Source organism: Pistacia vera, unplaced genomic scaffold, assembly GCF_008641045.1.
Source record: "Pistacia vera cultivar Batoury unplaced genomic scaffold, PisVer_v2 Contig223, whole genome shotgun sequence".
Lineage (NCBI taxonomy): Eukaryota > Viridiplantae > Streptophyta > Magnoliopsida > Sapindales > Anacardiaceae > Pistacia > Pistacia vera.
In genome coordinates this window covers 91345-163433 of record NW_022196028.1, presented here as the reverse complement: position 1 = coordinate 163433, position 72089 = coordinate 91345, and the positions used below count along the sequence as shown (strand labels likewise).

At 33.3% G+C, this 72089-nt stretch overlaps 4 protein-coding genes across 9 annotated transcripts; 2 read left to right on the top strand and 2 right to left on the bottom strand.

Annotated features, from left to right (window-relative positions):
• The first annotated feature begins 37493 nt into the window (after positions 1 to 37493).
• On the top strand, positions 37494 to 39744 carry LOC116130625 (transcription factor MYB93). Of its 2 annotated transcripts, none has more exons than XM_031416355.1 (4): positions 37494 to 37600; positions 37705 to 37983; positions 38821 to 39501; positions 39590 to 39744. In XM_031416355.1, exons 2-4 carry the CDS (start codon positions 37721 to 37723, stop codon positions 39627 to 39629), a joined length of 984 nt encoding a protein of 327 aa, XP_031272215.1. In that variant the 5' UTR covers positions 37494 to 37600; positions 37705 to 37720; the 3' UTR covers positions 39630 to 39744. The 2 variants fall into 2 exon arrangements, with proteins under 2 accessions (XP_031272215.1, XP_031272214.1); XM_031416354.1 differs by lacking the exons at positions 37494 to 37600; positions 37705 to 37983 and adding exons at positions 38315 to 38352; positions 38457 to 38735.
• A 5791-nt stretch (positions 39745 to 45535) lies between these two features.
• Positions 45536 to 49582, bottom strand: LOC116130626 (mitochondrial inner membrane protease subunit 2). 4 transcript variants are annotated; one of them, XM_031416359.1, is made up of 6 exons: positions 49501 to 49582; positions 49194 to 49413; positions 49017 to 49089; positions 48488 to 48653; positions 47636 to 47747; positions 45536 to 46587 (listed from the first exon to the last, which is right to left on the bottom strand). In XM_031416359.1, exons 2-5 carry the CDS (start codon positions 49357 to 49359, stop codon positions 47640 to 47642), a joined length of 513 nt encoding a protein of 170 aa, XP_031272219.1. In that variant the 5' UTR covers positions 49360 to 49413; positions 49501 to 49582; the 3' UTR covers positions 45536 to 46587; positions 47636 to 47639. The 4 variants fall into 4 exon arrangements, with proteins under 4 accessions (XP_031272219.1, XP_031272220.1, XP_031272216.1 ...); XM_031416360.1 differs by having other exon boundaries at positions 45536 to 46392; XM_031416356.1 differs by lacking the exon at positions 45536 to 46587 and having other exon boundaries at positions 46602 to 47747.
• Positions 49583 to 50582: 1000 nt separating this feature from the next.
• On the bottom strand, positions 50583 to 51515 carry LOC116130645 (inositol-tetrakisphosphate 1-kinase 1-like). The gene has a single exon (XM_031416379.1). It carries the CDS (start codon positions 51513 to 51515, stop codon positions 50583 to 50585), a length of 933 nt encoding a protein of 310 aa, XP_031272239.1.
• A 3189-nt stretch (positions 51516 to 54704) lies between these two features.
• Positions 54705 to 60334, top strand: LOC116130627. Of its 2 annotated transcripts, none has more exons than XM_031416361.1 (6): positions 54705 to 54789; positions 58047 to 58170; positions 58253 to 58347; positions 58761 to 58966; positions 59710 to 59898; positions 59980 to 60334. In XM_031416361.1, the coding sequence occupies exons 1-6, from the start codon at positions 54724 to 54726 to the stop codon at positions 60182 to 60184; spliced, it is 885 nt and encodes a 294-aa protein (XP_031272221.1). In that variant the 5' UTR covers positions 54705 to 54723; the 3' UTR covers positions 60185 to 60334. The 2 variants fall into 2 exon arrangements, with proteins under 2 accessions (XP_031272221.1, XP_031272222.1); XM_031416362.1 differs by having other exon boundaries at positions 59969 to 60060.
• The last annotated feature ends 11755 nt before the right edge of the window (positions 60335 to 72089 follow it).

Sequence of the window (72089 nt, the reverse complement as noted above, 5' to 3'; positions counted from 1 at the left end):
GGAAACGAAGGCCTCGAAATCATTAAACTGTGAGATCTAATATATTTTTCTTAGTGTTCAATTTCATGTTTGAGTATTGGATGTTTTTTCTATGCCTAATTTTATGAGTTGTTTCGTTTAATTACTAGGGAGGCCTACTAGTTTATAATTATTGCAATCTACTGCTAAGTTAGATATCAAATCTGTAATTGTTTGATCCCTCTAACTTGTGAAGCAATTAGGGTAATAATTCGCTGCGTCAGGAATTAGTAATCTAGAAGACATTAACTAAATTAAATACAACCACTTGTGTTTATGTTGTTAGCTTCATCGATTTCTCTAATTCTTAAGGCTGCCACTAAATTAAAATCTTGAGCGCTTGTCTAGGGCTGTTTAGTGGTAAGATTAATTAAGATCGCTTGTTTCTTGATTAATTACAATTAAGGAGAGATAGGAAAATAGTTCCAACGATGAATATTCAAGTATGGATTGATTTAATTTTGCATCAATGATCAGTTGTAAGATTCCGATGGTGGATGTTGTCTGAGACTAAGTTTTGTTATATTAATTGATTTCGATTTAAATTGTTTTTGTTTTGATTTTTGCTTAGACTGTTTTTTGTTTCACTCAAACCCCCCCAGCCTTGTTCAATCATCGAAAATTCGGCTAAACACTCTTCGTGGGATCGACCCTTGCTTACCCTATTTACAGTTTAGTAGTTAGGTTAGAAAGGTTATTAATCTTGGTTGCCTACGACAACACACCAAAAACAAACAATAAATCATAAATGAATTGACATATCATAAAATCTCCTTGTGGGTAAAGACATTACATATTATGATTCATTATCCTTTAATGATGAAACTAGAAATTATTAATATTTCATAATACCTGTGGGCTAATTAAGAAATAAGAATAATTTCTATTTCATCCCTAATTAATTATGAAAATATAACATTCCCTGTGGGTAAAATGATTATATTAATATGATTAACTGCAAAACAATGTTATTAACTTTAATATGATCATAATTAGTTTTACTTAATGCATATATTATCATAACTTAGATGTTGTGGCTACTCTAAATTAATCAAATATATACAATCATAAAACATCATATGGTATTGTTGCATATAATACAACATAACATAAATCAATACAAGAATAACACATTATTTATGCATAACAGACTAATACATGCCATAAAAACCATCACATGCGCTGTCACCGACTCCCACGCGTCACCGTGACTAAACCACGCGCAGCCACGTATCTCCACTCGTCGTCAGGCGCCTCCAGAAGACAACACATCCTTGCACGTGCCTTAACGGCCCTACCACGTGCCTGCACATGCCTAAACACACATTCCCCATGCGCCTGACGCAAGCACGCATACCTTCACGTGCCGTAAGTCAACACGGGTCAATTTGACCCGTTTGACTAGGTTGGGTTGACCTTTTACCCGGTTTGACCTATTTGACCTGGTTTGACCCGTTGATTGGTTGTTGACCTGCCTGACTCGGTGACCGGTTCATTGACCCAGTTCGAGTCGTTACCATACTAACCGGGTCGGGTTGACCCATCGAGTTGCTGGGCTAGTTTGACCTATTTTGACCTTTGACTTTGACCGAGTTAATTTGACCCGTTTTATCCTTGACCGGGTCGATTTGACCTGTTTACCCAGTTGAACCGATTCTTCTTGACCCGTTTTTCTACAACTTTTTACCCATTTTATGCAGATTTTAACAACCTAATTCTAGCCATTTTTCTGGCGTTTTAGAGGGGAAACTTGAATGTTGACGTATGACCTATGTGGGTGACATCCCAAATGACATTTTCATCCCAAATCGGTGCCGTAAATGGCTGCCAAAATCACCCAAACAATAATTTTAACCGAAATTTTAAACTATCATAACTCCGTTTTTGACAAATAATATATCGTTGGAAAGCTTTTTCAACAAGGATTCCAATGACACCAAAATCAAAAACATATTCTATTTATAATAAAAGTTATGCTTGATTTACAGTACGGGTTTTAATTGGAAAAATCCCAATTTTATGCAATATTCTCCAAATTTGCAACTAACAATTTCATGCTAGGCAGAGATTCAAATAAAGGCTCTGATACCAAATGTGAAACATTTATATTCCAACATTCATATAAAAGTTCATAATATAATCAATTATAAACATGTTAAATACTCATGGAATATTGTGGAAGTAATTTACAAACCTCCAGCCATAGCAATTGCTGTTTTAGTCTTCTTGCGTATGTCACTTCAGAATACAGAGTCTTCCACTGACTGCAATTTTTCAAAGCGATGGTTTTAGGGAATCAAACAAATTAATTGCGTCAAATGGGGACCTGTAAACTCTCCCATTATAAATGCAGTTGTCTTTCCATCAAAGACAACTGCCCAAGAGAAACAACCACATGTAACTGCTCAGCAGTTATCCATTTACTTTATATTAAAAGTGTAGGACCAATCCAATTAAAGAATTCTAATATAGTTAAAATTCTAACATCTTGATGATTCCAAACTCAAAATTTGAAAAAGTCAATAGGAAAATAAATATATGTATAATATCCAGATTTTTTCGACAAATTTTGCATTCAGAATATTACAAGTTATTTCTCTTTGTCACAGTTATTTGGGAACTGACTTGATGTTTAACCAATACTTGTGAGATTTGGTTTTCAGATAATGCATCACTAGCTTAGAAAGCATAATTAAGAATTTATGTGGGATAATGTAGCCATGGTTTATTTTTTTAACCTTATTTTTTATTGGCTGAACATTTCATTTTATTTTGCAGGAACTAGTGGTGGCAACATTTTTTAGGGAAACTTTCCAAAGTATCATTGAGATGCTACTATATATATATAGTCAAGGAGGGTCAACTTGACTTTGAAAATTTTTCCAAGTTCAAATATATATATATATCAGACAAGCAAGTCTCTTGAATAATTTTACTAGAAATTGAAAATTAATTCAATTGTGGGGGTGTGATTGTAACAAATGAAAATGGTATGCAGCAAATTGATAAAAATGAGTCCACCTATACTTATGTAAGGTAGGGTACAGGTCTAATTTTTATTGCCCATTCAGAACCAGTCCGTTTAGCCCCATACCCATTGGACCCAGCCTATACCCACCCAGCCCACCTGTTTTGTCAAGTCTAACTATGATAACTTCACTATCTATTATTAATTAAAAAGGTAATATTATATAATTGTAATAAGTTGTTACCAATGTCTATGAATCTTATCGAGTTATTATTTTACTAATTACATAAAATTAGTAGATTAAAGACAACATTTAATGAGAGTAATATTGGAATGGTCGAAGCTTTGACTATTAATATTAATAACTATCATTATAGAAAGTTAGAAACAATTAGAAAGGTGATATCACATGAAGCCCATTTTTGTCAAGGAAGCCCAGTAAAGCCTAAATGGAAAAGGAGTTTCAAAGCCGTTTGAAAGTTTGGAGGCTTATAGTGTAGCATGTAAGAAAGTCCAAATATTAATTTGGATTGGGGTCACTTGGAGGACACTGATTGGATATTTCGATTTTAATAAGTACGAAAATTATTTTCAGAAAAAAACCAAGAAAAGTGTTTTAGAAAATTACTTTAAAATCCCTAAAATCTCCGAAATCCATTCTAAATCAAAATCTACTGTTCTTTATCGTTCACAACAGCAAAAAAAGAAAATATCATACTTGAATTGCAAAAACTCATTGTCTTCGAAAAATTCCCTATTCTTCAACTTCAGTATTTTCGCATTTTTCAGAATTCTAATATTCCAAATTTTTATATTTTAAAATTATTTTAAAACCTCAAAAATTACAAAGTTTCATAATTTTATTCCAAGTAGTTTATTTTGTGAAATTCTTTCTTTTTCGAAATTCAACAATTTTAGCATATAGTGTCATATTTTAAGTTTTATTCTATTTACATTTGAAATCCCTTCAAAACCTATTATGACCTTTTGTTAAATGTTTGTCAAGTTTAAAACAAGTAATTTTAAAACTACATAGTATTATAGGTTTTTCAAATCATAAGTTAGTTCAAATTTCCATTTTCGGTAAAAAAAAATTATATATATTTTATAAATTATTTTAAATGGTAAATAATATCCCAATATTATTTATCAATAACATTGCATTTATTTTTAATTATAATAACTAATCCTGAAATTAAATTAAATTAATATTTAATTTCAGGATTATCTTTACATAATTCATAATTTATACATTCTATTTCTTTTATTAATTATTTATAATATATTCAGAGAAATTTATCATACTATTTTCTTGGTAATCAAGTCATTAATTTCTTTTATTTATTATTTCCTAATCTAGTCCAATTATTAATGAAATTACTCTATTATTTAATCTAGTTATCTTTACTTTAGGAGAATTTATCTCATCTCCTTTATTTTATTAAATATTTTTCCAAATGAACCTGGACACATTTTAGACTTCATTAATTTCATTTATTATTATTTTTAAATAATAAGATAAATCAACTTTGTTAATTATCACCATTTTTTTCCTAATTATCTTTTTTAAAATGATTTCGTTTAGCTATTATCTCCCACTCAAGCTTTTCACTCATAGATCATCTCATGATCCACCATATTTACATTTTATATAGTTCATCTAACTCCATCACTTCATCAAGCATCCTCCCCCACAATTACAACCTCTTATAGTCTGCTTAGGAGTTTTTTTTTCATTGGTTTTAAGAGGTTTTTAATTATACTGGTTTTGAGATGTTCTAAAACCATTACTTGTCAGATTTTTTATGCACTAGTTTTGATTGGCTCAAAAACCCTCCAGAACCGGTGTACTGTACTTTTAAGAGGTTTATAAAACACCCCAAATCAAAGTGTTTTGGTTGATTTTAAGATATTATTCCATAAATACCCTATCCACTACAAAACTATCTCAATTATATCAAAAAAAAAAAATTAACTATATTATGCGCATCTCCAATCATATTAAATATAAAATAATTTTAAGCAATTATAAAAAAAAAATATTTAAAATCTCATTTCTAGATGCTTTCTTAGAGAAGTGGAGTTACAATTTTCTCAATTATTCCGGATGCTGCAAAGAATGACAAAGAAGGATAAGGAGACTTTATCACATTTGAAGTTATAAAATACTAATAAGTAAAAAATAAATAAAAAATTATTACCTTGTAATTAAAAAAACAAAACTTTCAAGTATTGATTGAAGTTTGGGTATTTTTATAAACATATATGTAAATTTATCATTTTAAAAAATTGTCTGGAAAATAAACTCCTAAGTATAGGTTGAGTGTTTTAAAAATCGTAACTGAAAACCTCTCAAAACCGGTACGATAGTTTATCCTCAAAATCGTTACAATAGTTTACCCTCATAACCGCTATTATGAAACTCTCAAGCAGATTAGTATCACCAATCAGACTCCAAACACCTCCTGATCACGTCCATCCACCATCTCTATTCATTCTAGAGAGAATGAACCTGAGCACTACACATCCTAGCCTTCTATTACCTAAAAATACAAAGTACAATACCACAGCCCCAGAAACAGTGACATGTCCATATTTTCTTTTGATTAGTGTCTGGTCAAGTACTCAAGACATGGAGAATCTCCCGCTAGTTACAGATCTTTATCCTAGCAAGGGTTTGCACTTTGCAGTTTCATTTTCTAAGGATTTCCAGACCTCATTTTACTTCCATAAACAATATTCCAAGCGCGAATTTCACAAACCAATTGGATTTTTGGCTCGCACACTTAACCATTTTATCAAATAGAAGGTCGTGGGTTAGCTCACCAACTACTCAAAACTTGTGGTCGAAATAGGAGAAAGGAAGACAAAAGACGCATCAGACCAATTGTTACAAACATAACCTACATTAGGCTACCTTTTGCAAATTATTATTATATTTTTTATTATTTTGCTATTGTGATTGGATATTGCTGTAATTTCCTAATATTTTAATTCTAAAAAGACCACCAATGATAATCATTATAATATTAAGAAAAATAATCTATCTCTTAAACTTGTTTAGGAGCCGCTAGCAATTTTCCATTGCATTTTTAGTTGAAATATAATTTTCTTACAATTTCACCTTTTTAGTGCTCATTACGTTAAGCATAACGTAGTTTGACCCGAGAATATAAAGAAAATTTTCTATTAACAAATATAATTGATATTTGATGGCCGTATTTCAGATGATCACACAATTATTTTAATGATGTTTTATTAACCAGATTTATAGCATGATTATTAGTATCCTATGATACGCGATACGTATCTTATAATACGATTTGATACAAGTCGTTTACGATACGTATCAGAGAATTTATCTTAAACTTTTCGATACATTGATATGTATCCTATAATACGATACGTATCAGTTCATATCCTTAAAAATATCGATACGAATTTACGAATTTGAGCCGTCGACCTAAAAAAAATTTCAAGTCGGATCTAGGTCACCCAAACCGGTTCACTAAAACCCACCCAAATTTACCCATTTTGCATAGAGAAAATGAAGAAGAAGATGTGTTGCCTATTTTATATGATAATAATAACACAAGTGGAGATATAGATATTGACATTAATCTTGGAAATGATATGAATGGTTAAAAGGAAATGATATAGATTCTTAATTTTGTGATTTATTTTGATTATGTAATACTATAATTTAAAGTCAATAATATCACAAAATTCATTAATTAATCTTGGGGATGATATTAATTTTTAGAAAAAATTTATTATTTTTTTTTTTTTAAAAGTGTATCCTACGATACGATATAATATACGATATACGATTCGAAAAATTAGGTTTCGATACATAATACGACACGCGATTTGACAACCATGATTTATAGTTATCTGATAAGCAGATGAAATTAATTTACCCAGAATATTTATGTTTGTTTATCTATCTACTTATTTTATTTTTCTTATTTTTTTGGTAACTGGGGTGTCCAGATAGCTTGCATGTACCTCAGTTAATCTCCAAAGTCTATTGAACACCCTACAAGCCCAAAAGACTAGGTAAGTCATAATGTGACAAGTGGCCCCAATGTTCAAACACAGGAACTCAATGAAGAGAACAAATCTCTTTAACCGTCAGGTCAATCCCTTGAGATTTATCTACCTATTTTGTTATAATGATAATTTTATTTAAAAATTGAGAATTATTAGAACCATCAAATTATAATTATGAAAAATGAAGAATTCAAGTGTTATTCTCTCAAATCAATGCTAAAACTTTAAGGACAAAATTTTATCTTAACAGTTATTTGCAACAAGGGGTAGGCCAGTGCCCTTCCTGGGATTTCAAAAAAAAAAAAATTGTTAATTATTACATTTATATCAATGTTTTATGTATTTCTTAATTCTCTGTCCAATAGTTAAAATCAATAATTATATGAAAATTTAAATATAAATAAGCCCATCATATACAAATTTAATTACCCAGTTTAATAGTTAAGCCCTAAGACAAACTAAATGAAACTTTAAAATAAACAATACACATCTTATGCAAACTTAATAAATTAGTGTAACCATTAGTGTATTTGTTGACTACATAACATTGATTCTACCCGTTGTCATTGCTACACTAGATAGAGCATTGTCAACAATGAACATGGTGAAGGATCCACTACCAAATTGAAGGAAGATCAATAATTGGGTTATAGTTTGGCTTAATTTATATATAGTAAGAAATGAAATTTAACATATCATAAATGATTCTATTATACATTGCATTTAAAATATTAAAAAAAACCTCTCCGCTTGTGGTTAGATGACAAACCCTTTAGTCACTGAGGTTAACTATATCCAAAAGTCTTGTGCTCAAGTTGTCGAAGAGGTAATTACTAAGTTTATCCAAAAAAAAAAAAAAAACACATCAAGAATAATTATAATTGCATTGAATAAAAAATGTATCAATAGATATTAAAGTTTCAATATTTATCATAATGATAAAAAAATTAAAGCATATTAAATAATTATGAGGAAAAATTAAAATTTAAGATTTTAGGTTAATTAATTGACACTTACATTAGAAACTTTAAATTACTGAGAAATACTACATTTACAAATAAATTTCACAAAAATCTTCATACAAAGTGATATGGCAAAAAAATAAATAGAAGAGTGAATATAATGAGTTTGACTTTTTGTTTGACTCCTTTATTCATTTTTTGTGACCTCACTTTGTATGAAAATATTGGAAGTATTAAATATGTATTAACAGTTTAGTTTGTTTTAGTTTTGTTAATACATTCAGTTTAGTCTGTTAGTAAAGTTGTTGGTCAGTTATTTAACTTTGTCAATTTAGTTAACTCAAGTTAGTAGTTAACTATGGTTATCTTGTTGTATATAAAGAAACCTTACTCATCAATAAACGAGTGGATCATTATTCTTTCCCAAATACACTCTTCTCTGTTTCATTTCCATGTAAATAAACATGGTATCAGAGCATAGAAACCTTCCACATCTTGATCAAAATCAGTTCGATTAGGGTAAGTTTTTACTTTAATCAGGCTCGAAGAAGCTTAATCTTCTTCAATTTCTCACAAATTCTTTAGGATCTTGCTCGATAGCTTTTCTTCTCTCAGCTCGATTTTTGAATTGATTTTATTCTTCTTCTTCTTATTGAAATGGCTAATGTGAGTGAAGATTTAGTTGCTCCTTCAATAGACTCCAATTCGCCCCTCTATGTTCATCCGTCAGATACACCAGGATCTGTGTTGGTCTCTGAACAGCTCGTCGGAACTAAAAACTATGGTATTTGGAGTCGAGCCATGACAGTTTCACTTTGTGCAAAAAATAAGCTAGGGTTTGTGGATGGAACATGCACAAAGCTCTCAATTCATTCTCGTTTAATTCCGCAATGGGAGAGGTGCAACTCGCTGGTGCTTGCTTGGATCTTTAATTCTGTTTCAAAAGACATTTTTAATGGGATAGTGTATTCAACAAGTGCAGCTCAGGTATGGCAAGACTTAAAGGAACATTACAACAAAATCAATGGCACAAGAATTTTTGGTCTTCATCGAGAAATTGTCAAATTGACTCAAGGCACAAACTCGGTAGCAATCTATTTTAACAAGCTTAAGTCGTTTTGGGATGAACTTGACTCGTTAGTAAGTCTACCTGCTCCAGGTAGTGTCTCAGCAAAAGCATATATGGAACATCTAAATCAACAAAAGCTACTGCAATTCTTGATGGGACTGAATGATTCATACTCAATGGTTCAAAGTCAGATTCTTCTTATGACTCCTCTGCCTAATGTCAAACAAGCGTATTATGTGGTTCATCAAGACGAAAGCCAAAAAAATTTGGCTGGGATGAATAAAAATTCTGAAGTAAGTACTGCTTTATATGCACACAATAATGGCAAAGGACAAAACCAGGGGCAGAAATACAAAGGAAAAAAGTCATATATTGAATGTGACTTTTGTCACATACCTAGACACAAATGAGAGAATTACTACAAGCTAATTGGTTATCCAGTTGATTATCAGTTTACAAAAGGCAAAGGTAATTCCAAGGCAAAAGTCTCTGCCAACCAAGCGAATACGCAAAATTTGGCCACTGATCCTTCGGAAGATGGTAATTCTGTAGCATTGGTTGGACCAGTTCTGACCACTGAGCAATACAATCAAATCTTACAATTGCTGAATAAAGAAAATGTCTCACCTCCTATAGCCAATCTCGCAGGTACCTTTGTTGCCTTACTTTCTTGTTTTGATAACAATAAATGGATACAGGAGCAACCGATCATATGACCATCAATTTTTCACTTTTGAAATCACATACTGTCATAGGACCTTCCACCAAGTATCTTGTAGGTCTACCAAATGGTACTAAAACTTATGTTAAAAATATAAGGTCCATTGATCTGGACAGTGGTTTGCATTTATCAAATGTCTTACATATCCCTGACTTTCACCACAATTTACTTTCTGTTTCCAAACTAACAACCTCTAATAATTGATTTGTTACTTTTTATCCTAATTTTTGTTTAATTCAGGATCACTCCAATGGCAAATTGAAGGGGATTGGTAAGCATAGTCAAGGTCTATATTACTTTGATCCAAATTTGAAAATTTCTTCTTTTATATCAAACATAGGGCATATGAATAAAAATGTGTGTAATACCTTACATTCATCAAATGTTGTATCTCCTATTCTGCAATCAAATAAAGTGTCTGGTTTTCTTGCAACTTTTATGTCAAAATCTTTTAATCATGATTTTGCATTGTGGCAACACCGGCTAGGACAAGTGTCCTATACCACTTTACCCCTTATACACCCTAAATTGCATCAATCAAATTCATCAGATCATCCTCACTGTTCTGTTTGTCCATTGGCCAAGCATACTAGACTACCTTTCCCTCATAGTGAATCAAAATCTACCCACATTTTTTACTCCTGCACATAGATATTTGGGGTCCATATAGGACACCTACCCATGGCAATGCTAGGTACTTTCTTACCATAGTTGATGACCATTCTAGGGTCACATGGTTATTTCTTATGCAATTTAAATCCGACACTTTTTCCACCATCAAACAATTTCTTCAAATGGTTCACACACAATATCACTTACAACCAAAATGCATTAGGTCAAATAATGGCACAGAATTTTTTAACAAAAACCTTCATGATATGTTGCATAGCAAGGGGATTATTCACCAAAGTTCTTGTGCCTACTCCCCTCAACAAAATGGCATTATAGAAAGGAAGCATAGGCACATTTTAAAGGTTGCTAGGACTTTAAAAATTCAGTCCCATGTTCCCAATCATTTATGGGGCTACTGTGTACAAACTGTTGTTTACCTCATTAATAGAATTCCTACTTCTGTTCTTAATGGATTGTCACCCTCTGAAAAAAAATTTGATAAACCTCCTACATTGCATCATTTGAAAGTTTTTGGATCATTGACTTATGCAACCATCCTCTCTGCCAAAGACAAACTATCTCCAAGAGCTATTCCTTCAGTTTTCTTAGGCTATTCTCTAACCCAAAAAGGTTACCTACTTTACAATTTGTCCACCCATTCTGTGAGTGTCACTAGGGATGCTGTTTTTTATGAAAACATTTTCCCTTTTGCTTTGTCCAAGCCTTCCCAGCTTGTTTTTTCCCTTGATTTTGACTTTCTTGTTTCAGAATCAGATCTTTCTTCATCTTTACCCTCTTCAGATAATGTTTTACCATCTGTCCAAGTTCCAAACTCTACTGATTCATCTCCTTTATCCTCTCTTCATCACCACGTTTTAGACTTTTCTCCTATTCCCTCTACTGTTTCTCCTCCTGTTTTGAGGAGATCCAATAGACATACTTGTCCCCCTATTTGGACTTAAGACTTTATTCGTCCCACTGTCTCCCATTCTTCTTCAGCCAACCATATTCAATACCCCATTTCCAATTATGTTTCTTATTCCACTATCTCACCCTCAAGCCTTTCTCTCCAATCTTTCCCTAGTTGAACCTAGCTCCTTTGCTCAAACATCTAAAGACCAGCATTGGATTGATGCAATGAACAAAGAAATCCAACCTTTGGAGCTTAATCACACCTGGTCATTAGTACCCTTACCTCCTGGAAAAGTTCCCATTGGATGCAAATGGGTTTACAAACTGAAATATAAGGCAGATGGTACTCTTGATAGATATAAGGCATGTTTGGTAGCTAAAGCCTACACACAATAAGTGGGTATCAATTATGCAGAAACTTTTTCCCCTCTTGTAAAGATGGTTACTGTCCGGACAATCTTGGCCTTAGCTTCTATGCACAATTGGCCTCTTTATCAACTAGATGTTGATAATGCTTTCTTGCAAGGAGATTTGCAGGAAGAAATTTATATGAGTCTTCCTCAAGGGTTTTCAAAGCAAAGGGGGAAGGATCTTGTTTGCAGGTTGCACAAGTCTCTCTATAGCTTGAAACAGGCATCTAGGGCCTGGAACTGCAAACTCACTTCAGCTCTCTTAGGTGGTGGATTTCGGCAATCGAAATCAGACTATTCTTTGTTTGTTAAGCACCAAAATTCTCACATTGTTCTCTTGTTAGTTTATGTAGATGACATTATCATCACTGGTACTAGTTTGGACCTGATACAGCAAACTAAGGACTTGCTACATTCTAATTTCAAACTTAAAGACTTGGGGCTACTAAGATATTTCTTGGGATTAGAAGTTGCAAGATCCTCCAAAGGCATCAGTTTATGTCAACGAAAGTATACCCTGGAGCTTATTTCAGATTCTGGTTTGGCAACTTCTAAGCCTTCTACTGTTCCTATGGAATCCAATTTGAAGCTCACTTCTACAGCTTATGATAGTCAGTTTTCTATTGGTCCTAATCCTCTCCTTTCATATCCTTCAGTTTATCAGAGGTTAGTTGGGAAATTGTTGTATTTGTGCATCATCAAGCCTGATATTAGTTTCTCAGTCAACTTGTTGAGCCAATTCATGCATCAGCCCAAGCAATCCCATATGACAGCAGCTCTCAAAGTAGTGAAGTATGTAAAATCAGCTCCAGGATTGGGTTTGTTTTTCCCTGCAACTAACTCCCTGATTTTGTCTACCTATAGTGACTCTGATTGGGGCTCTTGCCTCATGACTAGGAAATCAGTTTCTGGTTACTGCATTCTCCTTGGCTCTTCCTTGATTTCTTAGAAATCAAAACGACAAGCTACCGTTTTTAAGTCTTCCTCTGAAGCTGAGGATAGGGCTATGGACTCTACAGTTTGTGAGATCATTTAGGTAGTCTAGCTTCTTAAAGAACTTGGGTTTTCTGACTTGGTTCCTATTCCCCTTCACTGTGGTAATCAAGTAGCCACCTACATTGCTTCCAATCCTATGTTTCATTAGAGGACCAAACATATTGATATTGACTGCCACATAGTCAGAGAGCAGCTTAAAACTGGCCTCATTTGTACTACCTATAGCCCAACGTCTAAGCAGCCAACTGACATCCTTACCAAGGCTCTTGGGAAGCATCCTCATCATCATTTGCTACACAAGTTGGGATTGCTGGATCTTTACCGCCCTCCAACTTGGGGGGGTGGGTGGGTGGTATTGGAACTATTAAATATGTATTAACTGTTTAGTTTGTTTTAGTTTTGTTAATACATTCAGTTTAGCCTGTTACGAAAGTTGTTGGTCAGTTATTTAACTGAGTCAATTTAGTTAACTCAAGTTAGTAGTTAACTATGGTTATCTTGTTGTATATAAAGAAACCTTACTCATCAATAAACGAGTGGATCATTATGCTTTCCCAAATACACTCTTCTCTGTTTCATTTCCATGTAAATCAATAGAAAATCTTTATAAGATTTATTATTGTTACTAAAAGCCACCCTAACCTACATTTAAAAAGTTTTTATAAAATTGATTACTCTATAATTAGTTTGGGTTGGCTCTTCCTTAAGAAATAACTGCCATAGTGGTATTATTGACACAGTACTATAAGTTAATTAATATATGTTAGGTAATTATTACATTTAATAATTCTCAATCACATTTACATTAAAAAATAGACAAGAGAGAAAAGTAAAAATTTAGAAATAACATAAATTCATTAATTTGTGGTATAGATGATTAATGCTCGTGTGCTATTTTAGATTTTTTCATACAAAATTTATTATAATGCAAAAAAAAAAAAAAAAAAAAAAAAAAAATTCTTAGCCTTATTTTTTGTATGGTTGACTTTTAATTGTAGTCGTTCTCTAAATAGAATCATGTCACATAATCAAAGCTTTGGCTTTCTTCTTAGCAAGGTGTTTCCCAGTGGCTTGGTGATCACCCGGGAAGCAATCAAGGGCGGACCCAGGCCCTTTGAGGGTAGGCCAAGGCATGCCCTCAACTTTTAAAAAAAATTTGTAAAGTTTTTTTTTTAAAGGTTAAAAAAAAGTAAAAGTTAAAAAAATGAAAAAGTTGGTTTTGTCTTTTTTCATATTCCATTTTTTCTTCCCCAAATCCCCACTTCTCTTTTACTGTAAAAGTTTTACATGTGACGGATCAGGTTCAACCTGCAAGTCTGCAACCAAAAAATTAAAAAAATCTCACTCTCAACTTCTCTCACTCACGCCTCCTGAAGGTTAGCCTACTAAAATATTGAAGTTTTAAGTTTAAATAAGCTCCTTAGATGGTTAAATCTATAATTTAACAAGAATATTTAAGATTGATGTTAAAATTATATTGAAAACTGCAGGAAAATATGCAAGAAAATGGCAAACAACTGTTTTTGAATAATCTTATTAACGCCTACAGTTTTAGAGTATTGGGTTTGGGTGAAAAGTTTTAGTGAGGTGAGACAAAGAATAGGTTAAAGAAATCTTTATCTATTGTCTTTGTTTTCCTGGCTCTTGTTTGTATGTGAGAAAAAGGATTATCATTATCACTTTTAAAACTTCCTTTCTAAACCACACAACAGCGACAACAACACCAAGTAAAAGAAGCTCAACCTTCAATCGGGGTGTTCAATTTAGATGAGCTTGAAACTGACCTAGGATTGAGGATACCAATTAACAAGCTTTGTTGTACTGACAAACAAAAAGAGGAAGTTCGAAGAGCATACTTGTTGAAAGGTCCTTGCCAATCTAAAGATCATAACTTTCATTTCACTCTTTTTGGAGATAAAAAGCGTAGGTTTACATCAGAGTGGTACAAAGAAGGTTCACATTGGATGGAATATAGTGTGGGAAAAGATGCAATCTTCTGTTTGAATTGTTATCTTTTCAAACCCGATTATGGTGACCAAGCAGGTGGTGAAGCTTTTGTGAATAAGAGATATAATAACTGGAAAGATAAAGCAAATGTGAAAAAACATGTTGGTGATCATTCTAGTACTCATAACCAATGTCATACCAAGCGTGTTGATTGATGAACCAAAGGCAACACATCGATGTAAATCTTGATTGCGTGTCAAAAAAGGGCAAATTGGACTATCGCATTCGCTTCAATGCATCAATTGATTGCATTAGACTCCTTTTACATCAAGGATTAGCATTTCGTGGTCATGACGAGTCGGTTGAATCTGAAAATCAAGGTAACTTTATGAAACTATTGAAGTTTCTATCCAATCACAATGACGACATAAAGAAAGTTGTGCTGGGAAATGCTCCGAAAAACCATTGAATGACAGCCCCCAAAATCCAGAGGCAACTAACTAGTGTTTGTGCTCATTTGATGACCAAGAAAATTATAACAGAAATTGTGAGAGATAAACAACCGTTTTCTTTACTAGTTGATGAATCTCATGATATGGCAATGAAAGAACAAATGGCTATTGTTTTTCGCTATGTGGACAAAATAGGTTGTGTTATTGAACGTTTTATTGGGATTGTGCATGTTAAGAATACTTCTACAAAGTCTTTGAAAATGATAATAGATGCCTTTTTTGTAAAGTATGAATTGAGTTTGACAAGTTTACAAGGGCAAGGTTACGATGGAGCAAGCAATATGAGGGTGAGTTCAATGGTTTGAAGACTGTGATATTGGGAGAAAATAAATTTGCTTTCTACATTCATTATTTCTCTCATCAACTCCAATTGGCGCTAGTCAAAGTTGTAAGTAAACATTCAGCATTGGGTGAATTTTTTCAAACTCTTTCTATGTTATCAAACATTGTAGCAGCATCTTGCAAGCGCAGAGATCTTCTACATGATAAACAGTATGAATATGTGATATCTTTTATTTCTAATGGTGATATTCTGATGGGACGCAATTTGAATCAAGAATGCACTATTAAACGACCAGGAGATACATGTTGGGGTTCACACATAGAGACAATTCATAGTGTCATAAACTTATTTTCTTCTGTTGTTGGTGTGCTCAGAGTGATTGAGATTGAAGGAGATGATTGGCAAAATAAAAGTCAAGCAAGGAGTTTATTACAAATCATGGAGAATTTTGAATTTGTCTTTTTGTTATTCTTGATGAAAAAAGTATTGGGAATCACATATGAACTGTCACAAGCATACAAAGAAAAGATCAAGATCTTCTTAATGCCATGCAATTTGTACAAATTTCGAAGCGTCGATTGCATAAATTGAGTGCTTCAACATATTGTTGAAAAGTTTATGATCTGTGTAAAGATAATGACATACCAATCCCGGAAAACATGGAAGATAATTTTGGGAGGACAAAACGAGGGATTGCGTCAATTACGAATAAACATCATTTTAAGGTGGAATTGATGGACACAGTTTTAGATAACATTTAAGAAGAACTCAATAATCGTTTTGATGAAGTAAATATGAGGCTGCTTCAGTGTATGGCATCTCTTGATCCAAGTAACTCTTTTGCTGCATGTAACAAAGACAGATTAGTTGAGTTTGTAAAGTTCTATCCTGCCAATTTTCCTCAACATGATATTTAGTTGCTCGATAATCAACTTGAAAACTATTATGAAGATGTTAGCACCAATGCCAATTTCACTCATGTTGATGGGATTGTCGATCTTGCAAAAAAAAATGGTTGAGTTTAAGAAGAATGTTGCTTATGACAGTTTTTTTGCTCATTAAATTAGCAATGGTTTTGCCCGTGGCTACTGGAACAATTGAAAGGGCGTTCTCTGCAATAAATCTTGTTAAGAATACTTTGCGTAATCGAATGGGAGATGAGTGGATGAACAATTGCTTAGTAGTTTACATTGAAAATGAAGTTTTTGCTGCAATTCAAAATGAAGATATCATTGAATATTTTCATAACATAATGAAGTGGAAAATCATGTTAAATTGAACATCTTCAGGTATACTATTCTAACTTGCTTTCATTTTTAAATAACCAATATTCATATTATTTAGATCTTTAGGTATACCATTCTACTTGATTTTTGGGTCAATACGCAGAGGTTGTGTGGATCTTTAATCTAGACGGTTGAGTTAGAATGTTAACGTCTGGATCTAGATTTGGAGTGATTGTGATCCATCTCTTTGTAAACCTTTGTGTATTTTACTTTTGTTAGAGTTGTGATTGAGCTCTAAATTTGTGTATAATATTTTTGGTGGATTTGTGGTTATTGTAAACTCTTTTGATTATATTGGATTTAAGTGGATCGTTAGATTCCCGTGGTTTTTTTTATCTCTTCACATTGAAGAGGTTTTTCCAGGTAGAAATTTTCTTGTGTTTCCTTGTGAATTGGATGTTATTTTCTTATGTTTTCATTAGTTGATTGGCAAACAGTGGCGAAGCGATAGGGCCCTTCCAGGCAAAAATCCTAGGTCCACCACTAGAAGCAATATTGGCTAACTCATCATCATCTCATATACAATTGAAGATCTAACAATAGTTTCTTCAATATTTTTCTCAACGATCTCCAACCGAAATCAATAATAATCGAAGGCAAGAGCCTTAAACCCTCCTTCAATCATTTATGTTTCCTTCGCTCGCTTCTCATGATCAATCTTTGTGAATACTTCCTTCATATAACCAGCTTCAAGAGTTTCAAATTAGAAAAATAAATAAATTAAGAAATTCGTTGAACTTCAAAACCCTAGCATGCATATATCAAAAAGTTTATATACAATTCTTTTTTTTTTTTTTTTTTTCTCTCTCTCTGTGAAAACAAGATCTTCAAACTTAATAATGATATTTTTAATTCTTAAAAAAAAGATTGATTAAGAAAGAACCATTGTTCTTACGATAAAGTCGTGGATGAAGTAGAAGAAGGAAGACGGTTATAAACAAGAATCTTATAATTCAGAACATGTCCATGGGGACACACCCACTTATATATGAGTGGGGGCTGGTAACCCTATTCAAGAGAAAATATACATATATATTGAATTTGTTCCACCTAAAGTTAAATCATAGATCTATTTCCGCATGTGAGACAAAATTCTCACTATAATTTTAGAGAAAAGATTATCGAACAAAAGAAAAATGATGTATATATGGTCATTGTCCTTATTACAAAGTCACGGATGAAGTAGAAAGAATTTTATTAACAAAAACCTTATAGTTACATATATGAGATGAATAATTTACATATAAAGAGAAATTTATCGAACAAAGAGAAAGGACATACATGACTTCGAAAGTATAGAACGCAAGTCATGCAAATATTAAAATCTATGCGTAGTCCAAAAATATATTAGATTTTAAAAAAATGATGGTCCGATTGGGGTCAACCCATTAAGCCATATTGAGCCCAGGTGACACCGGCAAGTTATCCTTCCATTGCCAAGAGTGGGAGGTAGTCGCTGCAATGTGAACCCAGCCTCACGCGGTGCCCTCCACTCTAGTTACCATGTAACTCCAGCCTTCGCCGGAGCCACATGGCTCACCTCCTGGCTTGGAACGGGCTAGCCAGTAAAGAGCCACTCTGGACCCGCCTCAAGTAATTGAGCCAAAGTTCCATCATCTCAAAGCCCCCACTTGGGTCACAAGCTCTCGTTACCAAGCTCGGCGACTCAACCTATCCTTTAGCCATTTATATAATGTTTAAGATGCTCACTATTTTTCAATGTGGGATCTAGAATGCTTCATTTGAAGATGTATAAACCAATGTTCTGAAAATCGGACCGGACAATGACCCGTTCAAGGGTCTGGTTTTCGGTTTGATCGGTTTGACCGGTTGGATCGGTCGGTTGGACCGTAATTTGTAAAATTATTTTTAGTCCCTAAAGGTTTAAAATTCATCAAAAACACCCCTATAATACTCCCTTAAGGTTTGAAATCTATCTAAAACACCCCTGTCATGCGAAGATTCTGGTGAGTGGTGACGGCAGCAACGATCGACGGCCAATCGAAGCTGGAATCTTGGGGCTTTTGATGTGTAGGTGCCGGCGACTCTGATGATGGTGCCAAGGAGTTCCATCGGCGCCGGAAATCGCCGAAATCAACAAAAGAACTCTGACAGTCGCGTGAAGTTTAGGTGGACGGCGAGCGACGATGGATGGACGACAGCCACTGAAAATGGCAGGGTTTTGTAGTGGAGATGCCGTCAAGTCTAATGGCGGTGATTTCTCCCTCGATTGGTGTCAGAATCCGGTGGGATTGGACCGCGATTGGACCGCGATTCGACACTATTCTGGCGGTCCAACCGCGGTCCAATCCGGTTTAAATGCAATTAACAGTTTTTTACGTATTCCAGACCGGAAATGCCGCCGGTCACCGGTCGAACCGGTCCGACCGGACGGTCCGGTCCGGTTTTCAGAACCTTGGTATAAACAATTTGGTATATTAATCCTTAAAACTATTTGTAACTAGATGGAAGGTCCGCGCGGGTATGTTTATAAAGGAAAATAAAGAAAATCCCACAAATGACCAAAGTATAAAATCAAATGACATCATCATTAAGCAAAAAAGAATAGGTTATATTGAAATCATCCTTTAAGTTCTTACAGAAAAAGAAATCAAGAGTCTATATATAACAGCCCCTTCCCTAAAAAAATACCAAAATCTAAAGGATTTTAAATTACATTTGAGAATCAACTCATCCTATTTTCTCCATCTTTTAGAGAGTTTGTTGAACTAAAGATAACTAATCCTTCCAGACCTCCTTGTTCAACCGCCGAGAAGCAAGGCCTTTAGAAGAAACACTTGGAGTAACTGGCATCGAGGGAGTCTTGGGTGCCTCGTCATCATCCCAATCATCCATCCATCATTGGCGTGTGTGTCTAATTTTCATGCACCATAAACTGTCAGCTCCATATCTAGTCTTTGATATTTAGAGCTGCTATTGGAAAAAATGCTTCCACTGAATGTTGGCACACATGCAACCTGTTGCTAGTATGAGTAGGGCAGCTAAGGATATAAATATGAGGGTAGACTTTCGCAACATGAAACTGAAATATGTAGACTTGAGAATATTATCAAATTCCTCTTCTCAATTGTGTGCTATTAAATCAGCAAAATCTAGGCTACGGTTACCATTTTTTGCTATAAACATGATTAGGTTGTCAGTTCATCTCTTTTTGAGAGAGAACGTGAACTGCATAATCCAGAAATCAAGTTGCAATCCACTCTTGGCATAAATAATAAATTAACAATCACAAAATCCAGGATATTTATCAATTTAGTTTCCCGTTTGAGGTAATGAAAATCATGCTCAGATTAAGACTGTTAGATCATTGTAATGCATATAAAAGAGAAACTATCAAATATATTTTACGTATGTGCATGTAATCATAATGATGAAATGGAGTGCTTTCTAGGAAAAGTCCTCACAAATGGAAGGTCACCTTTTCCACTCTTAAGATTCAATCATTTCAAAAGATAGCAAGATATATTTTAGTACAAAGTAGAAGCTTAACTAAAGGCTATTGAAATTTGAAACTCACCGTAGTTTAATATATATTTTGTCCATAAAATTGTACATAAAACTAAATATGAAAATCAATATATATACTGATCAATGATTGTGAACCAACTCATTACCTGAGGACTTGGATAGCCTCCAACAGGCCAACCCAAAGGCCACTTCACATTTGTTTGAAGTAAGGTATACTCTTGTTCTATCCCATACTAACATTAAAGTTATAGGACATAAGAGCAATTTTATATTACAACCTAAAAGTTTAATGATGAATAAATAATGTCGCAATAATAATCTCTATGTACCAAACAAACAGTAATCAGTTTCAAAAACTTTATATTTGACAGTGGTAGAATATAAGTGGAAGAGAAATGGAAATATTTAGGTTATGACATGATGAGACATATTTAATTATCAAGGACGGAAATTAAACTTCAAGATCAAAGATAATTGAAAAATGCAAACCATGGAACTTCAGCCACCACCTTTGGGTCACTAAAAATCTTAGCAGCCCTGGGGCGTTTGTTTGTAGGGATGGGCTCGCCTGCTGGCATGCATGCATCACAAATGACCTTGCAAAACATATAGCATAACATCAAAAGGCAGGATAACTTTTTGTCTCAATGATAGAAAGCCAAATCAATCCTAAAATATATTTCTGTTAACTTAAGACTGAATGACATTTAGCAAGATGTTGTTGCCTCGACGGAAAGCGTCCTTGAAAATAGCTTGAGAGCTGGATAAAATATTCAATTAAAAATGTTCTTGTGATGATAAGAAGAAATATAAAAACAGTTCCATCTCATCAGATCTCACTATATAATCACTTCACTATCTTCACCAGGTGCTTGTCCAGTACTTGATCCATCGTAATTCCATTTGGGAAGCTTAGAAGGATGTGTAACATGCTTTGAGATTGTCTGCTTATTGTTATATATGGTATTTATAATGTTTACTACATTATATCTGAACATGATATATATATAATTGTAAAAATGAAGATGCTGTGATAATTTCTTTCACTCTGTAAGTTGTTCAATTTGTCCCTTTGTTGGATTCGAAAAAATCAAGTTGAAAATTTGTATGGCTAGAAATTCTTTGTTGTCTTCTAATACAATACAGTACAAAGTGTTGGGCTTGGATTTCCCTAATGTGGAGGATGCCCAAAATCCTAAAGCCCAACAAAAAAATTAAAAAAAAAGGTGCAGGTTGTTTTAGTTGATTTTTTAGTAGGTGAACAGTAGAAAAGTGCTATTGTTCACAGATTAAAAATATGTAGAAGTGAGAGAGAGGTAGCCATACCAGGTTATTCAGGTGACAATCTAATGGTGAATTTTACTCTGTTTTTGTCAAATTTCAGAGCGTTATTATTGACGGCAAAATCTTCATATCCAACGGTCAGTTTCATGATAGCCATCTTTTTTTGTGAAGTTTTGCCTCTAGAAAGATAGTCAAACCAAAGAGTTGAGTTACAGAATTTTCAGTTCATCTATCCTTCTTCAACGTGATGATCGGACGGTCATCTGTAGTCTGATCAACCTGATTTATGATTAGAACACAAAGGACATTTGGCTCTTCAATCTGAATAGTTGGTTTTCGATTTTAATGGTGCTTTGCTAGTGATTTTACTCTCATCTTTTCATAACTCTTCTGTGTATTTCACTTTGTTAGAGTTGTGATAAAGCTCCAAATTTTGTGTGAAATATTATTGGTGATTTGTGGCTATTATAAACATTTTTTTATTATAGTAGATTTAAGTGGATCATTCGATCTCGTGGTTTTTTAATCTCTTCACAACGAAGAGGCTTTTCCATGTAAAATTGCTTGTGTCTGTTGTGAATTTGATTGTTGTTTCAAGCATATTTGCTTAAGGTTTTGCTTCTCACAGATTCATTCAAGTAGGAAATATTTTGTTAGTGTATTATTTCTTTTCGAAGTGATATCAGAGCGCGGTTGTAGATTGTTTGAATGACTAGGCAAATTTAAGTAAAATGGTTTGTTTGAATGGAACAAATTATCATAAGTGGAGAGGGAAAATGAAAGATCTTCTATTTGCTTCGGAAAAACCTAATTCTAAAAGTAACGAAGAATTGGAGTTTGAGCACGAACAAGTGTGTGGCTATGTTAGGAAATAGGTAGAAGACAATGTTGTGAATCATATTGCTAACGAGACTCATGCTAGGTCTTTGTGGTCTAAACTTGAGACATTGTGTGCTTGAAAAACAGGAAATAATAAAACGTTCCTACTTAAACAAGCTATGAGTTTGAGATACAAGGAAGGGAGTTCTATTTTACATCACTTGAATGAATTCCAAGGCTGCTTTGATCAATTATCTAGTATGGGTGTAAAGTTTGATGATGATATTCAGGGACTTTAGTCACTTAATATTCTGCCTGACTCTTGGGAAAATTTACGTGTATCCTTGACAAATTTTGCTCCTAATCGTATTGTGACCATGGAATATGTCAAAAGTGGTATTTTAAATGAGGAGGTCAGACGGAAAACTCAAGGTTCTTTATCATCACATTCTAAGGTCCTAGTAATTGACAACAGGGGGAGCAGCTAGAGTAAAGGTCAAGGGAAAAATGGTAGAGATAAAAGCAGGAGTAAATCAAGGTCAAAGTACAAGAATCTTGAATGTCACTACTATGGTAAAACTGGGCATATCAGGAAATATTGCTATAAATGGAAAAGGGAGAATAAACCCACAAATAGCAAGTAAGAAAAAAATGATGATGCCAAGCATAATGATCAAGTTGCTACAGTTACTTCTGAACATTTCTTTATTCTCTATGATGATGATGTTGTAAATGTTGCAAGCCAAGAAACCAATTTGGTAATTGATAGTGGTGTTTCCATTCACGCCACATCTAGAAATGATCTTTTTACTTCCTATGCTGCAAGCGACTTTGGGACAATAAAGATGGGAAATGATGGTTTGGCAAAGGTCATTGGTATTGGAGATATGTGTTTGGAAATTGACAATGGTAGTAGTCTACTCCTCAGAGGTGTGAAGCATATTCCTGACATTCGTCTGAATTTGATTTCTATGGGTCGACTTGATGATGAGGGCTATTGCAACACTTTTAGTGATGGTTAGTGGAAACTCACTAGGGGTGCCATGGTTGTGGCTCAAGGCAAGAAGTTTTCTACTTTATAGATATTACAAGCAAGACTTTCCAAAAGCATTATTAATACAATAGAGGATGACTTTACAGTAGGCTTGTGGCATAAGAGACTTGCCCACATGAGTGAAAAAGGCTTGGCAATATTGGCTAAAAAGAATATTCTCTCTGGAATGAAAAGTGAAAATTTAAAAAGATGTACTCATTGCTTAGCAGGAAAATGTAATAGAGTTTCCTTCAAGAATTCCCCTTCTTGAAGAAAACAAGGTATTCTTGATTTGGTGCATTCCGATGTTTGTGGACCTATGAAGATGAAAACATTTGGTAGCGTTTCTTACTTTGTGACCTTCATAGATGATCATTCAAGAAATTCATGGGTTTATACATTGAAAACAAAAGATCAAGTATTGGATGTGTTTAAACAATTTCAGGCTTTGGTTGAGAGACAAACTAGGAAGAAATTGAAGTGCATCAGAACAGATAAAGGGGGAGAGTTTTTGGGTCCATTTGATGAATATTGTAGACAACAGGGCATTCGACATCAAAAGACGCTACCCAAGACTCCACAGTTGAATGGGTTAGCTAAAATGATGAACAGAACACTAGTTGAGAGAGTGAGATGCTTGCTTTCATAGGCGCAGTTACCAATATCCTTTTGGGGTGAAGCTTTAAGTACAGTTGTATATGTTCTTAATCTCACACCTTGTGTCCCTCTTCGGTCTAATGTACCAAGGAGAGTTTAGAGTGGCAAAGATGTTTCTTATGATCACTTACATGTTTTTGGATGTAAAGCTTTTGTTCATATTCACAAAGATGAGAGGTTTAAGCTTGATATGAAGACTCGACAATGCATCTTTATAGCTTATGGTCTAGATGAATTTGTCCATAGGCTGTATGATCCAGTTAAGAAGAAACTTGTAAGAAGTTGTGATGTTATGTTTATGGAAGATCAAAGTATAAAAGACGTTGAAAAAGCAGACAAAGTTGTACCTCAATATAATGATGGTTTGATTGACTTGGATCCAATACCTTTCACAGATTTGCCAACAAATGTTGAACATGATGTTTAGGATGACCAACAGGATTTAGATGATGTAGATGCTCCTATGCAGGTTGAGACATATTATCAGACTACTTACCAGCTTCCAAAACTAGAGATTTTACTCAAAAGGTCTATTAGAGACCGACGTCCTTCCACATGGTATTCTGCAAATGAGTACGTATTATTGACTGGCAATGGAGAGCCTCAATGTTATGTAGAAGCAATGGAAGACGAAAACAAGGCAAATTGGATTGATGCTATGGAAGATGAGATGCAATCATTGCATGACAATCACACTTTCGAGTTGGTAAAGTTGCCAAAGGGTAAGAGAGCTTTAAAAAACAAGTGGGTCTATAGGGTGAAGCAAGAAGAACATATTTCACAACCATGGTACAAAGCCAAATTAGTTGTCCAGGGATTCAGTTAGAGAAAAGGCGTTGACTTTGATGAGATTTTCTCTTCTGTTGTGAAATTATCTTCTATACATGTGATTTTAGGCTTAGCGGCTAGCCTGGACTTAGAGGTTGAGCAGATGGATGTGAAAACTGTCTTTCTTCATGGTGATTTGCAAGAAAAGATTTACATGGAACAACCAAAAGGTTTCCAAGTTAAAGGAAAAGAAGATTATGTCTATCACGTAAAGAAAAGCCTCTATGGTTTGAAGTAAGCACCCAGACAATGGTATAAGAAGTTCGAGTCAATTATGGGGGAGCATGGTTACAAGAAGACTGGTTTTTATCATTCTGTATTTGTGCATAAATTCTCTGATGATGATTTTATTATTTTATTGCTCTATGTTGATGACATGTTGATAGTTGGAAAGAATTCTTCTAGGATTGATTATTTGAATAAGCAATTGAGTAAGTCATTTGCTATAAAGGATTTAGGGCCAGTAAAGCAAATTCTTGCATTCAAATTTGTCAAGACAGAAAAGAGAAGGAATTGTATATGTCATAAGAGTTGTATATTGAAAAATTGCTTGAAAGGTTCAACATAGGTAAGGCCAAAGCAGTGAGTTCTCCTCTAGCTACTCATTTTAAGCTAAGTGCAAAGCAAAGTCCATCTACAGTCAGAAGGAGGAAATGGGAAGAGTCCCTTATGCATTAGTTGTAGGAAGCTTGATGTATGCAATGGTGTGTACGAAGCCAGATATAGCTTATGCAGTTGGGGCTATTAGCAGATTTCTGTCAAATCCAGGGAAAGAGCATTGGGATGCAGTGAAGTGGATGATGAAGTATCTATGAGGCACTTCCAAGTTAAAATTTTGTTTTGGAAGTGATAAACCAGTTTTGGTTGGCTCCACAGATGCTGACATGGCCGAAGACGTGGATTCTCGTAAGTCTACTTTTGGTTATCTAATTACTTTTGTTGGTGGAACTGTTTCTTGGCAATTGAGATTGTAAAAGTGTGTTGCACTTTCTACGAAAGAAGCAGAATTTATTGCTATAACAGAAGCTTGCAAGGAGTTGTTATGGATGAAGAAGTTCATGAGAGAGCTTAGTTTTAAAGAACAACGGTATGTTTTGTTTTGTGACAACAAAAGTGCTATTCATCTTGTGAAGAATTCTACATTCCATTCAAGATCTAAACATATTGATGTAAGGTATCACTGGATAAGGGATACTCTTCACGATGGCCCATTTGAACTTGAGATGATCCATACAGATGACAATGGCTCGAATATGTTGACAAAGTCTTTGGCAAGGGAGAAGCTTGAAGTTTGTCGAGCTATTGCCGATATGGTCCATCTCCCCACATAGTTTGGAAAGGGGGAGATTTGTTTGGCTTGGGTTTCCCTCATGTGGACGATGGGCCAAAATCCTAAAGCCGAAAAAAAAAATGAAAAAAAAAGGGTGCAACTTACTTTAGTTGATTTTTGAGTGGGTGAATAGTGGAAAAATGTGGGTACTGTAATGTAGAAGTGAGGGAGAGACAGCCAAACCAGGTTATTCCAACGACGATCCAACAGTGAATCTTGCTCCGTTTTTGCTCAAATTTCAAAGCGTTGTTGTTGACGACAAGATCTTCACATCCAATAGTTAGTTTCATGATAGCCATTCTTTTTGTGGAGTTTTGCCTCTGGAAAGACAGTGAAATCAAAAAATTGAGTTGCAGAATTTTCAGTTCGTCTGTCCTTCTTCAACTTGGCTATCGAAAGGTCATCTCTAGTCTGATCAACTTGAATTTTGGTCAAAATGCAGAGGACGTTTGGGTCTTCAATCTGGACGATTGGTTTTCGATTTTAACAGCTGAATTTGGAGTTATATAGCTTGCATTTCGGGTGCTTTGTTAGTGATTTTACTCTTTCTCTTTTCGTAATTCTTTTGTGTATTTCACTTTGTTAGAGTTGTGATAAAGCTCTAAATTTTGTGTGGAATATTATTAGTGATTTATGGCTATTGTAAACACTTTTCTATTATAGTGGATTTAAGTAGATCATTTGATCCCGTGGTTTTTTAATCTTTTCATATCGAAGAGGTTTTTCCAAATAAAATTGCTTGCGTCTCTTGTGAATTTGATTGTTGTTTCAAGCATATTTGCTCAAGGTTTTGCTCCTCACAAATTCATTCAAGTAAGAAATATTTTGTTAGTGTATTATTTCCTTTCACAAAGAATAACTAATACAACATTCTTTATTGTAATTAAATTGGCTGGCCATACAATGACTCTTGTGTGTTGTATACTAAATTAAGGCAATAATTGATAGACCAAGTTCTCCTTAATAAGTTAGCATTGAAGAAAGGAGGACCTGGAGACGCTGTTATACCTAACATTTGTCATTTTCTATATTTTGTGCTATAACGATACACCAAAATTTTACTATGATCCTCTCAACAATTAAAATATTTAAGGCACAATGACGTAGGACTGATAGAAAGAAAGAAATAATGGAAGATATAAAGTGAAGACAGAGTGAAGTCTTCCGCAAGATTTTGCCATCTTGGAAATGCCTAAATCGCAAATTAGCTTGAACACCCCAATTATTAAAAAAAAAATTAAGAGATATAAGAGATATAAATATAAAGAAAATAGGAGAGAACTAAGAGAAGAAATAGAAATAATCAAAATAAGATAGAGAAATAAAAATAGAAGTATAGAATTAAATTTACGGGAAAGTCGAAGAAGGAAGAGGATAACATGAATGAAAAAAAATAAGTGATGTATAATTGCTTTTATTTATTAATATAGCTATTTATTCAAAATAAGAGTTTTTATTATCTGCCTCTGAGAGATAAAGAAGTTTTAAATGCCCCCAGGGTTTTGTAAAACTATTATGTTCCTCTTTAGATTATCATTTACCTCATAGTTGTCAAATCGTGTATCGTATCGTATTTCAAAAACTTAATTTGTCGAATCATGTATCACATATCATATTGTATCGTAGGATACATTTTTTCAAAAAAATTAATAAAATAATAAAAATTTTCTAAAAATTAATATCATTCCAAAGATTAATTAAAGAATTTTATGGTATTATTGGCTTTAAATTATGGTATTACGTAATCAAAATTAATCACAAAATTAAGAATCTATATCATTTCCTCTCAACCATTCATATTATTTCCAAGATCAATGGTAATATCTATATCTCCACTTGTATTATTATTATTATACAAAATGGGTAACACATGTTCCTCTTCACTTTCTCTATGCAAGATGGGTAAATTTGGGTAGGTTTTAGTTAACTTGGTTGGGTGACTCGGATTCGACCAGAATTTTTTTTGGGTCTTTGGCCTAAATTAATAAAGCCGTATCGATTTGTATCGATATTTTTAAGGATACGAATGGATACGTATCGTATCATAGGATACATATCAATGTATCGAAAGGTTTAAAATACACTCTCTAATACGTATCGTTGGTGACCCATATCGAATTGTATAGTAGGATATGTATCACGTATCGTAGGATACTAATAACCATGATTTACCCCTTTTAAGATTATCATTTTTTCCCTCTAATAATGTATCAAAAACACCCCTAATAGGGGCATATATAATAAGTTTTAGAACCATGGGGGCGTTTCTACTTCCTAATCTCTCTGGAGGTGGAAAAAAAACCTTCAAACTTATATATATATTGACCAATAACCCTAAACATAAATCTCATTGAATAAAACTAATTCTACCGAAGATAATTTTAACAAATAAAATAAAACTAAATCCAAAAAACTAATAAATTATTATTCCTATTCATTATATTAATCATTTTATTCTAAGAAATTTTTTTAATATATGTTGTATTGGATTTGGAGTTTTTTTTTTTTTTAAATTAAGTTAATGAGTCCAAAATGTGGAAAATTATCTTTTTGTCGATGAGAAAATTTCACCAAGATAGGAATCCTCTGTTCTGCCCACACTTGATCTCAATGATTTTGGGTATGTTTGATTTCACCACTTTTCATTTAATTCTAATTAGATTTAGATTTTTTATTGTTTTTCTTTTTTAAATTAAAATAGCATTACTTAAGTATAAAATCTGAAACTTACTTCTTTTGAATGCGTATGTAACTGTAAGTATGCATATAAATAATTATTTACTTTGCAATTTGAAAGAATATTGATAAAGAATTAAAATGGCGCTCCAACAAAATCACTTGTAACCAAGCCCAACAATGTTATTTGATTGGATCCAATATTTTAGATTGTCCAGCCCATGATGAACTCTTTCAGTCTTTCTTACTCTTGCGTCTACCTTAATTTAAAGTCTACACAGATTAGAGATGGTAAGAATTTGATTAGAATTCCAAATAAGAGGCTTTATTTCTTAAGTCAATTTTTTATAGACAAAATCCAGATAAAATAAAAGCGATAGTCCTAATAGATTTTCGGTTAAAATTAAGAAGTTATAAATACCTTGTGTTTCTAATAATTGAAAAAAAAAAAAAAAACAAATAAGTAGTTATAATTGCAAGTAAGAATGTGTCGTAATAGGTGAAAATTGAATATATTTTTTCCATATAAATATATATAGATATATTTATATAGTAAATAATAAATAGTCCATACTGTTGATACGAAGAATCACACCAATCAAAGTGATCAGATTGACCATGACGGAATCGGAACTGATGTGTGCATGATTTAATGAAAACCACTAATTGAACAATTAAAGAAAAAATACAAGTAATGACAAGAGATAGTTTTTAAAGTGATTCGGCAAGTTTGAATTTTGAGCCTACATCTACTGTTTCTCTTATTAAATGAGAATTATAAATGATGAATCTTTTCCTAGAACAATTATCCAACCTCCCAGAAAACAAGTTATCATTGGTTTGTATAGCACTTATTTCCATAATAGAGTTGAAGTAAGATTGTTTTAAACTACCTTAGTTAGAATCTAAGTCAATCTGAAAATCTTCCTTCCAAATTTAGCTAATATAAATATCTTCTCTCCTAATAGGGAATTATCCTCTTCAGATTTCCCACACAACACATACTGTGGTATCTTGGGGTCCTTATAGGTCTATTAGGTTTTTTTTTTTTTAAAATATATATATATATATATATATATATATACTTGAAAAATTATAAAATATTGTTCAAATTATTACAAATAATAATCCCAAAATAACAAACAAAAATGACATAAAAACAAACTTAACAAGTTTATCTTCAACAACTCAAATCTTCAAATTTTGCTCCATTCATCTTTAAATTCCTATTTGACAACAAAACACAAACAATTTGTTATTACTTATTAGTATACGAAACTGATAAGATATATACCAATAATACTCACTCTTTGGGTTTTAAAAAATGACATATTAATCCATTTTTTTATGAAAAGTTACATTTACCTCCTTATGGTTAAAATCCACTATTAAACTCTTTTAAAATTTTGTCAAAAGACTCAAATGCCCATAAAAATAACCAAATTGATTTTTTTTATTTTTTAGTATTGAACTTTCTTTAATCTATTTATAGTTAATTTTAACCAAATAATGTACCTTTTTCTAATGTGAAGTAGTCTTATCAATGAAATTTTGGCATTCAAAACTTAGAACTTAAAAAATCAAATCAATTGAATCCCACATCACAAATAACCAAACCCTCGAATTTCAAAAAGGAAAACCTTAATTTCAACAAATCAAATCGTAACAGTTATATGATTTACAAAGCAAATAAGTATTAAATAGAAGGAAATTCATCTAATCAACCGTAACTCTTAATTATCCCAGATATACCGTAGCCTAACAACTCAGTAGAAATATTCACCAGATTCAACTAGCTGTTAGTCAAATCGCTAATTGACCGGCTGGTTCCTCACAAAAACACAGTTCAAACTAATCAACTACTTTGCCCAATAAAATCATCATTTTGTTCACCACATAGTAATATAAATGAAGAAAGTTTTGTGCATTGAAACTGCCTCTGTTAAAGTCAAATTACTCCATGGAATTTATCTGTTACAAATTATGGGTATTTTCACATGTTAATTTACCTAAAATTGGCTTTACCTTGCCGGGTTTAAATATTTATCTGTTACTTTGGAATGGCGTGTTTGTTTTTGCGATGTTCAGAATCTGTGATTAATGGACCCCTCCAGTTATTTTAGGTAAGCCATGTATATATGTCAAATTACTCCATGGAATTTATCTGTTACAAATATAGGCGTTAATTGGGGTAGTCTAAACTTTGAATTACAATTAAAAAGTCTATTATTAAAGCTTGCAAAAACAATATTTGTTCAACATAAAAAAAAAAAGTCTATTATTAACCTACCGCATCAATCATTTTGGACACTCAACAGAGATGAAGAGATTGACACATTAAGAGACAATGATTTTTCCTTTCAATTCAATTTCCAACTGGTAATTTTTTTATATATTTTTCTTTAAAAAAAAAAAAAAAAAATCCTTCTTTGGATTCCGGAAATTGCAATTAAATTTCTTTGCAAAGAAAGGAATTAACTTTCACATCGGTTTCCGAGTATGAAACCTCAATAACCTGGTTTGCATTGCAAAATATTCTATAACGTTATCTTGTTTTAACTAACCATGTAATTTTCAATGCATAGATAGATAAAGAAGTAAAAAGAAATGAAGATCAACCACTCAAATATCTCAACCCATTATTTAAATTTAAACTACATAACTAACATGGTCAATTTTAGGCAAGAAATAGGAAGTAAAACAAGAAAATGATGAAAGTATGAGTCCGAGGTAACCATTAAAGGAAACCAAGTTATAATAAGATAACATGAAGTAGAGATTGGTTCAAAGAAATTGGGGATGGTTTTCTATAAAGAGATAGACAAATATAAAAATAAAAGTAACTTGTGAAATTAGAGAATGAGGTAAGATTAGGAGAAAAAAACCCCGGCAATCTCTACTATCTCTTAACTCCCTCATTGACTAGAGGAACCAAATGATGTCATTTGTGTGCTGTAATCCAATGACTAAGAATAATTCTTAATGTTATAATTGCCATGCATGCAACTCAATTAATTTACTTTTTGACGAACATCACAAAGTCAGCTTTGAAGGAAACATTTATATTTTCAAGTGATGCTACCCTCCAAGTTAACTATAATAATTAACGATTTATAATTCGTATGAAGCTTCTTAAAACGTCACCTCTCGTCAGTGGAGTTCAAGGGTTTTTTTTTTTTTTTTTTTTTTTTTTTTTTTAATCATGATTTTCTTTAACTTTAATTAATCGTATTCATCTGTGGAGACAAAGGGTCCGAAAATATCACCCTTTATATGTGTAGGAAAATTTTTAGAATATTAATTGTATAGAATCGTCATAATATAAGATAAAATTAGGGTAAATAGACATTATTATTTTATAAAAATCATCATAAATTTATATTTTCCTAAATTTTATATTATTTAATAATCTTCTATATAATCGTCAACCCTATTAAGTTTACAAGAAACCTTTCTACTCTAGAAAGAGCAGGTATCCACTAAAACCGACGTAAGATTGCATTTTAAATTAAATAACAAATTATTTATATAAATTAACTGTAAATAAATGGACATAATAATATAAAAAATATTAACTTAATAAATAACTTGATGTGATAGTAAAGAATAATATTCAATAATTTATATATATTTAAAGATATCCATCATTATTTTTATTTAATTAGTAAACTATATACTAAGCTCAAACTATTCCTTTTAATTTTTATATGTTATAACCTAGCCTACAAGCAATTCACAAAAGAATAACAACAAACAAGATTAACGATCAAAGAATCACACACACAACACAAGGCACGACTTTACCGTGGTTCCTCTATTCAATCTTGAATAGACTACATCCAAGTTGAGCTCCGAAATACGCACTCACAGCACTAAGAAGATATTTACCGATTGCAAGAAGGATAAGACACAAATCTGCCGAAACAGACTAACACCCAACCAAGGCCTAATCACTCACTAATCTTTCTATAATCTGCAAGAAACAGAGGACAAATACAAGCCTCTGAAAGAAACGCAACCCTCTCTCAACTAACCAGTTAACCCAAAAAGATTCAGCAGAGAAACCACCCCAGTATTTCCCTCTCTCAACCCTAATACCCCGATTGACAATGAACAATTCGTATACGCTGATCACTGTTGCTCTTCTTTATATAGTTCTGTGTTCGTAATTCTCAGCCCTTGGATCTGTCTTGATCTGACGGCTGAAATTCGGTAATGGTCTTAAACAAAACGACCCCGTTTTGGCTTGAATATACTTTGAACGGCTCCGTTTTGGCTTCACAATACTTTCAATATAAATATCAATGGATAACTATCACAAAATCATTTAAAATTTAGACAAACTCTCAAAGGACCATAGGATGCAAAATCTTGTTAAATGTGTAGTATTCTCGCAGCAATAATATAAGCCATAATCATATATAATATAGCATGAAATGAAGGGTATTTGAATGGTCGACCAGTATTATTAATGGAAAATCTGAATAATTATTAGAAAGATACGATGACGACCAATGAAAGATTCTGTTTTTTAAATTGAATTCCTAATTTTGCAGTCAATTCAAAATTCAGGGAACATGTTATTATTTTATTTGGCAGCTTACCCGTAATTATTTCCTTTTTCTTGTCGTTAATACTTGTTATTATATTTAATCTCATTTTTTAAATTTGTTTCCAATTTCATGCTTTGCCACTCCATGCAAATTGGAATTACTCGATTAAAGAACAAATCAAGTATAGTGAAGATAATTTAAAACAATGAAAAATTAAAAAAAATATTGCATGTGGTTTTAATTTTTTCCCTTTTCAAATCAAGTACTGGACATTATCACCTAATAAAGAAGAAGAGAAAAAGACCTTACAATTTTATATACGTATATGTATACAAGCTAGTCTTAATTTGGATTTCAATTCAATATTTTATAAACTGGGATACGTAAAGTATCAAATTTCTGGTTTGGGAAGTTGGATCAGAAGTTTTTTAATGGAGAATTAGGTGTTCAAAAATTCAGATCCTCCATTTTTTATGTAAAAAGAATTATTATATTTTTTTTATTTAGTATTGAGCGTGCATGCATGCAATGACGACATCAATAATCATATAGCATATAGAGGTTTAAGATCTAGTAATCATCGGCTCTTACATAATGTGATATTTATTAATCGATTCTTACAAAAAGAAATGATATATTTTAAGGATCTTTTTGGGGCGAAGCCACCCTCAGCCTCAGGTCTTGGGTGGCTGTGGCCACCCCAAGCCTAGAACTGGCTCATTATATTATCATATTAAAAGTTTTATATATAGAAAAATTAATATATATGTATAACTAAATTATTTTAGTTAAGACGTTATGATATTAATATTGTTATCAATTTAAAAATTAACAACATCTTGTCGGAGATATTAACATATTTGCGTAGAATTGTTAACTTAACAATGTTGCTATTAGTTAATGTTCTGACGAAATTCATTAGTGCCGTCATATATTAACTATCTGCGGCGTCTGACATATATAAGTATTTTTCATATATAAATCAATGATAATTTTCTATCTAAGGTAAAATTATAACAACCCATCCTGTCTCATTTTAGCTGAAGTCCTTCTGAATCTTTGATGTCTTAGGCAAATGATGATATGAATCAACTTTCATCTGGTTATAAGAAGATGAAGGATTGGAGCCGATATGTAATATAAAAACAAAGGAATAAATAATACGAAGAACAGGCAACAAATAACATCCGATATATATTAAAAGGGGAGTTTGGTGAAAGGAAGATGAACTGTGCAATTGCGACACTTAAAGATTAGTTGAAGATTGTTTCATCTAAAAGATTTGAAAACCATATTTAAATTAATTACAAATCAATAGGTCCAAAATTTCAGGTATGATGATGATGATGTTAAAATCTATTGAGACACTGAATTGGGAAAGAATTAGAGGCGGCTGGGCTGCTACACCAATTTTGCAATTTACTAAATAATTAATCTTGTCATTTTGTTTAATTAATTTTCTGTTTTTACGTAAAAATCTCTCAAATGCTGTTTAAACTTGGATTTTTCGTTATGAATGTGGAAGAAAACCCTTTGACTTTAATAAATATATTTTGTTTTATTTTCTGGGGGGAGGCAGTGGACAAACTAAGGAACCTAACTTGTCAAAGGATGCAAACAACTCCCTCTGGCCCTTGTTGTCACCTCAACCCACTTCACATATTCTATTCTCATTATGTTTTAATTAAGGGGGAAATAAATAATTAATTTTCTCCCATAACTTGTCAAAGGATGTAATAACCCATTCTCTAAGACTAAACTGTCACCCCATTTCCCATTCTTCGTTGACTAAATTTTTGTTCTTATCCAAATGCATGCCGTCATGTTATTATTTGTAGTGCAAGAAAATATGACACCAAATGGTCGAAAAAATTAGAAAGTATGAAAATCTTCTATTTTGTTAGAAATTATTATTTTCCTTAAATCTTGAATTGGTATTTTTTTTTCATAGCGTTATTTCATGCGCCCCTGAGACCATTAAATCTTAGGATAAATCTATCCTTACAAAGAAGTTTACAAAGTAGCTTACAAAGTGAAGGAAAAAACAAAAGAAAAACGGAAAAAGAGAAAGAGAGAGAGAGAGAAATGATGAAGATGAAGGGTGGAGATTAACTTTATATGCCTCCTTTGTAGGCTTCTTTGTAAGAATAGCAACTCCCTAAATCTTAAGCATCTTAACAATTTTCGGAAACTACTAAATATCATCATATTTGAAGGTTTTTTGATATTTCATGTTAATAGTTGGTTTTTTTATTATTATTATTATTTTAAGATGTTCTTTTCTATGTTTTTAAGGAAGAGTTTAGTAAATTCAAAAGAATATTTAATAGTTTTAAGGTTTTTTATGGCCATTTTTTTTTTTTTTTTTGTTTTGTTTTGGCGTACATGGTTTCATATACTTATCTTAAAACCACCCAACATTTCCCTATTATCTATTAATGCAATAATATATAAAGTCATAAAGTAGTGTTGGTTTGGTCATAAATACACAAAGGAAATATTATTGAGTCTTTGACCGATCAATAAACTCATAAATATTTCTATGATCACTATTTAAAATGTCTGATTAATTAGGATTATATATATGGACATGTTTAATCCATTTATCACACTCCCACTATACATTGATAGCTATTTCCCCTGTGGAAATTTTCTAGAAAAAATTCTTCTTCTCCATTGAAACCTTTGTATCTAAGCCAACTTTGAATTTGATTTCTCTTCTTCTAAAATCATAATTATTTGATATTTGACCTCCCCTTTCAATCAAAGTTTTGAGGCAAGTCATTAAGATTCTTCAATTTAGAGTACATATTTAAAGAAATTAAGGCATAGTTTTAGACAAAATTTCTCAATTGATGTTAATATATAGCTAACTTAATCTCCAAAGTTTTCCAACATAAAATAAAAATGAAATTAAAAATGATATCAAAATCAGTCGTTAGAAGTGGGTTAGAGATGAGGACCCACAGAAAGACTGAATAGTTTTCGTGTGTTAATATGCTTAAATTAAAAGAGAGATTAATAGTTGTTAAGGGTGGTTTCTTCTGGATTTTATCTAAAGAAAATTGAGTTCGTTTGACCCTTTGATTGAGTGACAAATGGAACCTACTCTTGATACTTGGATGCTGATCCATCTCTCTTCAGTTATACAGAAAGGTGAAGGTGGCAAGTAGAGTACGTACTCTCTATATCTGTATTACCTTGTCGAACAACAATGGTTGAAATCTTGCTACGTATTTTCCACTCTTTACCAAAATACCCTTCATCGATAAATTAACTCACTATATATGATTTTAATGTTTGTTAGAAATAGATGTCAACAAAGGTACGAGATGTATAAAGTAGTGTACTTGCAGGTGCACGGCGTTCCAAAAAGTTCACCATTTTGTCAAATTTTTTATCTTTTTCATTGGCTACTTCTACTTTTACATACCTCAAACTTTGGTCTTACATGCCACCTTCCACCAAATCAACCGTGATCAAATATTTAATTAACAAATAAATTTAGCCAATCAAATATTTAACTAACAGATAAATTTAGCTAATAAGAACATCTTTAAATGATTCTTTATATGACTCAAACTCTTTATTATAAGGAATTTACCTATAAAAATAAGAGTCCAACAAACTCTTTATCTTTAAAATATAAATTAGAGAGTAAGTTTAACTCTCTACATTTAAAGAGTCAAATTTCACTCTCTATCCTAATTTTAATTAATAAACTATAAGTTCTTATGTATTTTATTTATTAATTATTTCTCCCATTAAATCTCTTTCTTAAAATAAAGAACATCTTTATTAAATTTAAAAAGTTTATTGAATTTGAATAAAACTTGTGTTCTTTATATTTAAAAATTAATGAAAATACTCTTTATTTATATTAAAAATACTCTTCAAAATAAAGAACACCATTAGAGATGCTCTAGTACTGTTTTAATAGTTGATAATCGCTCAATTTAAGCTAATTATTTCAAAAGGATACATTTGTAATTGTCACTTTATATTAAAAATATTTAACATATGTCAAAATGACATCTCATGTGGAGAAAATGCTTCTCCTCTACACTAAACTTCACTTAATTAAGGCCTTAATCACACTCTATTTAAGCACCCCCTTTCTATTACATCTCCAGCATTGATATTTTTTTGCTTTCGTTTTCTTCCAATCCAGTCCAATCCAAGGTGATTTTAATGAAACTCTCTGGGGTTTCATCACTTATTCGCTCTCTCAATTTTACAATGTGACACAACTGGTTATATATCTTGTGTTTGTTTGATTTGTGCAGTAATTGATTATTAGTGATGGCGAGGTCGCCAAGTTCTGATGAGAGTGGGATTAAGAAGGGGCCCTGGACGCCGGAGGAGGATCGAAAGCTTGTCGATTACATTCAGAAAAACGGCCACGGAAGCTGGAGAGCACTACCAAGGCTTGCAGGTTTGAATCGATGTGGAAAGAGTTGTCGTCTTCGATGGACGAACTATTTAAGACCTGATATCAAGAGAGGACGATTCTCTGAAGAAGAAGAACAAATGATCATCAACCTCCACGCAGTTCTCGGAAACAAGTATATTCAAAATTCTCATTTTTTTTTTTTTTTTTCGTTATTAATTTCTTCACTTAAATAGCGAGAATAAATTATATATCTAAATTCTTCAGATGGTCCGCGATCGCAACGCGTCTTCCGGGGAGGACCGATAATGANTTGATTTAAGCTAATTATTTCAAAAGGATACATTTGTAATTGTCACTTTATATTAAAAATATTTAACATATGTCAAAATGACATCTCATATGGAGAAAATGCTTCTCCTTTACACTAAACTTCACTTAATTAAGGCCTTAATCACACTCTATTTAAGCACCCTCTTTCTATTGCATTTCCAGCATTGATATTTTTTTGCTTTCATTTTCTTCCAATCCAGTCCAATCCAAGGTGATTTTAATGAAACTCTCTGGGGTTTCATCACTTGTTCGCTCTCTCAATTTTACAATGTGACACAACTGGTTATATATCTTGTGTTTGTTTGATTTGTGCAGTAATTGATTATTAGTGATGGCGAGGTCGCCAAGTTCTGATGAGAGTGGGATTAAGAAGGGGCCCTGGACACCGGAGGAGGATCGAAAGCTTGTCGATTACATTCAGAAAAACGGCCACGGAAGCTGGAGAGCACTACCAAGGCTTGCAGGTTTGAATCGATGTGGAAAGAGTTGTCGTCTTCGATGGACGAACTATTTAAGACCTGATATCAAGAGAGGACGATTCTCTGAAGAAGAAGAACAAATGATCATCAACCTCCACGCAGTTCTCGGAAACAAGTATATTAAAAATTCTCATTTTTTTTTTCGTTATTAATTTCTTCACTTAAATAGCGAGAATTAATTATATATCTAAATTCTTCAGATGGTCCGCGATCGCAACGCGTCTTCCGGGGAGGACCGATAATGAGATCAAGAACTTTTGGAATACCCATCTGAAGAAGAAGCTTTTACAAATGGGAATTGATCCAGTCACTCACAAGCCAAGAACTGATCTCAATATTCTTGCAAATCTTCCACAGTTACTTGCAGCTGCAAACTTGAGCAACTTCATGAACGTTCCTTTGGATAATGCGTGGAGGTTACAGTCCGACGCGACACAGCTCGCTAAAATCCAGTTGTTGCATAACATTCTTCAAGTTCTAAGTGTTAGTCCTCCTACGAACTTGGAAGCTCTCAATCTTCTCGGCTCATCTATACGCGAAAATCAGATAAGCGAGTTGCTTAGGATGAATTATTCTCAGTTCGAAGCAAATGGTAATGGCCTTTTCGGTTTCGCTCCACAAGAACAGAATCAAATTCTTTCAAATTTAGGTAGCATGGAAGCTCTTCCACCACAAGCTGTTGGTAATTCTTCATATGAGAATCCAATTACTTCTAATCAACTACCGTCATTAGTTTCAGCCTCGCCGCAAGAGTGTTCAGCAGTGAACCAAACGGAAACGAAGATGAACCCAAATAACATTTCTTATCCTTCATCAACTTCAACCACGTTTGAAGCTTTGGGAGAACTTATGGACGATGAAGCTTGGAAAGAGTTGATAGAGTAAGTATATTTCTCTCTTTTCTAAAGTTTAATTAATATTTTTTTCTAATTAAGTTCTAAATTTAGTAAATACTTCTTTAATCTGCAGGCAAGCATCTTCACAGCCATGGCCAAATTCAGAGTTATAAATATAAATATACATATAAGGATTTGTATTTGTATAAAAACAGAGTTTGTTAAATTATACATGAGTTTGTTTATAGTTTATTTAAATAGAGGTAACATATTGTATAATAATAATGAAGGGATTTGTTATACTATTATTGACTGATGTCGATTGTAATTAGTTAAATCCAAATAACTTGTTTCACTGGTTTTCCTCTTTTCTTTTCTCAGCATCAATCATGAAAATTACAAGTTCAAGTGATGGTAGAAATTTTAACCCTGGATGATTATAAAACAAGTTAGTTGTAGAGAATATGTGACACGGAATTGACATGTAAATTAGACACATTTTCTTGAAGAAGAATAGAGAATTGACCTTATATATATATATATATATGAGAAATTAATGTCAAATATGAATTACGTGGACAGTCACAAAGCCAAAGACATTAATCTGTTAATATATATATATATATATTTGAATAATGTCTCTCTCAAGTGAGGGGATTTGAGAGTAACCCCAGATTAATGGATTAAAATAAACAAAAAAAGTAAACATAATTTGATCATCATTGTTAACTAATATTTGATAGTTATATCTGCCATCTGAATAAAAGTCAAGACTATTTGTTACTCATTAGGTAAGAATATTTGCTTTTAATACAAGCCATCCATCCAAAACCAATTAACCCATTTATATATGTGCTTTCTAGAACGAGAATAGTGCATTAAAAGAGTGTTCTAATTTAATTATCATTGTTGAAATTTGAGGTTCAATTAGGGGATGGTAATTGTAATCATTTGATCATGATCTTCATTTGTATTGCGTAGTTTGTTTAATTTTTCTTGAGAAATCCAAAGTTACAAGATAACCAATTGTCATTGAAGGGACTTGATCTTGATTTAGTAGGTACCTTATTGACCTTTAAAAAACAACTCATCTACCTACCTTGCCAAATATATGCTCAGATTCCAACCTAAGTTTATATTATATATTATTATCTACTACCCCCAGAAACATTAGAGAAGGATTTCGATTACAGAGAGTTGTACAATAACAAGGAATAACGATCACAGGAGATGCCAGAAATTGTATTAAAAAAAAAAATGATATTTATAAGAGATAACTAAGGGTTTTACTATCTCTATATATCGCTCTTTATAATTCATATTTATATTTATGAAATCCACGTCCCGCCATGAGATCGACTGGACGTCGAACTAAGCTTGTCGTTGTTCCATCATGTTAGAGGAAGTGTAAGTGTTGACTTAAAGCACAAAACTCTGTATAGATGAAACCTTAAACTCAACATTTAGTTGCGTTTTTCTTTGAGAGATTACGACTTTTGGTTTGCACCAAAATAATGCTAGGTATATAGTTCATTAGAGATAAAAACAAAAAAAAAATTAAGCTTTAACAAGAAAGTTTAATTCAAATGAACGGGGTTATCTGATCCACACAACAAACGTTTTAAAAGCTATTTTATTTGAAGGCTATCTGCAATTTTAGTTAAAAGAGATATGTTTCTATGGAAGGAAGCTGATGACATATGGTAACACGTGTTGCTTAACCAGGGGGATACGGGTTTAATTTTCAAGCTGAAATGATATTGATAACCCCATCTCACCCCTTTGATTTCAGAAAATAACAATATCACCCTCAATTTTCGCCATTAATGAATGATTAAACATTGAAATTAATGGAACAATGGCATCAAACATGGCGGCGTTGCCAATCGTAAATGGTTGATAGGGGTGTGATACACTCTTCGCCTTAATTCAGGTGGCAGGTTTCACCAGTAGACTTAGATGAGAGTGACTTTGTTACTTTCCAAAATCAACGTGGTTAAGAGTTTTTAAGCCATAAATAGGAGGTGTTGAGTAATTTCGCTTTATTTTAAAGTAATTTTTATATGAACTTACCCATACAAATGATCTGCTTTAATATAATTAGATTACTTTAAAATAGAGATAAAATAAAAATATTTGATATGTCATACATATATGATTATCATATAAATAATTTATATATAAAGTTTATATATGTAGCATTATTTGATCTTATGATATAGGAATCATAGTCACAAATCAATATAATCAATCCTTATAATATCTTGACATGATTACTCTAATGATATTCTCTTTGTAAATTGTAGATGATTTTACCGATGAAATAAATAAAGTCTTTAAAGAGACTGCGGTACGTAAGAGATTATTAAGAATAAGCATATTTTGAAATTAAACCTAAAATGTGAATGTCAACAAATCTTACCAACCATTCCTTTACTTCTCAGGATGTAAACAAAACCATGCAACTCTATGTTAATTTTTTAATTTATTTTCGTCTATATTAATAGTTAATTTCCAATCGCAAACATAAATTTGACACAATGAAATTAAACTAGTATAGCTTAAATATATAATCAACTAAACTAATTATAAACAGGGACAAAAAAATGTTATAGCTAATTATACATATTATATCATATGGTGATGACATTAATAATAAATGATAATGATGATGATAATCACATTAATCATAATTATGATAAGGACAATGCAACCAACAATGGGTTAGCCGATTGGTAAAAGCTTAAGGTCAAAGGGTTTCCTCTCCCTGTAGTTTTAAGTTTGAATCACAAGAACGGTTGTTAATATTGTTGGCCACTGACTGCAGGGCTTGCCCTGTTTCAGAAGCCTTGTTTGGAGTCGGAGGACTAGTCGAGGTGTCATAAGCTAGCCTAGACACCCCTAGTAACAAAAAAAAAAAATGTTTCAGAAGCCTTGTTCAGGGTCAAAGGACTAGTGAAAGTACGCGTAAACTGGCCGAACATGCCCAAAAAAAAAAAAAAAAAAACACTGCAAAGAATCAATATTGAATCCCGAGATTTAGTGTTTAAAAGACAAAATGAACGTTTGTAGTTGACCAACTTTGACTAACAAAATTTCAGTTTTACCCTTTATATTTACAAATAAATTGTATTAATAATTTTATTTTATGTACAAAGAAAATAAATAATCATACATATATTGTTATTCAAGTCAAGTCTTTAATATTGTATAAAATCTCATATAAACATCCAAAAATCATTCAAACACAAAAAATAAAAATCCCTTACAAAAAAACAACAATTTCAAAACCTAAAAATAAAATTAAAAACCTTCCAAAAAAATAATAAATCAAAACCCTGAAAATTTATCACACATATAAAACTTAAAACTAAATTCCATAATTTTAACATGATATAGTTTTTGATGTAAGATTTATGTTTCTATTAATAGGTTCCCACACCACCACCCTTTTATTATAAACTTTGGTGCAGTACAATCTACTATAGATCACATTTTAAAGTCGTTATTTAGTTAATTAATTTATAATACTAACTTTTTTATTTGTTTTCCTTTATGCAGAATGTTGAAAGAGATTTTTGATGAAGAATACAATCTTCATGTAAAAGTTATGGATTATGAACTTGTTCGTAGTGAAAAATTGAAAATATGAGTATTTTCTAATTGATTATATTTGGCTGTGAGAATTTGCACAGAAATTGTAGAGTTTTATTTTATAAATATTTTGCTGACATTTATGACTATTTGCGTGGACTTCACTTCTATATATGTTCTAGATGATGATAAACCTACTAGTCAAATTAAAAAACAACCAATTCGAAATGGTTTTGTAAGCAAGACCTCTCATAAATAGAGCTGTTTACAAGCGCAGCCAAGTCAAGTTTCTGACTTAACGAGCTAGGCTCGTGAAAAGAAAAAGGAAAACGAGCTCGAGCCGAGTACAAAATTATTGGCTCGACTCAGCTCGTTAAAAAGGGAAGCCGAGTTCAAGCCTGGCTCGTGAGCCAGTTTAACGAGCTGAATTCGAGCTGGCTTACGAGCCAGAAAAAAAAAAAAATGCAGTTTTCTTTATCCATGATAAGTATATCTTCAAACTTAGAAGGTAACCAAAAGACGGCGTCGTTCAAAGATTCTGACTCGGCCATGTTGACAGCAGAAGAAAAACAAAGAAGAGAAAAAGAGTTCAAAGATTCTGACTCAGCCATGTTGACAGAAGAAGAAAAACAAAGAAAAGAAAAAGAGAAGAAGAGGCTTTGGTTTGGTTTGGTTTTGAGGGCTGCATTGTGCTGCGTGAAGAAGATTTAATAAGGATGGAGCTTTCAGTTATATATATATATATATATATATATATAGAGAGAGAGAGAGAGAGAGAGAGAGAGAGAGAGAGAGAGAGAGAGAGAGAGCAACCAACAAAAGAAGAGAAAAGAGGGATGAGACAATTTTAAAAAAAATTGCAAGAAACAAAATACACAGTACAAAGAAGGACTGAAGGAGCCACTTGCCATCTGTTCATTTTTATTGGGGTTTAAAAAATGCAGTTTTTTAAAAAAAAAAAAAAAAAAAACCAACCACCAACGTCTCAAAACCACCTCTAAGAGACCACACGAAACACTCTCACAGCCACACACCTGCTCAACGAAAACCGGGAACCATCAGCAGACCAGCCAACAGAGAAGTCACACACCAAACCGCTAACACCAACCACCTGCCAAGCACCCATCTGCTGCAAAAACTCCAAGAACAAAAAGTCCAACAGCCTCTAAGCCTTGCCTCCTTCCATGAAGAGAACCACACCACCACGACACAACCAACAAAAAAAACATAATTCCAAAGCACTCACCAACAAAGCCGCATGTCCCACCTTCCAACTACCAACAAAAAAGACAAAACCAAAAACAAATTGCACAGTCCACCCAAAAACAATGCCATCACCAACACCAACCACCAACAAGGTTCCCTAGTGAGAAGATAAAAGAGGAACCTCATAGAGAAGCAAAATGGCAACACACCAAACCCCAACGACATCTTGACTTGTTTGCCAAATTTGAACAACACTTTGCTTGATTTGTTTGGTTATGACTGCTCTCCCCTTCCTCCCATCTTCTTCTTCTTGTTTTCAGTTTGATTTGCTTTGGATTCGCCAGTGAATGGGTTTCAGTCGCGTTTTAGGGATTTTAACATCAAGGTTTTTTTTGTTATTTTTGCAAACTTTTTGTTTTGGAAATTTTGTTTAATCCTCCATACTTTAAAAAAACCCGCCTAATAATTCGAGCCTAGCTCGACTCGTGAGCCTACTGAGCCAAGGCAGGCTTGAACTCGGCTCATTCTCTCTCACGAAGCAAGTCGAGCTAGCTCGATTCCAAACAAGGAGAGCCATACTCGAGCCGAGCTGAGTCGACTCGCAAGCGGCTCGCCTCGTTGAACAATCCTACTCATAAGGTTTTTGGACACTTCTATCCCTGTTTTTCATACTTAATCACATTAATACTATTGCTTCCATAAAAATCTTAAAAAAAAAAAAAAAAAAAAAAAACTCTTGATTTAAGATTGAAATGTAGAATATTATGGTTTTTTGGTTTATTTTTTGAAAGAATTTAGTGTTAAAAGATATATGAAATATTAAAAATATGTTTAGTGTATTAAAAAAAAAAATTATGTTGATCCAAATTGGGTTAAAATTTGACTTTTGTAGGAAAATGATTAACAAACCCGGGCAAATTCCATTAAATTCGAGTCTCTCGAGTCCAACCACTCAAGTCAATCACTTGAGTCTAGTTGCTCGAGCAAGGTATCATGATATTAACCTCGTTTGAGTGGACCTTTTTCGTGAACAAGTTCTAAAGGAACTTTAGCTCTAGACACAGATTCATTAAAATGTAACCTAGGAAGTTTTCCTAAGTGGCAAGCATCACGGAAGTCAAAAGAAGATTGCTAATCAGAAACTTTCAGCTGATGATTACAAGTTTGAATACGATGCTTTAAAATGGCAGGACTTGGATGCCCAAGCCTTTCATGTAAGAGTGTTCAATCAGAAGCAACAGTAGAAGTGAAACACAATGAAACAGAACTTGCCCTCTTATTATAATGATAATGATACAATGAAATCAACAATTTGGTAAGCAACTATTCATACAATCTGTAGCAAGCATTGAAACAGCAAATGTTCATTTTTATGATGAGGCAGGAGATGTCAAAAGAGAAGATGAGTATGGTGATGAAGGTAAATGTAACTCATATAGTCCTTTAGCAAGTCCTTGAAGAACTTATCCCCCTCATGTCCTAAATGAGACATATGTTCCCATGAAACAAAACAACATTGTTATCTTGCACTAATTTTGAAACACTTAAAAGGTTTTTGATGATATTAGGCACAACAAGTATGCTATTAAAAGAAAGTAAATATGAGGTTTTAGTGACAACTGACAAGAGAGGCATTACCATAGTGAGTTATCGAAAGCATCCATCCACTGCCCACAGTAACTTTATCTGCTCCATGATACTCATTCTGAATATGTAAACTGTTCATGTCATTTGTAATATGGCTGAAAGCACCACTATCCACATACCAGCTCGCATCACTATTACTTGCTCCGCCATCTGAAGCAACTATATAAGCTGGATACTGATCACCTTAGCCAGGAGTAAACACTGCATTAGAAGTCAAGTTGCTTCCATAACTAAATTTGCAGTCATATTTCGAAAACTTCCATTCTGAAAATTTCCAGGCTGATGAATTGCTCCATTTTTCACTTGTTGTGGCACAAAGTTCCTCTCATGTCTGTAGTAACAGATGTCAGCTGAACAACCATACTTGTTACACACTTGACAAGTAGGTCTGGAAGCCCATCTTCCTCCTGAATTTCTTCCCCCTCTGCCTCTATTACTTTGACCACCTCTAACATTACCTCCTCTTCCACTATTTTCTTTGACGATGTCCTGCTTATTCCACAAAAGAAAGTCACGATTCTCAATGACTTCAACTCCTTCCTCAATTTTGTTCCATCAATGAAACCGAGCAGATTATTTGCTCTAATTGGAGGCAGGACTTGAGATCGCCAAGTTTTGAAGTTTCCTCAACCAAGCTTGATAGGTGTCTCAAAGCCATACAAGGAGGTTGTGAAAACAATTGAGCTGTTCTTCAAAATTATTGAAGAATTGGAGTTATGATTTTGACCAATTTAATCATGAATTACTTTGCTATTGCTTTGATTTTTTGCCATCCACTCTGTACCATAATAGAAAATGAAATCTAGCTCTTTGAAGTTTGACACAGAGAAAACAAGAGAAACAGAAGGAGAACTTTTATTAATCAAGCTTCTAATGATTTCTTTATATACAATTTCAGAAACTAACTAATGGTTTGTCAACTTCCTTCACTTGATAATCAACTGAACTCCATGTGCTGCTGCCGACTTGGCATTGTTCACTTAACTAATGAGCTGCAGTGTTTGCTTCCCTAACAAAGACCCACCCTAATCTACCCATTTGCCATCCCGACAGTAAGTAAATGATGGAATTTTTATTATAATATAAAATATTTGTGCTGCTATAAGTTATATGACCTTCTCTGTCCTTATTGTTATGCATTATTGAAGCATAAAATTTGTATTTACATGTTACAAATTATTGGTAAATGAAATTTTTAATGATTTAAAGATATTATTCATGAAGACACAAAACTTGGCCGAGTAATACACATCAGATTCTCCTCTGAGCTTTTTAATCAACTCAATTTTTTCATATAAAATATTTAATTACTACACAAACTTATACAACCCTAATCTAATTTAACCATTAATATCTTTTGTGCATCTCAAATATTAATGAAATTAAAACAACAAACAACCAAACAACACACTTTACACCAAGAAATTAAAATCAATGTTATTGAATTGAAAAATCCATTGAGTAGATAAACTTGAGAATTAACATAAATAATGTACAAATAGTGTCCCCGGAAGACTAATTTTTTATTCTTCTCATTAAAACCAATGAAATGGAGTAAAATGCAAGTGGCGATAAAATGACATTATTCAATGGTTGTACTTTAAAAAAAAAAAAAAAAAATCTGTATTCTTACACAAGGGATTTCCAAAAAATTGTTTGCCTTGGTCAAATGGTAAAGCAATATTAAGAAAAAATATGTATTCTCACACAAAAAGGGATCGACTGCCAAAACCTGATTAGGAAGAAGAAAGTCTGTCTTCACGAATACTTCCCTTGACAGCTCCTAGTCTCTCAGGAGGCCATACAATATGGGTGACCCTTCCTTGAACGAGGCCCAAAGGAATCTGCCAGAAACAGCGAGCTCAAGTTTGGGAAGAAAATAAGAAGATGTAAAAGCAGAAAACTCATTAAGTGAGTTACATATACGGATTACATTTTACACCATAATGCAACTAAATCAGTCAACTGATTACACCTACAACCATCTAACCCAAAAGAAGCCTTAGAAAGGCTAATTAAAACTTTATTTTATTATACACGGGGCATTAGAATAAAACGCTAAAAAGGATCAATTAGTGACCATAAGCATTTAAAAGTAAATAAAAAAAGTCAGCAGGATTTACTTATTGGAGTTGGATTGAAATACTCTACTAAAAATCTTGAGATTTCATCATGAGTTTCTGTAAAAGATTCTAACTGGAAATACAGCATTACAGTAATGACAAAATTTTCCACAGGTAAACGACATTAGAATTCCATCATACAAATGATTCTACTTAAAACTATATTAATTCAAAAAAAAAAATATCCGAAAATGCTTATTCCATATATGCAGTAGCACTAGAATGCAATCCTAAAGAGGATTAATTTAGGGACCACAATCATAGAACCATCTGATCAAGTAAGAAACGAAAAGGATTCTATTATTGGAGTTGATTGAAATGCGTCGTTTAAGAACCTAGAGATATAAGAATCATGAGAGTTTTATTGAAAGCTTCTTAATTGGAATAAGACTATGGCATAATTTTCCAATAAAAATCCATTTTAAATTTTATTAATAAATATGGTTCTTCGAAGAACTTACTGGGCCAAAAGATCTTGAATCCATACTAGAAGACGGATTGTCTCCCTCAACCCAACAATGTCCATCCGGGACCTTCACAATATCATAAGAACTGCGAGTTCCAATCCAGTCACCTGGCAAACCAATAATTCTCTTCACATGCTTCTCCTTGTGATTCTGAGGCGAGCTGCAATAATTTGCAACTACTAATATCAGGTTCAAGCATCAAAACTTCACATCAGTATGCTTCATCAACTTTCAAAAATGAATCTCACTTAACATTTCAAAATCACTGGATTACACAATCCCATAACAAGAAGTCAAGAACCCATAAATTTTGCAAGTGACACACAGCAGAACACGGTGAATGTATCGAGCATATCATTCTAAAAGAGCCATTCAATACAGGTCCATTTCAAGTAACATGAAGAAATCATTTCACATTTCTTTCACTTAAAACATATGCAATGATAGTTCACTGGATTTGCATCATTCAGGCGTAATAAATCATAAATATTTCTAAGCATCATATCAAAACAAAACGACTAACCGAAAAACAACCACATCGCCGGGCGAAAATTTGTACTTTTCAAGACAAAACTTCTCCACTAAAACATAATCATCTGCACAAATAAACTTATAATCAGACAATGAAAATTACCTTCACAGCACAAAATTCTTAAAAAATTCTTGACCCAAAAAATAAAAAATAAAATAAATATATTACCAGACAATGATCCCCCAAAGGAATCAGATCTAGGATTGAAGGTGGGTGACATAGACGCGCCGCGCACAGGAAGAATACTAGCATAACGATCTGAAACAGTAAGGCCTATGAGTCCAAAAGTGAAGAACTTCTTACCAAAGCTCCATAAAAAGCTGTGAGATGCCATACCCAGATAAAAATGCTCACAGATTGATGCATTTCAAGTGAAGAATGAAACCATCTGCAACAGAAGCTATCAATGTCAAAAGAAATATAACAAAGCACAGAGAGAAGTTTAGCTGATACGCAGATGGGTATGAAGTTATACCTTACTTCAAGTTCATTAATTGAGGAAAGAAGGGTTTAGGGTTTATCTATTGAGGAGGTGATTGCCAAAGCCTACACCGCAGAGAGGCTGTGTTACTAGAGGGCCTGGCCTTTGGGCTTTGATTTTTTTTTTTTTTTTTTTTTTTTTTTTGAATATTAGTATTTCTCTTAATATTCTTTAAAAACCATATTTCAAATAAGTAAAGAGCATCTTCGTTAATTTATAAATATAAAGAATAAAATTTGTATTCAAATCCAATTGATTCTTTAAATTAGACTTCATAAATAGGAGAGAGAATTAATAATGAAATGCATAAAAACTTGTAATTTATTAAATAAAATTAGGATAGATAATGAAATTTGACTTTCTAGATGTAGAGAGTTAAACTTGCTCTTTAATTTATATTTAAAAAATAAAGAGTATTAGACTTTTATTTTTATACACAAACTCTATATAATAAAGAATTCGGATCATATAAAAAGTCTTTTTTTAAGATGCTCTTTCAAATTATATTCCCTCTTAAAACCATCGCTTCACTCCCATGATTCTTTAATTTTGAGTCTCGACCATTAGATTTCGTGGTTTAGTGATAGTCTTGATCTTGACCATTAGATTTCTTGATTTAGTAGAATACTACTTATGATTTATTAATTTGTTTTTATTACTTAAAATAAAATATTAGAAATAATTGTATTAATTGAAAATATCCCTCACCTACATTGAGGTTTTAAAACTATAGGAAATAAATGAAGAATTATAACAAATTTAAAAGACTTCAATTTATTTCCATTCTCCATCAATACATAAGACTTTAATTCGTCAGAATAATACACCACTTACACCATTTTTTTACATCATTTTTATTATATTATAACATATGTCACAATCACACCAATTTTATTATAATAATAAAAATTTAAAATAATTAAAAATTTATGTGATTGATACGTGAGCCTAACGTTTAAAAGAGTGGTGTATTACTCATTCGTCCATTAGATGATTCCTTTTATACATTAGCAACAAAGGTTTTCATTTTTTAAGCACCAAAAATCATATCACCTGAAATTCATTCATCTCCACTCTTAGACCACCTCTACATTCTTCTTCTCCACAACATCCAACAAAAAATCCGTCATAACAGATTCAAAATCAGGTAATTTCTCGTACCCAGGAAAATAATTAATATCGATGACAAGAAAGCTCTCACCATCCCTAATCAAATCAAAGTTAAAAAGATTCAACCCCATTTCTTCTCTCAACGCCTTAGCCAATTCCACGACAAAATTCTCAGACGGCATCTCAACACAACTATCATCACCCTTTTTTTGCTCATTCTCACACAAATTCGATATCTGCGAAAATGGTAAACAACCCTTCAATGTTTTCATCTTCTCCTCTGAGATATCGGGCAACGAATTTCTCCTCACGCATACCACATGTGAACCCAAAACGTACACTTTGAACACAACCCCACCGTGGTTCACAAACTCCTGCAAGACAATCGGCGACGTCAATTTCAATTTCTCAAGCCCTTCGTTGGCGAAAATCAGATACATTTCGTGTGATTTCACGCTCCCGTCCGCCAACAACGGCTTAGCGATTACCGGAAAGTCTAATGTCAGCGCGAAATTTACCATATCGGAAACGACAAGCTCTTTCGGAACGCCAAACGACGTGTCGTTTTCGAAATTGATTTTCAGTTGAGAGACGACTTTGAGCATTGAGATTCTGTTGTTGAGTCTTTGAATTGAGTGAGGGGAATCGATTACTGGAACATTAGGGTTTTGGGAGGAGAAGTGTTGCAATTGGAGAGGCCAATCGGAACCGTAGATTTTGTGGATGATGCAATCGAACGGTCCTTGTTCGATCAAGGGTTTGTTTGGATCGATGCGAATTAAGTCGATGCCACGTCGGGTTGCGCAGGCGAGGAGAGAGGGTTGGGTGAAGGTTTTCTCTTTTTCGGGAGTGAAGGCGTAGCCAATATGGTAGCGTTGAGTTTGAGATTGGTTTGACATGTCTTCGGATTGTTTGGAAGGTGAGAAAGTTGAGAGAAAATTTGTAATAAAATAGAGAAACTTTGAAGGTTTTGATTCTTTTGAAGTGGAGAGAAAGGGAAAGGCTTAAGTGAGAGGTGACGTGGCAATACTGAGATCAAACACCTGGCATTTAAAATGAGATTTAAATAAGACCGTAGGATAAAATCAGCGGTTTAATTAAAGTTAAAAAAGGAAATTGTGTAATTTAACTAGTTAAATTTTTATTTTTATTTTCTAATTAGAATTAAAGTAGAACTGTTTCTCACGTAACATTATAGTTAAAGTTAAGTAAGATCAAACTTATAGTCTTGAATATGAAAATTATAAATTTAAAAATCGTATAATAAATTTAATAGTTGTAAATAAGTCACGAAATTACAAAATAAGTAAATTTAATACATGAACATTAAATTAAGAATAACTTAAACTAAGATTCTATAAATAAAATGTAAATCTATATTAATAAAACAGAATTGACTATCATATCACTGAACCAAATAAAAACAATAATGATTCTATTTAGATAAAATAAGTACAAATTCTTTATCAGAAACTCTTGTTCCCTTTGTTTATGTTTTTAGAATAGTGTTATATTCTGAATAGGATTTAATCAAATATGATAAGATTCTGATAATATGTTTGGTATATTTTTTGAAAATATATAGATTATTTTTTAACCCCTTACATTTATTAATTTGACTAAACACCTTCCACAATAAAAGTTTATAAATTAACAAACACCCCTACTCACCCAACTATTTCCGACAGTCGACCACCACCGTTGGACGATGCTTGGAAGTCACCAAAATGGTGCACGACTGGCTAAATCTGGGCGGTCGTGCGCCGATCTGACCTTTTCTGGTCAGATTTACAGCCAAAGATCTGGCAATTGACGATGGCTAAGATATGGTTGTAGATCTAGCCAAAAACGGCAAGATTGGCGCACGATCGATTGGATCCACCGGTCAGATCAACTGGTCATGCACCATTCCGATGACTTTCGGCTACCATCCAACGGTGGTGGCTGACAAGGAGAAATTTTGGTGGTTAGGGTTTATAAAATTTGGGAGAGAATATGATTTAGGGATGGAACAATTTGGGAGGGAATTTGATTTATTGTATATTTCCAATTTGATTTTAAATTTTTTTTTTTCTTTTTTTTTTTTAAGTTTTAGGGAAGTAATGTGGCATGTTGGTGATGTGGCAGATGAGGTGGCTCTACCACGTCAATTAGTAAGGATGGTTAGTAAGTTCCGTTAGTAAGGATAACATTACTCTTATAGCTAGGTTTCAAAAAATAAGACTCAAAACCAATCTAAGATTTAAAGTAGACTCCAAGAGAAGAAAAAATGCATGCCACTGCCATGAGTGGTAGTGATAACAAATTCCCATTTAATGCATGGCAAAGAAAAAATTATAGCGACAATGACTGAATTCCTTTCAATAAAATATATCATACAAATATTAAAAGAAATAGGACTTTTAGTAATAACCTCTTTTCAACTTGTCTATTGAACAATTAGAATCAAAGTGAACATAAATTCAATTGAAAGAGGACTTGAGGTCTGTATTGAAAGATTCACGCTTTTCTGGCGAAGAGCCACTGTGGAGGTAACAATGGAATTTCGGAAAATCCATGGCGATCACTCTGTTCACTTCTCTCTTTTGGTTCCTCCGTCAGATTTTAGAAGCTTTGAAACGACAGGGCTGGATTCTCAATGGTTTCGATGGTTAGGGTTAGAGTTTTGTTTGTCAGCAGGGAGAAGAGCACTGGAGAAGAAGAAGAAGAAGAAGAATAAATAGAAAAATGAAAAATGAAAAATGAAAAATGGAGAAGAGATGGAAAAAAGCGATGGAGAAGAAGAACAAGAAATAGAAAATTGAAAAAGGGAGAAGAAGAAATAGGAGCAATGGAGAAGAAGAAGAAATTGAAAATTGAAAAATGGTGAAGAAGAAATAGAAAATCAGGTTTAGGGATTGTAAAATTTGGGAGGGAATTTGATTTGGAAATTTTGGGTTTGAATTTTTTTATTTTTTTTTTTAAATTTTAAGGCATTAAGTAACATGGCCCACATGCCACATGACTCTGATGTGATATGTTATGTGACGTGCCATGTCAGTTTTGTACATAAATCTCTTTATAAGAAACTTTTACAAATAGCATTAGGTGCGTTTGGTTTATTATTTTGAGTAGGATTTTGGGGATAGTATTGGATAATTGGATAGGGGAGTATTACGAGATAAAATTTAAAAATTTATGAAAAAGCCCCCAAGGTTTGCTAATTTAATAAATACCCTAATATATTAAAATATTGTAAAATGACAAAAACACCCTAACCACCCACAGTTTCAGATTCCGACCACCACCGCCGGAATCTGATCGGAAAATGGAAATGGCCACACATACCTGTCGGATCTGGATGTATTCGATCGACATGGCATTTTTCGGCCTTATCCACCACGGATCTAGCCAGAAAATGCCAGATATAAGGCCGGATGTGGCCTTCGACGGCCGGAAAAGGCCATCTGACGGCCAAAGATATGGCCGTCGTTGTCTGTCAACGATGGCCAAGATTTGGCCGTCGTTGAAAGTCAATGACAGCCATTTCTTTGGCCATCGGTGACTGCTAGATCTAGCCTTTTCCGGCCAGATCCGCCATGGATCTAGCCAGAAAAGGCCAGATCTGGCCATTACTGGCAATTTTCGGTGGTTTTATGACTGTTTTGATAGATTTCGACTACCACCGGCGGTGGTTGCCGGAATCTGACAAGTATTGGCTGATGAGGGTGTTTTTGTTAGTTTTTAAACTTTTTTCTGGGAGGTATTTAATGAAATTAATAAACTTATAGGATCTAAAAGTAATTAAAAAAATAGACTAATATTTTGGAAATAACGTGCTAAACAACATTTAAAAAATAAGATCCAGAATATGGATAAAAACAATAAACCAAACGCACCAATTATTGTTCTTTTAATCTATTACTATTATCTAAACCGAGAATTTGCCACGGGCCAATTAATGGGCCCGTTGATATCAGGTATGGGTCTTGGAGCCCATGGTTTGTCCACGTGGTATTTTTAGCTTCAATGTCTCTCTGCTTGTATTTTTCGCTGCGCCCGAGCTGCAATGTGGAGTTGTAGTGGCTACTGAGAAAGAAAATGAAGAAGGTGGTGTTGAAGCAATTAATGGAGACCTCATTCTCTCTTGCATCTTCAAGACGCAACACGCCTTTCTTGCTCTCCTCTCAACGCGTAACTTCTCTCTCTTTTTCGTTATTTATATTTTTCACTATTTGTGCTTTTTGATTGATGGGTCATGGGTGCAACAATCGAAAAAGAAAAGAATACTTTTGATTTTAGATGGTTAGTAAAATTAAAAAAAATGGGATCATTTCCTTTTAGAATCATGTGGAAAAAAAATTGAAAGTAAAGCAGCATAGAAAAATTTTAAAGACAACATTTAACTGGTATATATAATTTGAGTGCCTGGTTATACATTATTGGTTAGGATATAGTAGTTTATGGACTGCAATGAACAAATTTACTAAGCTTAAACAAAATATTGCTCAAAAATCCGTTAAATAATTCATTGGCATACATAATTTATGTTTGCTACCAAATGAAATTTTGATAAATTTGGCTGAGGTGTGTTGAGAGATTTTTTGGTATAGGCAACATGGCATGCGAAGGAAACATTATGTTTGTAGAGACTATGTTTTCTGAAGGAGATTGCCTGGGCTAGTTTTTTGTCTTGGAAAGTACCAATAGTGATGGAGCCATATGTCCTAGCATGACGCAGAACTTTGAAACATGGGCTAACAGAAAGAGAAAAGTATTTAAGCAGCAAAATAGGTTCCTGTGTTTAATTACTTATTTCCTTTTTGGCCTTAATATTACTTCTATCCAACTTATTGTGAATATATATGTGCATAGCTTATTCAGATAGAAGAGTGAATTAGTTTTGTTATTTACTATGACATATTTAATCATGGTCATCTTTGAGCTTTTGATAATTAAGTTGCCGGCTACAGCTTGTACACATTGTGATTATTTTATGTTGTTTCAGTAAATTCATTATTTGCTAATTTTGAATCTCTTAAGCAATATCTGGGATTGCAGTGTGATAGAATTTTCTTGAATAAAATGTGTGTTTGGTGCTTATCTTGCTGGGTGTAAGGTGTCTCACTGCTGTATCATTCGACTGCTGCATTCACTATGTAGTTTTACTTAAAGTGGCCTTTTCTTTTCAACATATAAGGAAACTTAATCAGAACAGTATTCTATCCCAAGAATGATCTAATAGTATCCTTAATTTATGGACTTCTGCAGAATGCGTTTCAGCCCTGTACTTTGAGGTGGAAGTTGAAACAGTCATGTTTTCTAGGTGAATGTTTATTTGACGACACTAAAAGTACTGAAAAAATTTATTTCTGAACTTTACTGGCTTTTATATTTGTTTGCAATGTTACTAATTTCAATTAGATTCTTTGTGTCTGTGTTCACTGAAACTACCACTCTGCCTGCCATATTGTTTTCATGATACTCAGTGGTCTTATGTTTCACTGTGGAATGTAAAAGAAAAAAAAAAAAAAAAAAAAACCAGAATGTTATCATTAAGCAGAACATTTTCTAGATTTCCTACTGCCTCTTCATCTTGAACTGTGATCAGTTACAAAAATCTTTGTCTTGGTTAATAGACAAAAGCTGACCTATCATTATAGTCAGGGATGATTGCATGGATCTCCTAAGGTTTGCTTTAAATAGAATCAAAACCTTGAGTTTCAGAAATAACACAACCAACCTTGAAAAAGTAAGTGCTTGCAATTTGAGACATGTCAAAAGGCAACAAAAAGTTATAGATGCTCTTGTCATTTCCCACTCTTTCTCTCCCACCTGGTTTTCTTTCGCCTTCTTTTTTCTCGCTCTCCTTATCTTCCCCCTTTGTATTTCTCTTTAATTTCTTTCTTCAATTGTCTTTTTCTCTTTCTTATATACCATATTAGCAAGCAATTTGAGACATGTTAAAAGGCAACAAAAGGTTATATATGCTCTTGTCATTTCCTTCTCTTTCTCTCCCACCTGGTTCTCTTTCGCCCTCTTATTTCTCACTTGCTCTTTCTCCCCCTTTGTATTTCTCTTGAATTTGTTTCTTCAATTGTCTTTTTCTCTTTGTCATTCACCATATTAGCATTGTGTTGACTTCCACAATATTGTTGGAGTGAACTTGGGAAAGTGAAATGAGAAAGAAATTAAATAGAATGGAGGGGAAAAAGAATCGAATATGTGGAAGTTATTCCAAAGGACGAGTATGACCTTTCATTGCTCTACATATGTCTCCACGTGTTAGGTAATTGCTTTTTTAAAATGACTTATTAACATTAGGGTTTTTGTGTCTAAAACCTCATGGTTATATTGTCTTTAGATGGAACTTAGGGATTCGTTGTTATTAAAAATCATCATTTTCTTCACCATGACAACTATTAAGCTATGGGAAATTTTGACTATCTAAGATGGTGTGCAACATCAATGAGATCATCTTTGGCCATTTTTGCAATCATTTTATTTAGCTATATATATAATTTATTTATTTATTTTTTTTGGGTTTTGCTTTCGGAGAGGGAGGATGGTAGTGTTGGAGCTGTTACTTTTGTCGAAACACAAGCCATCTTGAAGTTAGCCCATAGTGAAGTGTGAAACCTGGAAGTTTAGCATGGTTCTAATGCTCTGTGGAAACTGAGGGTGAAGATATTTCTATTACTGGTTAGTTGTTGAACCAGCGTTTGAGACTGCAACTAGGTTACATAAATTAATTTTGATTTTACTTACATTAGGGGTTGCACTCAAGAACCTGTCTTCAAAATGAAGGGTCAGACAAAATAAATGTTTTTGATGGCAAGACATTAACAGCAGTCATTATTAGGGTTCTGTATATGATCTATAAGCCTAGTGGATATACGTTTGATTGGCATCTTTAGACATCGTTTCCTGGTGGATATTAAACAGATAGCCAAAATTTTGGGCTTTAGGTCAGAAAGAGAAGAGAGAAGAAGAAAAGTGGAGTATATTCCACAATTAGGATTAGAGTTTAAGGTTTACTTAGCCTCCTTATATATATAGTATTGTCTATAGACAAATTTAGTAAATTACCCTTACACCCAATTAATGATTATAGAACCTATTAAAACATTTCAATGCAAAAGTTTTGTAAAGGATTTCAGTTTTATCTGCAGTATTATGGACATTTTGTTTCCTATCAGAAAAATAAAAACTAATTTCAATGTTGGTGTTTTATTAAGCAATATCAAGTACTAGTGTTTTTGTTTTGGGTAAATGATTCATTAACTTTGTGATGAATTTGTATCTGATTCATATCTTATCATTTGCTTTATCAATTATTAGGATATAAGTAATAGCATATGATGCAAAAACACTATGCAGCTTACTATGTAGTTTGTACTTAATAAGAGTTGTTCTTCTCTTAGCTATTCCTTGCATTTCCTTTAAAACAGGGAAATCTTGGATTTTCTTATGGTCTTAACTGGGCTCTGGCTGGAAAAGGTGTTATTGTGAAGGATAAAGCTTTTCAAAATTTGACATCATCTGAGCTACAGCAGAAAGGTGCAACAATTGTAGGTGATATATCAACTGAACTCATGCTAATTCAATTTTGTTTCTTTTAGTTTGTCTGTCTGATTTTTCCTCCTCTTTTTGCTAGCATCCTTATCAGGACTTCCTCTTCTTGTTAGAGGAAGTGTACGTGGAGGAATTCTTGATATTTCTAAGGGACACTACACTAAACTACTGAAACAGGCATGTATTGACTGAGCTTTCTGCACTATATTATTTCATGGCTAGGCATTTATGAGAGATTAGAGGAGGAACTTAATCTGAATGGGTTGAATCCTTATTCTGTTTTGTATTGGAAGTGTGTCAACAGTGGTGTGGTAGATGAACATGGATAAGAAGCCCTGAAGAAACATAGGAAAAATAAGTAGAATACTTTGGCTACATTAAAGAACTTTGATGAACGATGTTGTCATAATTTGGGCAAGTATTGGATGTTAAAAATACTTTACAAAGTTTTTTTTTTTTTTTTTTTTCCTTTCAACCTGTTTCATAGCAACATTTTCTAATGCTTACATCCGTGTTATATATTTATCCACATATAATCTCTGATTCATTTGACTCTGGTTTTTTTTTAAATTTTGTTTTTATTTTAACAGGTCACGACTCATTTGTCATCCATCTCAAATGTTTTTGTTCAAGACGGGGCAATTGGTTCGTCATCAGAATGTGATGCAAAAGTTCGTGTGATAAGTGATAATCCTTCTGCCATGTTGAAATTTTCAAGCATTCTCTTGAAGACACCTACTCGGGCTGTTTCCCATGATTCTTGTCCTTTGACAGTTTATGTTGCCACATCTATAAGGTATAGTTGATTTTTATTTGGTCATTGATGTACTCCCCCTTGTAGATGTTATCTACTAAAAGTATGGAGCTCTTTACATCTATGAACATACCTTTTTTGCCTTTAGTGAGTGTTTTGATGTGCCTAACTACTTTGGAAAGTATTGGGCTAGGTACTTTGTAAGCAGTGTGGGTTGCCCTTGAGAGAGAGAATTTAGAGAGAGAAAAATAATTTAGAGAGGTGGAATTTCCACTCTGTAAACATGTTGATTCACCTGTGTAGAGACACTGCTTGGCCTGGGTCCTTTTACCCTTAGTACTTCTAGGCATTTTTTAATGGAAGTAGGGATTGATGAGGTGGATCTTCTAAATGATAGCCCCGTGTCTTCATTCTTTAAATACAGCGTTTATATTAGAGGTAATTTCTTGTCCAAAATGGAGTACATGGAACTATTACAAAATGTGTTGAACACTCATATAACCTACAAATTTCAGAGTACTTGCTTGTTTACGAGGACAATATTACCTGCCCTCAAGAATTGGCTGATAATATTTCAAACGAATTCTATCTTGAATCTTTTCCAGTGACCTATTTAGACTACACAATAGATGGAACTATTAATTACACTCTTTGGCTATTCTTCATCAATATGCCTCTGCCAGGATAGTAATGGTAGGCGCTGTGAGCTCTGGTGTTTGATAATTAAAACATGATTATAGACACTGATCAATAGTGTTATTCCATTTTTTTATTTTTGGCTACAGTGTTGGTGTCATGGATGCAGTTGCTTTTGGAGCTCAAGGAAGTAATGGATTTATAACTGCTGATATTGAGCGTTCTTCACTCATTTTATGTGGTCAAGCTTTTGCTGACACAAATGGAATCAAAGAAGCGTTAACTGCCCTGTCTGGACCTATTATATGTGCACGTGGAGGCCTTCTTCTTTCTGGAAGGTAAGATATTTTAATCTTCATCATTATTGTGTTAAAATTTTGACATGTGATCTGAAATTTATATGTGAAGGATGCAAACAGGCTACTAGTGTTGGCTGACTCTGTGATACTTCTATTTGCACCTGAAGATACCATTCAGAGTTGTGCCAATGTTTTGGTGTCTGCAGATGCTGGTGTAATACTTTCCTCTCAAGGCATTGCTCCCTTGTTCCAAACTGGAAATTCTGGTGGGCCAGATATATTCAAATTGCCAGCTGCTGTTGTCTTTGCATCATCTGATTGGTAACCATACCACTCACATCCCATTTCTTTCGACAGTAATATGCATTGGAGTATAGCATTCCTTTTTAGGCTCTGCCAAGCAAGATGTTTCGTGCTCTGTAGATGCATATTATATTATTTGAATCAATTGCAATGCTTCAAAAACTTACCTTTGACTGTTCAGATTAATGTTACCAAAACTTTAGTTGCTTTAACTAAATTTCCAGTTTCCATTTTTATTAAAAATAAATTATATTTGATGTTGTTCTTATCTTTGCGTCCTGTGATAGGTAACAAAGCCACATAAACATTTGTACTTTTTCTTGGTAATCCAAACTGGAAACAAATTTTATTTCAAAGAGTGGGTAAAACTACAGTAAGCTGATTGTGAATATCAAATAGAATTATTAATTAGTTAGGAATTAGGATCTACATATTGATGTATGTTGTACAGAAGCACTATTGCATGTAAATTATAGCATATAGTAACTGTTGGATTTCTTGAGAGTTATTCATGGCTTAAATTTTCGCAGCAGATCTTTTAGCAACACAACATTAGTTAGCTCTAATGTGTTTGCTATCACTGTGGTGTTTATTCAAGATATTTCTCACTATTCTGTAATATTACATTTTTTTTTATAGTTATTTAAACAAAAACATTGCATATGGTTTATGCTTTTCCATGGTTCATGGAAGTCTCGGATATTTTTCAGCTTTAATTTCTTGACATAAAGGAGAACAATTTTAAACTTTTAAAATGTTTGTCTAAATAAAAAAATAAAAAAATTCTTGGGATATTCTTTGTTATAATATTCCATTTCTCCTTTCAGATAGAAGAAGCTAATAAAATTGCATGTGCTTGATGGTTTCATAAATTTATAATGTTCTTCATGGATTATAAATTATAAATTCTTTTAACATGCAAGAGATATGTATATATAAAACAACATTGAATATCCGTTGAAGTTTTATAAGTTAATCATCATATTGAAACAGTATTTTGAGTTTGAGAAATTGAAGGTTGGCTTTTCTGGTTGGATTACACATGCTGCTAAGCAGGGTTTCAAAGTAANTTTTTTTTCAAGTAGATATATCTGAAGTTAAAAGAGTTCAGTTGCTGCTCTAAATTCTCTCAAGGATCAGTGGCAGAAGCTTCAGACAAACTGGGTTGGTGATGATCCTTGCGGCAGTTCTTGGGAAGGAAATAGTTGTATCAATTCAAGTGTGATCTACATGTAAGTTCATTTTTCCCTTGAACTTCTGGTGCAAGCTCGCGTGGTGTGGCTGCTATTCTTCATTTTTCAATGCTTGAGAGTGACCTGAGGATTTTAATTTTCTGGAGTACTATCAGGCATGGACTTGGGAGGGAACCTGTTTGCATACATTTAGAATCTACCTGAAGTAAGGAAATTGTTAAGTTCTATCTCCACCCTTTTCGTTTCCCTGATGCAAAGACTACAAAATTCTCAAGTTTTCAATCTTCACTGCAGTTTATGCGAGATAGATTCTGTATTTTAGTTGTGAGATGCGTCTTGTGGGGCTTGTTTTATAATCCAAGTGAAATACATAGTTTCTTCCTGTGAATATTGCTTGACTTATTCGATTTCTTTTCTATTCATCTATATCTCATTGGGGATTGTTTTACTAGAATCATGAAGTTCTTGTAGTTGGATATATTTTACTATTTTAAGGGTTTATCTTTTTGACAATTTTTCCATTTGTCGCTTTTCTAGGCAAGGATCTTCAGGCTTTGGCACAATCAACTCTTTCAAAGAATATTCCACCATTTGAACCTAAAGGTAGCTCCACAACCCTTCCCTTTAACCTTCATGTTCTTAAGATCAGATCTTTTTACTAAGACACTGCTATGTTGCTCATGAAATTAATGAATTATTCTAAGGCGGGAATCTTCAAGAAAAATATAAGACCTTTCTCGACTCCAGGTTTCAAGAAATACCTCAGGAATTCTCATTTTGAGCTTCAGGTAGGGAATGCTAGAGATTGTTATATAATTTTCTTTTGTGGTAATGTAGATATTATCAGGTCCGATTGGCACACTTTTATTATCATGTCATATTCCACTATCATATCCTAAAAACCTAAAAATGCATTTGTTTTAATATTCTCAAAATTCAATCATATTTTATTCAACTCAAAATATTTAGATTATTTTAACTTCTTAGGTTTGTTAATTTAACTAAACACCCTCAACAATAAAAATTTATAAATTAACAAAAACACCCCCACCCACCCACTTATTGTTGGCAGCCGGCTACCACCAACGGAAGGTGGCCGAAATCTGTCGGAATGGCTTGCATGACCGACTGGATCTGGCTGATTGTGCGCCAATCTGGCCTTTTGAACTGGCCGTTGACGACTAGATCTGGCCACATCTAGTTGTTGATGACAGCCATTTCTTGGCCGTCAACGTCCAAATAGACATTCAGAATCTATCAGGCACAAAGTTATATGCATTTTGTTATGCTAATTTAGAATCTTGTACTTTGGATGCATTTTGTTATATTCAGATTCTAGCATTTTGTTATGCTACTTAATGTTTAAATATGTAGTTTCTAACTTCTCAAGCTTCATATTTTCACTGCAAAGTTTCAAACAGAGTTATATTTGCAGAGTACTAAAGTTTGGTTAGAAATTCTAAGTTTGTAGAATATTTGTAGAATACTAAGTTTGCAAACTACTAAGTTTGTAGCATACTAAGTTTATAGAATACTAAGTTTGTAGCATACTAAGTTTGTAGAATATTTTCATAATACTAAGTTTGTAGAATATTTGTAAAATATTTGCAAAATACTAAATTGAATCTAACAGTATGATTGCTTGTTGGTTGCCAAGGAAGAGATAAAGATAGAGAATGTCATCATCTGGGTCTACGCAACACTCTACGTCTATGGGTGCTTCCTCACAATGTAACGCTCATATTGAGGTACGTAGTTTTACTTATGCCCTTTTACCCTTAGTTGATTTTTGTTAAAGTTATTTTGAAAAAAGTGTGAAGAAAATGTCTTAAAATTTCATTAGGGGTAAAATGATATTTTCACTCATAATTAGTTGAAAAAGTGAGGAGTGAAAAGAGATAGAATAACATAGAGAAGTTAATAAAAATAAGGGCATTTTGGTAGTTGACTAAGGGACATAGATGGAATTTCATAAAAAGTGTAAGGGCAAAATGAAAAACTATAAATAATAATATGTTATATCAAGAATTGAAGAATCAAACCCTAGCCATTCTTCATCCATTTTCACGCCACCTTCACCTTCAAATCCTCTCAATTTCTTCAATTCTTCTTCAAGGGAAATTCATAGATTTTGGGTACTCTCCTCTGTCTCATATTCAGATCCCTCTGAGTAAAGAAATACTTCAAACTCTTGTGGTCGGTGTAGATATTACTCTTTGCACCATATAGGTAATGCCTCCATATCTTTAATGCAAAGACTACAGCTGCCAACTCTAAATCATGTGTAGGGTATCTCGTCTCATGTAACAACTGTTGTAAACTAGTAAAATGCATGCATAATAAAAATAGAAAATGGGCCCAAAAATTTCCTTCTTATTATAAGTAATAAGTCTATTATACACAAAGAGCATCATTTACAAAATGTCATTTAAAAAGACAAAAACAGGGGAAACAGTGTAGCTATTGCTCCTCGCTTGCCGATGCCCCTCCGACTGCATCATCACCTAGATCCTGCATCCACAAAGAAAAATAACGGGGTGAGCACAAAATAATGTTCAGTAAGTAAACCCTCTACTTGTCTATCCCCATAACCATTTCTCTTAATTCTTTCCTCACACTTTCTATTTCTGTTTCTCTTTCACACAGCTTTCTTTCTTTTTTTTTTTTTTCTAAATGTCATGGCCTCATCTTACCGGAGGCACGGCCGGATGGAGTTCACACAGCACCATCTCACTTTTCATGACTGTCGGGTGGAGTTCACACAGCGCCAACCCGCTCTTAGTGACTACCGAGTGGGGATCACAAAGCACCTTCTCGATTCTCATAACTATCGGGTGGAGACCACAAAGCACCTACCCATTTCTCATAGCTATCGGGGTGACGATCACAAAGCGTCAACCCGTTTTCTATAACTATCGGGTGACGATCACAAAGCATCAACCCGCTTCTCGTAGCTATCGGGTAACGATCACAAAGCATCAACCCGTTTTTTATTCACTCTATTCTAGCACTTCTCATTCTCTCTACTCTTAGAGTAGTTCATTCACAAAGTTCTCTACTCATAGAGCAAGTGCATTCACAAAGTTTTCTACTCTTTCTTGAGTCACTTCTCAATGCACAAATTAATGCACATGGATAGTTCACCACTACCAATGCACTTATGAAATGTCAAGATGCCATGTTGCAAGAATTAAGGTTCACTACTCATACTCAACCCTCTCTTAGGCATTTCATCAAACAACTCAAGTGCATATAAAGACTCTACTATAACAATAGCTATATTTCTCTGTCTAACCATCCAAAATGGGAGAAATCTCCCTCACATAGCTATAAATCCTGCCATAAAATAACACTTCTAAAAAGGATTTCTCAATATCCTTCAATTTCACCTCAAACCACATTCCCAACCCACCTCTCACTTCTCATAATTGAAGTGTATAAACAACCACAAAGCAATAATCATCTCCATTTAAATCTTAATAACATAGCATATCACATGTATATACATACATACATAATTGCTATTAACTCTCTATTCAAGAAAGTTCTCAAATCTCTACTTGGGTTGGGATTTACTTACCTTGTGATAGAGAGATCTCACTAACACTTCCTTTCTCTTGGTTTGCTTGACTTTTCTCTGCCCTCTAAAAATCCTTGAACAAATGAAAGAGAATTTGAGAGGAAGTAAGAAAGGAGAGTGGCGGTGGAGAAGAAGAATGAAGGGTTTGCAATGACTTAATTCCTTTTAATACAATTTATGCACAAGCATTCCCATTTTGCCCTTACTCTTCCTTGGGAATTTCATCTATATCTTTTAATTCATTACAAACACACCCCTATATTAACATATTCTCCATGAAAAATCCTTACATTTTACTCCCCACTTTTCCTACTAATTAGGGGTAGAATGGTCAAATTGCCCTTAGGGAAGAAAATATCTAAAACTTAACAAACATTTTGGTCGGCACGTCGCCACGACGAAGAAGCTTCTGTCGCCGCGGCGAAACTGCCCAGTAGCTTCCCCGTGGGCTTCAACACCTCTTCGCCGCGGCGAAGATTCTTCTTCGCCCCGGCAAAGCCTGGAACACTAAACTTTTTCTATTTTCAACCAATTTCGAGGCAAGTATTCAACATACCACTCAATCAAAGGCCAACCAAACAATAATACTAATAAACCGACTCAAAAAAAGAGCACAAGAAGAAACATTAGCTACGTACCTCAAGTGGGGCGTTACATCTCATACTCTTTCAATTGTCGAGAAGCATAAGCTATCACCTTACCCAACTGCATCAACACAGCACCAAGACCTTGTAGTGAAGCATCAGTATAAATGTCATAATCCACACCCTCCTGTGGTAACACCAAAATGAGAGCTATGGTTAATGTCTCATATTCAGCTCCCTCTGAGTAAATATCTACAGAGAAATTTGGGTACCCGATTAGCATTTAGTACAGCATACCATCCTCAGACAGATGACCAGACTGAGAGAACAAATCAGATACTTGAGGATATGTTGAGAGCATGCTGTATGGATTATCAAATGACTTGGCATGAGATGTTACCTTTGGTGGAGTTTGCCTATAACAACAACTATCAGTCCACCATTAAGATGGCTCCTTATGAAGCCTTGTATGGCAGACAATATAGATCTCCATTACATTGTGACGAGATAGGAGAAAATATGTGTTGAATACTGCTCTTGGGCTGAAGATAACTCAAAAAATGATAGAGGATATCAAGTTGATCAGAAGTAGAATGAAGCAAGCCTAGGACAAACAAAAAAGTTATGCGGATTCAAAGAGAAAAGATTTTAAGTTCGCAGTGGGTGACAAAGTGTTTATTAAAATTTCCCCCTGTAAGCAAGTAATACGTTTTGGCAGTAAAGAAAAGTTAGCACCTAGATACATTGGCCCCTTTGAAGTATTACAACGAGTTGGAAAGGTAGCTTATAAGTTGGCGCTACCACCTAATATGGATAGGGTGCACAATGTGTTCCATGTTTCGATGCTCCGCAGATATGTCAGTGACCCCTCCCATATACTGAAAGTAGAGGAAGTGGACTTAGAAGAGAATCTTGTTTATATATGAGAAGCGTCCAGTACAGATATTAGACAGAAAGATTAAAGAGCTCCGAAACAAAAGTATTCCACTCGTAAAAGTCCTATGGAGGAATCATAAGGCAGAAGAAGCAACATGAGAGGTAGAGCAAGACATGCGGAACCGCTATCTTGAGTTGTTTGTTTGAATTTTGGGGACGAAATTTCTTTTATGCATATATATGTTTTATATGAAGAATTGTTAATGGATTTTGTGTTGAATGATGATTATAACTTATCCATGAGAAGTTGTGTTGGTTGGTTTGGCGTTAAATATGGAGGGTTTTATTCCCAATTTTTGGTGGCCTAAAAAAGAGATAGAAATGTAGCCAAATTAGAGTTGCTTTGTGGACATAAGTTGTTTGATGAAATGTCAAAGAGAAGTGTTTGTATGACTATGATTATGTGTTAGAGAGTTGGTTCAAAGAAGATTTTTAAAGTGTTGGATTGCTCACACATAAGGTAAGTAAATCCTACCCTAAGTATGATGTAAGTAATATTGTGTAGAGAATTCCTTTTATGCATATATATGTGTTTTATATGAAGAATTGTTGATGGATTTGGTGTTGAATGATGATTAGAACTTATCCATGAGAAGTAGTGTTGGTATATTTGATATTTGATGTGAGTTTGGATGAAATTTGGAAGAATTGGAGTAGAAATTTTGGAGTGTACATTTTGGACAGGTTTGGCGTTAAATATGGAGGATGTTATACCAAATTTTTGGTGGCTTAGAAAAGAGATATAAATGTAGTCAAATTAGAGTTGCTTTGTGCACATAAGTTATTTGATGAAACGTCAAAGAGAAGTGCATGTATGAGTATGATTATGTGCTATATTGAGATGAGTTTGTAGATGGTAGAGAATGAAATGTTTGCATTCCATATTGCATAATTGCATTTAAACATGTGAATTTAGAAGAATTATAAGCATGGAACCATCTACATGCATACATACTCATAAGAGCATGAAAAAGCACTAAANGCATCCACCGGGTAGGTAAAGGGTCAAATCCTTTGTGGTTGAAGCTCTCGGCTTCTGGCCAATTTAATCTTATGATACAAAAATTAATTCTCACGGTAGGAGAAACATAAAACATTAACTAAGTTGGATGATTAAGTTTTAATTTAATAGAGAAATTGTTAATTCTAATTTATTTTTTACGTTTTAGCTGAAAAATCAAGGTTTTGCTTAAAATGACAGATTTAACTATAAAATCACATAATTTAACCTAATTGTCTTTAATGAAAAATAACTAGAACAAAAATAGCTGAATGCTCTAGACTATCAAGATTTGTGGCATCTAGCATGTTTTAATTAAATTGTCAAACTATACTATTAAATACTAGACTCAATCTAAATTATTGAGTTTAGAATACTCTAGTGATAGATATTAGTAATTTAGCATTTATTGTTTCGCTTACGGGTATAATGAAAAAGTCATTGGATTTTATGATTGTATTTGTTCTTTAAATAAAAAATGCACATTTTGGAAAGTTGTGATTGTTGAATTGGTTATGAATGTCTAAACCTTTTTCAGTAATTATAAATAAATATAAAGCTTGGAAGTAAAAGTACAAGAGAAAAAGAGAAGTTTTTTTTTATTACAATTCGGTATTCGATTAAAATTGAAGATGGGCTAAAGAGAAAAAGAGTAACAATATGTAATTGTTTTGGTTGTAGGTGTTGAATGAGACTTGGAATGTCCATATTCAAACAACAGTACTAAAATTAACACCACAATCTCTACCATATTTTGATATTGCCAAAATCATTAACTTATTTCCCAGAATTTTCCACTTCATAAACAGCTCATTTTTGTGTGCCGAATCAATGGGTTCATCCATTACGCATAAATGGCTGAACACATGGGGTCCAATCGACGAACCAAATGGGTCAAGGTCCACCTGGGTTTGAGGTCTTAAATCATCATAGGTCCACTCCCTTGAAACCACTATTTTCTTATAATTAAAGTTTGATGTCTTAATTATTATTTACTGAGAAATTGCTCTATATAACTATTTTCATTAATTTTAATTCTCAGAGAATTAAAGATTTTGTTTAAAAGACAGATTTAGTCATTAAATCACATCACTTAATCTAGTTGCCCTTAACAAAAAATGATAAAGATAAAAATAGTCAGAATGTGCTAGACTACCAAGTCTAGTATAGTTTAGCATGCTTTAATTATATTGTTAAATCATATTGTTAAATGTTAAACTATTTGAGCCTAATATGATCTAGCATAGTGTAGCATTGTAGGTTACAGAACCTATCATTTGTTGTTTTATTAAGGGTATAACTGGTAAGTCATTAAATTTTATGACTAGATTTATCCTTTAAATTAACCTTATTATTTCGGGAAATTAAAATTATTAAATTAGTTATATATGTCCAAACCCTTTATTTATTTACTAGTTATTATTTTAATATTCATGTAGAGAATAACTGAGAATTTATGAGTTACTGTAATTAGATTAAGTAATTACTTCATACATCCGTATGTAATACATCTTGGGTTTAATATTTATTTTGGCTCATCTTTTGGTTTTCAATTATCTATCTCGTCCATGATTCTCTCAAGGGAATTTAAAGTCATGAAAATATAAATCAAAGGAAATTAATTGATCATTATTAGTGACTGCCATTACCATCCTCTAAAATAATTAGGAATTTTTATGTAAAATTAACAATTTCATCCTTTGAAATAATTTTTTTATACATCAACCATTACACTTCAGCCCCCTAAAAATACTTTCTTGGTTCTGCCATTGATTGTTAGTGTTTGTTTTTAGTATATTAGGATTGTTAGTTTTGTTGTAAGATTGAATCATTGATTATAGGATACCAATTTGTTGTCAAATTACATAAAGGAAAATTAAATCATAGAATCATTATATTTCCTTATATTTAGGTTTTCTTATTTTATTAAAGTAGTCCTAATTAAATTCAATTTTTGCTTAGGTGTTTTCCATATTAGAATAAGATTTCTTTCTATTAATCGGTTTATTCATTTCCTAGTTAATTAAGGTTAATTCTAGTATAAATAAAAGTCTTTATTGAAGATATATTCAACTCTATTCAGCTCAAACTAATGTTAACTATTAGTCAAATGTAATGTAGTGTAAACTGGTGTTTTTAGTAAATGTAACAGAATGGTTGTAAATGTAGTTAGCTGAGGTTAGTTGAGTAAATTCACTACAGATTCACTACAGATATGTTAGCTGAAAAGTGTTGAATATGCGTAAGAGAAAATGAGTTGTAATTTTATGATAATGAATGAAATGCTCTTCTGTAGAATTTTTTCTTCTACTCAAAATCTAATATGGTATCAAAGCTCTAGGGTTTGATCTTCTTGAATTTAAGCCCAACGATTCCTCGATTCAACTGGTTTCTTTTTGCGGTCAGTTAGGAATAAATTTGTTCAAGAGTTCACCCATTGATCCCTTGATCCAACTGATTCCTTTTGCGATCAATTAGGGATCAATTTGTTCAAGAGTTTAGCTCAATTATACGTTCCAGCTTAGATCTGCTCAGCTTACGATTTCAAGATTTACTCAGGTCGGATCTTGATCAGTTTCATTTCAAATTTGCTCAACTTACGATTTCAAGATTTGCTCAGCTCATATCTCGATTTCAAGATTTGCTTAGCTTTCGATTACAAGACTTGTTCAGATTGTACAAGATAATGAATTCTACCAGTGAAGCGATAATGAATCCTTTAGATTTGAACTCACCGCTGTACATTCACTCATCGAACACTCTGGGGTCAGTGTTGGTAACAGAACCACTCACCGACACTGAGAATTATGGCATTTGGAGCAGGGCCATGACAGACTCACTCCGAGCTAAGAATAAGTTGGGTTTTGTTGATGGCACATGCAAGAAACCATCATATCCAAGCTTGGGTGCACAATGGTAAAGATGCAACTCAATGGTTTTAGCTTAGATCTTCAACATGGTTTCAAAAGAAATCTTTAATGGAATTGTTTATTCCACTAATGCATATCAGGTGTGGTTGGACCTACAAGAACAGTATCATAAGGTGAGTGGAACCAGAATTTATGGGATTCATCGGGAGATTGTTAATCTCACGCAAGGTACCATGTTTGTGGCCATTTATTATAACAAACTAAAAGCATTGTGGGATGAACTGAACTCGTTGATAACCTTACCACCTCCAGATAGTGCATTAGCTAAGGTTTATCTGGAACATCTAAACCAACAGAGGTTGTTGTAGTTTTTAATAGTGTTGAATGACACTTATTCTATGGTGAGGACTCATATTCTATTGATGTCGCCATTGCCCTCGGTCAAGCAAGCTTATTCAGTTGTGAATCAAGATGAAAGTCAAAGGATATTTTTAGGGGCTACTATTGGTACAGATGTGACCACTGCACTGTATGCTATAATACGTAGATTGGACACAATCACAATTCTAAATACAAAGGGAAGAAGCCCTATATAGAATGTGATTTTTGTCATCTTCCAGGACATAAACGAGACATATGTTACAAGATTCATGGTTATCTAGCTGATTACAAAGGAAAGGTGAATGGGTCAAAAGGCAAGTTAGTAGCTAATCAAGTGCATACACAGTCTAATGCACAAATAACACCTATTGCTAACACTCATGTGGATACTTCAAAGGGTTCACTAGGCACAATTCTCTCGGCAAAACAGTATTCCCAGCTCCTTCAATTACTTGGTAAAGAAAATGTCTAAACATCGGCCAATGTAGCAAGTATAGCAACATCACTCTTATCTTGCTTTAATGATACTGCAAATTGGATAATAAATTCAGGGGCAACGGATCACATGACTAGTAGACTGTCTAGCTTAATTTTACCTGTTGATATGGATTCTAACCCAAGTACTAATGTTGGCCTACCCAATGGTATGAAAACTAGGATTAGGCACATTGGATCTGTTAAGATAGATGATCAAATTTGTCTAGATCATGTGCTGCATTTACTAGATTTCAAATATAATTTGTTTTTAGTATCAAAGTATACTTCATCCACTAATTGTGCCATTACCTTTTACCCTGATTTTTGCTTAATCCAGGACCTCTGGAGTGGCAAGCTGAAGGGGATTGGTAAAAAATTTCAGGGCATGTACTTTCATGTGCCCTTTCCATAGTCACCCTCACAGAACTCTAACATGCATATTCTCGCCAAACTGCTTTCCACAAATACTGTTTGTAATACAGTAGTGAATAATGTTTTAATTCCTTGTTCAAAACTTGTTAATTCTAGCACATGTTCAAAACTTGTTAATTCCTAGTTAAAAAAGTTCAAAAAGATTGGGTCATGTCCCAAATCTAGTTCTAAAACAGATGGTTAAAACTTTGCCAGTTGATAACTCTCATTGTCCAATTTGTCCATTGGCAAAGCAAACCAGGGTACCTTTAAGTCAAAATATTTTAAATCATGTTTTTGATCTTTTGCATTTGGATGTATGAGGACCCTATAAGGTACCCGCTTTTGGTAATGCTAAGTTCTTTCTTACAATTGTAGATGATTGTACTAGAGTAACATGGCTTTTCTTAATGCAATTTAAATCTAATGTGTTTCAAATGTTCAAATAATTCTTGAATATGATTATGACACAATATCATTTTACTCCTAAAGGCA

Excerpts from the sequence above, each read along its gene's own strand:
- LOC116130627 (XM_031416361.1), top strand. The coding sequence starts at position 54,724 with ATGGAGACCTCATTCTCTCTTGCATCTTCAAGACGCAACACGCCTTTC. Across the intron at positions 54,790-58,046 it reads TCTTGCTCTCCTCTCAACGC|GGAAATCTTGGATTTTCTTA; the intron begins GTAACTTCTCTC and ends CCTTTAAAACAG. Across the intron at positions 59,899-59,979 it reads GGCCTTCTTCTTTCTGGAAG|GCTACTAGTGTTGGCTGACT; the intron begins GTAAGATATTTT and ends GGATGCAAACAG.
- LOC116130645 (XM_031416379.1), bottom strand. The coding sequence starts at position 51,515 with ATGTCAAACCAATCTCAAACTCAACGCTACCATATTGGCTACGCCTTC.
- LOC116130626 (XM_031416359.1), bottom strand. The coding sequence starts at position 49,359 with ATGGCATCTCACAGCTTTTTATGGAGCTTTGGTAAGAAGTTCTTCACT. Across the intron at positions 49,090-49,193 it reads CTTTGGGGGATCATTGTCTG|ATGATTATGTTTTAGTGGAG; the intron begins GTAATATATTTA and ends TTATTTGTGCAG. Across the intron at positions 47,748-48,487 it reads ATTCAAGATCTTTTGGCCCA|ATTCCTTTGGGCCTCGTTCA; the intron begins GTAAGTTCTTCG and ends TGTTTCTGGCAG.
- LOC116130625 (XM_031416355.1), top strand. The coding sequence starts at position 37,721 with ATGGCGAGGTCGCCAAGTTCTGATGAGAGTGGGATTAAGAAGGGGCCC. Across the intron at positions 37,984-38,820 it reads CACGCAGTTCTCGGAAACAA|ATGGTCCGCGATCGCAACGC; the intron begins GTATATTCAAAA and ends TAAATTCTTCAG. Across the intron at positions 39,502-39,589 it reads GCTTGGAAAGAGTTGATAGA|GCAAGCATCTTCACAGCCAT; the intron begins GTAAGTATATTT and ends TTTAATCTGCAG.